At 34.7% G+C, this 72,089-nt stretch overlaps 2 protein-coding genes, 1 long non-coding RNA gene and 1 other non-coding gene across 4 annotated transcripts; 2 read left to right on the top strand and 2 right to left on the bottom strand.

The window, feature by feature from the left end:
* The first annotated feature begins 33,219 nt into the window (after positions 1–33,219).
* TRNAQ-UUG (transfer RNA glutamine (anticodon UUG)) lies at positions 33,220–33,291 on the top strand. The gene has a single exon. It is a non-coding gene; the product is annotated as a tRNA-Gln (tRNA).
* Positions 33,292–33,356: 65 nt separating this feature from the next.
* On the bottom strand, positions 33,357–36,963 carry LOC141607072 (cyclic dof factor 5-like). The gene is made up of 2 exons (XM_074426438.1): positions 36,537–36,963; positions 33,357–34,726 (listed from the first exon to the last, which is right to left on the bottom strand). The coding sequence occupies exons 1-2, from the start codon at positions 36,627–36,629 to the stop codon at positions 33,791–33,793; spliced, it is 1,029 nt and encodes a 342-aa protein (XP_074282539.1). The 5' UTR covers positions 36,630–36,963; the 3' UTR covers positions 33,357–33,790.
* An 8,333-nt stretch (positions 36,964–45,296) lies between these two features.
* On the top strand, positions 45,297–46,361 carry LOC141649335 (uncharacterized). The gene has a single exon (XM_074458029.1). The coding sequence runs from the start codon at positions 45,297–45,299 to the stop codon at positions 46,359–46,361; it is 1,065 nt and encodes a 354-aa protein (XP_074314130.1).
* Positions 46,362–70,852: 24,491 nt separating this feature from the next.
* On the bottom strand, positions 70,853–71,616 carry LOC141595099 (uncharacterized). The gene is made up of 3 exons (XR_012522262.1): positions 71,533–71,616; positions 71,196–71,433; positions 70,853–70,929 (listed from the first exon to the last, which is right to left on the bottom strand). It is a non-coding gene; the product is annotated as an uncharacterized LOC141595099 (long non-coding RNA).
* Positions 71,617–72,089: the final 473 nt, after the last annotated feature.

Genomic DNA, 72,089 nt, shown 5'->3' with positions numbered 1-72,089 from the left:
ATGGTCATGAAAACGATAAACATGATGAATGATTGATTAGTGACATAGGTGAACTAAATAGGTTAAATATGACAAATTAATAACGAATTAATGATGAACATGCGATGAATGTGACAAAAGAAAGATTAAAATATATCAAAGACGAATTCCAGAAACTCAATATGAACAAATCGAACTTCTACAACCCGGATTGAATTTAATGACGAAAACCCGCAAATATTGGTTATAAGGGATTTAAGTCGAATTTAATAACGAATTAAATATGTTAATGATAATGAATAATATACATGTGAAATATATGCTATATATTATGACGAAGAATTAAAGAAAACAAACGAAACAAATACACTTTGGCGAATTACAGAGGACGAAGGAAGAAGAAAGGAAGCAGGAACTGCGGCAGCCTCACGAAGAGGCGCAGCAGGTACTGCGCTCCTTCGAAGAGGCGCAGCAGTTGCTGCGTCCTTTCTCGACGGTTAGTCTTCTGGAAATCCGTAAAAAGAGGTTTTTAAAGCATGGTTTAGAAATCGGTTTTAAGAGGTATTTTTGACATAAACCTTACAATTGTGATACAATAATTAAAATACAATAAATAAAAGAGAGATTTACACCCTCGGACTTACATGTTGATGAAACGAGAAGGACTAAGATATCGATTAGTGATGCTCGACGCGAATGCAAAGAAAGTGCCCTCGTAAGAGGAAAACGATTAGATTAATTAAGTTGATTGATTGTGGAGTTGGTCAAATTGGTCGGTCATGAAAACGAGGCTGGTACTCAGAAGGATCCGAGCTTACGTGGTCGAAAGATCAAGCACGTAGACGCCAAAAAGTAAGAACAAAAGTCTAGAATGCAAAGGGAGAAGAGAAGGGCGGACACTCGCGTGAGAAATATGAGAAGCGAAGGCTCCTATTTATACTAATCACGTGGAGGAAATAGGGTTTCGGAGACTCTTTGGAAGTGAATCTCGGAAAGATATGAAAAAGATACGAAAACTACGCAGAATAGGACCTGGGAAGAGGCGCAGCAAGCACTGCGTCTCTTGGAAGAGGCGCAGCATCTGCTGCGTCTGTTCCCAAGTGGTTTCCTCCTGCGGAAGAAAGATTACCGTGTTTGAGTTATGGTAGGACGGAATAATTTGGTTTTCCTTAATACTTTATATGAATATTACGGGAAATTGTTTGCCAAAAGATAAAGATTGTGAAATATTTATAAAATATGGAATAGAAATATCCGGAACGTTCCAGAACATACCAACTCGGGATTGAACGATTATCAGAAAATGGAGACGGTTTTAGACTCGGACTCCAAATGTACTCTAATTACTGTCAAAACGACCGTATCAGCACGTAGATGACAACTAAGAGGTAGACATTAATATTTGAGAAATCACTTGACGATAAACGTATGAACTGTCACAAATCGTTCCGCGTACCAAACATGCGGCCCAATCATCACCGGGTGGTTTGCGAGAGGTGCAGAAATGAGGTATCTACACCCATACATAAAAGCAAACCTACCAACTCGATCAAGACACGACAACGCAACTAAGAACTCAAAACAAAACCTCATCCTATGAAACATGAACTCTTAACACCAACTCCACCAACCACGCCTACCTCCACAACATGTCTCACGATATCGTATCAACTACATTATATCTCTCTCAACACTAACTCCATACACTACCAACACAAACGCTGCTAGCTCTGTAACATATCATCCACTAGATAATCCAATATCAAGATACTCATAACATCTAACGAAATGTTACATTCTACCACCCTTAAAAGGAACTTCGTCCTCGAAGTTTACTCACACTCATAACATCATCATCCAACTGTCAACACTCTTGAAATATTCTCCCATTCCTACACATCAAACTACTACAAGCACGGTCATGACCTTTAATAAAATCAATCAAAACAAATATCTGTCCTTTATGCTACACCAACACTCTACTTCCAAATATACTACTATGTACAACCATCAAAATCTCTTTTATCGCATCCTACTCCTCTTAAGATAAATGTTACGTCCTCGTAACTCACTAATACTAAATCCTAGCTATATCGTCTCATTATCCTCATCACCACCGCATGTCAAAGATAACCACCTATAATCTAAACACTCGCCATGCATATATCCATGGCTCTCTTACTTCAACATTTCTCATACCTCAACTCATTCGGCACACCACCTAACCTATACAATAAAACTCGTAGCAAAATCACCATACTAACTCTCCATTATTACTGCAAAACAACATACCTCTCTATGTAAAGCACCTATCTCCCAAAAGCATAACTCATGATCCACACTCGTTACGTACACTCACACTAGATCCTCAAGTTCTTTCCTTTATTACCGCAAAGCTCATACATAACTTAACATGACACTAATTCCCCCAACACCCTACACTCACTGTCTCAACAAAGGATTATAAACCACCTGCATCTTTCAGGTCATTACCACACATGTTTTACGAATCACTTGCCATTACCATGTCTACTAAAGCCTTATCTAGAACAAGACCAAAATTACTGTAACAACCTCTCACAACCGTGTCCCATCAACAGAATATCACTATACCATGACAACAACGAAAACATATAAAACTCTATTTTATATCATACTCTACCCTCATTCCCAAACTTAACCTGGTAAAGAAAACATCAATAAACAAGACAACTGTCTATCTGCACAAACTGAAACTCGCAGGGAGCAACATCAAACAAAACAACAATCTATGTATAACTGGTATGTACTTTCAAAACTCGAATCATAAACATCCTGCCTACTCCACCACAACCGGTGACGGCATCGCAACACCGCCACCAACAGCCGCACTGCAGTGCGAAAATACCCGCATCACAACATGAAGTACCATGCCCGGATCACCACTCGAGGCACAACAACCACATCGATAAACATCACAATCACCACTCGAGGCACAACAACCACATCGATAAACATCACAATCACATATAATTCCCATAAACACTGACTCAGTATGACATTTCAAACAAGAAAACTCACTCAAAACCGTTTTACTAGATTATAACACAACATATTATACGGAATAATCTGACAAGAATCTCGTGAACATCATCCTTACCATTTTACGGAATAAACATGTATCATCAATACACATACAATTTTAACTATCCATGCCAGATCAATCAAATTATTACCTTTTGAACCTCATTCCATTAGTATACCGTACCCAACATAAATTACAAAACAATCATATAACAACTTTATAATTATCACACCATACCACTTCTTGTGAGGTCAGAACCTCACACAAACATTTACACATATCATAGAGCCGTAATCACATCCACCTGGTCAATCCTGATCACGTAAGTTACCACCTGATAAAAGTTATCTCTCACCCGGGCTTAACTCGTATACTCCTCATAACATATTCTCCCATTCGCATATCTAGCATCCCCTGCCAAATGTAACCATACCATGAATACTCAACTACTAACAACCGCCTTATATAACCACATCTTATGCTCTCTCATCACCATACATATCAATCTGGTCTCTACAAAATCAACCTCTTTAGAATTGCTACCTTTCTAATATACCATCACCCTTAACCACTAGTCACAAACCATAACACTACCACTGCCCGGACATCAAACCTTTTACACTCATCTCTAAACATCACGATTTCTTTCCTATCTTTGGTTAACATCCCAAATAACGAACATCGAATCCATCAACAAAATTACCTCAACATTCTTCCCAATACTATCCTTAATTGCATGTATCATCATCTAACTCTCCACCAAAAACCTCGTATCGTGCATGAAGGAAAAGTAGATCTATATACTCAACATATTCATATATGTTTTAGGTTAATTTAATCATAAAATTAATTGGTGATCTTATGCATGCAAACTATAAACAATATAAAGAAGAAATCTTTATCTTACATTGGAATTTCGGTTTATAAGGGCACAAGAGAGATCTCCTTCTCTCTTGTTCTTGTGCTTTCCTCAATGGATGAACAAAGATCCAAGTATAGGATCTCTCCCAAAGTTTAATACCCAAAGCACACTCTTAATAAAATTAATATTATGAATACTAGTACAATATTAATTTGTGGAAAAATTGACCCAAAATATTTGGTTTTTATCTCCTAAAACCGGTTAGGAGAAAGAGGAGGAAGAAGAAAATATTTTATCTCTCTAAAATATTATTATGATGAATGATTATTGAATGAATAGTTATCTAAGATATTATCATGTGTATATCTTAAATTATATTGTCCAAAACCGGGTAAGAGGAAGGGAGGGGAGCCAATGCATGCTTGAGTTTGTCTTCACAATGACAACTAGTTTGCATGGCTAGTTTAGTAGGTAATCATTGTGCTTACCACTAACAAAATCAACTTAATTTTTGCCTAATCCACCTCTTCATTTTAAGCACACATAGATAATATGGACTCCATATTATCTTTGTCAAAATGTCAATTTGTCTTATGTCTCATGTCATATGTTAACATAAATTTGTTATGTATTTTTAACATATTAAAAATCAACGTATTAATAAAATACGTCATATACAAAATTGACTTAGTAATTCATAATTACTTGTACCAAAATATTTTACCAATTATAAATCACAATAATTTGTATTTATAATAATTCATTCAATTTCAATTGTTTCTTTAAACAATAATTTCATCTGAGTAATGAAACAATTCAATTACTCAGACCGTATCTCATTTAATCAAATTTCAATGAGACACGTAAATATTACTTCCAAAATCGTCCGTCAATTTTAAATGATTTAATTGACTCGTAACGTTATACGATCAATTAATTTATCAATTAAGAGTGTTGTCCTTTAGGTATGACCTAGGGGATCAACTGATCACCACCGTTGCACGACAGTAATGTCAAACTCTAGTCAGCCAATCATTACCTATATGTGTGGACCAGTTGACAGTAAAATATTACTTCCCAATTGTATTCTTTATAATGAGACTTAAACATGTGATCGTCATGATCAACAGTTGTGATCGCATTATTGTCGGAGGACACATATTCCAACAATCTCCCACTTGTCCTCGACAAGTGTGCGTCACCAATTCTCTTGTCCTATTACTATCTCCCACTCAATGCAAGGTGTCTTTCAGGTCGTACTTGCAAGTGATCATATCGAGAGTGGTTTCCTCGATCTGGAGAATAACTGATTGACCGGATTTATCCACCATGGATACATTCCGAGCGTGGCCACGCATTTCCAGTTCATTACTCCTCGAGTGGCCCTGAGATATTGTTATAACCCTGAATAGGGGTGGACAATTCCTATCGCACTCATTCCCTTCAACTAGCCACAGCCATCATAACCCAAAATATGCCCATTTGACCCCATTTACGAAGGTCGTAGTAACACAAATCAAAGTTAATCTGAAACTGTGCCATCTTAGGCGAATAGTCTTTAGTCAAAAGAATCGACTCATTTGAATACTATAGCAGCTCTCGCCACGTCCAGGCTATATAAATTTGCCAGAACTCTATAAGCGGTCATTAGGCCCGACAAAAAGTTCCTAACAGTCTGCCTATGTGATCGACTAGTCATCTCACATGACTTTATGGCACTTGAACTTGCCATCAATCGCATCACACTCTAGTCACTTCGAGACGTCACCTAATAAAAGTAACTATGGGCAAATACAATGCTAATCTGTGTTCACTTAAACGGGGTTCAATTGTCTCTACAACCCGTTGGATGTAACAAAGTATAAGGTGAGTTAATAATAACTCAAACGACAAATGTCGACATCACACTCGGGTAGTCAATACAAGATTACAACCTTGTGATGCATATCGTAAGTGTGTAAACACTTGTTGATTTCAATAGAAGTTTAACATGTTACGTGTCCATGTGTTCAAACTTCTTAATCGTATTATCCTTTACATTCATGTTATCACTCATAGCATGAACCTTACCAAGTACACATCAAGGTTCCCGACCTTGGTTTCGGTTCTTCATCTTGAAAGAACTTCCTTATCGATTATCACATAACGAACGAATTTTTGGTGAATGATATAACTTGTACTGATCAAGTGCTCCATCCACACACAATGCACTAGGTATATGTTTTGTAGAGTCTTGCAACAATTTGTCAAGATGATTAGTCTAGCACTTCTCACAAGTCCTAGCATATTAGGAAAGATTAGTTTTGAGCAACTTCTTATTCAACTAAGTATCTTTCCAAACTTCTTATTTCTCCTTTTAGCTTGAAAGGCTTAGGATTCTCATAAATCCTTACATGTGCTCGGATTTTCATTAATATGTGCAACCTCTTGTCACATAACAGGGCATTCTATCAAACACCGAAATCGCTCATCGGATTCTACTCGAGAATTCATGACGTTTCTATTATGGCTTACCAATGAATCATCATGCACTTATGCATATGATTCACCATTGGACATGTGCATGATTATTCTAATGGCGGAAACATTAGTTACTAATGATCATGAGATCAACCGCTCTTAGGTTCAATGAACGACCATGACTACTAATGGCAATTCCATTTTCATTTACATGAATAACCTATGTGTATGTTGATACGATGTGTATTTCTTAATACTAATCCAATATTTCTTGATGTAATTGGATTCATCATAGTCCATATTCATCCAGAATTGAAAACTCAAATACTTCTTTGTGAAAGAAGATATTAGCTCGTCATTCCTAATGAGTAATGAATTGTAAACATTCAAAGGATGATAGCTCCCACTAAATTCCATGTCTTCACATGATAATTTCTAAACTCCCACTTAATTCCACATGTTTCGAAATTGATTACTCAATCGAAAACATTTCAAAATTGGAATGTAAATTGCATTGCAAAGTTATTAAGATGAAGCCATATATGTTCCCATCATATCCTTTCAAAATTCCTATTTTGAAGAGGTCTCATCTTATCCTTATGGAAAGAGATTTTAATCTCTAATTCGTTCATGTCATAATGATACGTAGAAATGTCATTGTTTAAATATAAATAATATCTAATACACGTCCTTCAAAATATCCCTTTCAGAAGGAGGTTTAACCAATTCATTTTCATAATGTGGTTAAGCAATGACTTTTGCGAGGTTAAAAACCTAGCTATTGAAGATATCGGTATATCAATCCTTGCAACTCGTTTATTACTAGTATGTTACTTTGATTCATTTTGGCTCTTAAGTAAATTTTGAAACTATCGGTCAAAATTTATCATAAACTAGTCAAAACTCTTGTTAAGACTTTACATTAGTCATTTTTCTTCCAAAACTTTCTTTTGGTCTCCTCGTGTAGTTATCTTGAGAAAATATTCCTTTGATTACTTCACTTGGTCTCTTTAGTCATATAGAACTATTTGAGACCAAAGATCTCATCTATTGGGTATACTATATAAATAGATATACCTTCATTCAAATCATTCTCTCTTGCGTAGATCTCATTTACACAAGTACACAAACTTATCTTGGTGTGAGTTGTGTACACAAACTTATCTTGGTGTGAGTTGTGTCCTCATTTTTCTCCCACTCTATCTTTAGAATAAATACACTATAGATTCAAAGATAGCATATGAGACACAAATAATGATTTTGAAGTATAAGGAGAACTATCTCATAGGTTGACTTAAAGTTTTAGATTTCGTAAGTGTACTTGGTGATTGACATTCCTTTAAGAGAGTTCATAGACTCAAAATCACTTTGTAAATGATCATACACAAGCCTTAAGCATGTGGACATATAATTAATCCCGTCATTATATTTGTTATTAGATCACTTTAAGTGAATAATCATATGTTTCTAAGAGCAAGCATTTAAATACGAATTTTAGAACAAAGGATAAAATGATAAAACGGGTGACTTGGGTTGCAAACCAAGCCACCATTATCCAAAATACAACCAATTATCCAAAATACCTTTCCATGTCGAACACGGAAACTTAAAGGTTCTAAAATCCAAAACATGAATAAAATAAGACAATAAAAAGCAAAGCTCCATGAAAGCTATTCCTAGCTTCTTGATGGTTTCTCATGCTTGCTTTTCTTTTCCCTTGTCTTTTCTTGGTGGAGGCCATATTTACAATAAAAAGGGAGATACATTATCACAACTTTGTATCACAATACCATAGTTGAATTAGAAACATAAAAGAAAGGATAGTCATTTACCTACTGGAGTGATCTTTCCAGCCTTAATATCACCAAGGTATTTGGAACAATTTCTTTTCCAATGTCCAATACCATTACAATAATGGCATTTATCAAGAGGACCCTTCTTGATTTTTGAAGTGCTAGCATCATTAGCCTTAGCTTTGGTGAAAGTGGGAGCTTGTTTCTTACCCTTCCTCCCATTCTTCTTGAACTTCCCCTTGCTCTTATTGCTTATGTTAAGCATATCCTTTGGTGGGTTCACATTTAACCCCATGTCCCTCTCGGCTTGCACAAGTAACTTGTGCAATTCTTCAAGAGACACATCCTTGTCTTGCATGTTAAAATTCACCCGGAATTGAACATACGCTTTGACTTTGGATAAGGAGTGTAGAATCCTATCTACAATGAGTTCTTTGGGGATTTCAACCTTTTGAATCTTCAAGGTCTCGACTAGATACATAAGTTTGAGCACATGAGGGCTAACCTTTTGGCCCTCTTTGAAGTCGGGATCAAAGAATGCCGCGGCCGCCTCATATTGGACGATCCGCGGAGTTTGTGAAAACATTGTCACAAGCTTGGAGTAAATCTCATTAGCGGTGCCCATTTTAAAGGCTCTCCTTTGGAGATCCGCCTCCATCGCAAATATCAACACGTTTTTCATTGCGGCGGACTCCTTATGGTAAGCCTCATATGCTTCCCTAGTGGCGGCGGTCGACCTAGTAGTAGGTTCGGGTGGAGAGGCCTCGGTAAGGTAACGAAGCTTGTCGTCACCTTGGGCGGCTAATTTGAGTTGGGCATCCCAATCGGAGAAATTTGACCCATTCCTTTCAAGTTTACATCGATCCATGAAGGATCGGAGCCATGATGAATTAGCGAGAGGCGTGGCGTTAGGGGTTGGTGTTGCCATTTGTTATGAGAAAAGAAGTGGTCTACAAAACAAAATAGAAGGAGTAAAACAAATGTCGTTTTAATAATAATACTTGTAAAAATTTATAATTTAAACAAGTTATATGCATTTTTCTAGTGACCTCTACCCAACTAGATACATGATTCCAAGACCCAAATTCATATTAACTTGGGCACGGTGTGGCCGATAAAACCATTATCAATATAACTCGGTGGATTAACGCTTTAATCGATTCTACTTTTAGAACTCTTGGTCGATAATATTACATTAACAGTTATCTTTAGCCCAAAACACATTCAACAAGGGCACGGTGTGGCCGATAAAACCCTTATCGAAAAACTTTTGTTGAGTTCAATCCAAATTTCGAATAAATGTGTCCATGATCCAAACCCACATTAACTTGGGCACGGTGTGGCCGATAAAACCCTCATCAACATGAATTCGGTGGATAGACATTTATCACCCACTTCCCCTACGTAACAAGGTTTGTACCCCGGTGTGGCCGAGTGCACTCCCTCACAAAATAGGTTTTCATGGTTTCTATTCTTTGGTAAGGCTATGTCTAAATTATTTATTTTTAGCGAGTGGACATGTCAATTTATTATCTATCACGTTTTAAGTGAACTAAAGCGGTGAACTACGATAATTGTTATTGACACGGTCGATAAACTCGATAAAATGATAATGCATGTTTTAGTTATGGCGATTTAGCGATGCATGTGACATATAAAAAAATGCAAAGCATAAAAAAATCCTAGTATGGCCTTCCTAAAATAGAAAATCTAATTAACTATTACATATTCGGAAACCAACTCCATTGGTCCCTTGAACTTCGGTTGTGGCACGCATCTCGAGGTAACACCTTCTTTATGTATCGCCATCTTGAAGAAATCCGTCTTTGGGAACTCCGAAATAAATAAAATTACATAACAAATTACATAATTTCCTATTATACATTTATAACTAAAATAAAATAAATCTATTAAATTACAAAACGGTGATACGAGATCACAATAAATTACAACCGAATCGATATTCCCATACATTTCGGGTAATACCAATTAAAAACTAAGGCCATACTAAGTAAAAATTACATAATTCAAAATTACATAAATAAAATTATGACAATGATAAAGAAAATGCAGCATTATAATATGTATGAACATGCCCAATTTTATGCTAAATCGCCTTTAAATAGCCAATATCGTATATTACTCGGTTTTTACGGATTTACGTGATTTAAACATTTTATAATCACAAAAATTACATAAATTCATATTTATGCATAAGTTAATTACCCTAATCTCTTAGGACTCAAAATTTAGTCTTCACTAATTATTTGACCATAATTATCTCATATTTCTAAATTTGTTCATTAATGGACTTAAAATTATAATAAAAAGCTATAAACTTCAAATAAATCACAAAATTTCAAATAAATTTGAAATTTGAAATTTAAACTCATGAACATTCTGGAAAAAAAAATAGCATGACACTCATAATGTTCAAAAACTTAGGTTAAAAATTTCGAAATTTATCCAGAAAAACAATATTGCGGTTTATCGGTTTTAACAAAATAATCATAAAAACATGAGAAAAATTATATTCATCAACTTTTCAATTTTCGATCTGAAAAAGATAATAAAATGCAACATGTGATGTTTTTCCTTAGTCATAGAGTATGTTTTATTAATATTTCACTAATTAAGTCACTATTTATGCTATTTTTCTTCAAAAAATCATAAATCATGCATAAAGACTTCAATATAGCCTATTATTTTACACACATCTTGTAAAATTGCATGTGACAACATACTAAATTTATATGACCAGATTCGAAATTTATCTCATATTAACCTATTCTTCATCTAAATCCGATTTTAATAATGAAAAATCCATTTTTCGAGCATAAGAAGTCCAAAAATTATGAAAATTTACAGGTCATCTCAAAATAATATATGAGATAACATATTCAAAAATCACTGGAAAATTCGAAGTTTAGCTAATTTTAGTCCGAAAATGACATTTTATTCATAAAATCATATTTTTAATGCCATTATTATATAATATGAACAATAAAAATCCATAAATTAACCAAAATATCCTAAAAATATTTTAGGACCAGAAATTTTAACATGCATAATGATTTTCGTGATATATCATAATAACACAAATTTAACAAGTTTTATATGTTAATCGTATAACTCAGAAAAACTTTTAACCGATTTGCATGCAAACAACCAAGGCTCTTGATACCGATTGAAGGAAAAGTAGATCTATATACTCAACATATTCATATATGTTTTAGGTTAATTTAATCATAAAATTAATTGGTGATCTTATGCATGCAAACTATAAACAATATAAAGAAGAAATCTTTATCTTACATTGGAATTTCGGTTTATAAGGGCACAAGAGAGATCTCCTTCTCTCTTGTTCTTGTGCTTTCCTCAATGGATGAACAAAGATCCAAGTATAGGATCTCTCCCAAAGTTTAATACCCAAAGCACACTCTTAATAAAATTAATATTATGAATACTAGTACAATATTAATTTTGTGGAAAAATTGACCCAAAATATTTGGTTTTTATCTCCTAAAACCGGTTAGGAGAAAGAGGAGGAAGAAGAAAATATTTTATCTCTCTAAAATATTATTATGATGAATGATTATTGAATGAATAGTTATCTAAGATATTATCATGTGTATATCTTAAATTATAAGGCAAAACCCTTGGTTTTGCCCTTGTCCAAAACCGGGTAAGAGGAAGGAAGGGGAGCCAATGCATGCTTGAGTTTGTCTTCACAATGACAACTAGTTTGCATGGCTAGTTTAGTAGGTAATCATTGTGCTTACCACTAACAAAATCAACTTAATTTTTGCCTAATCCACCTCTTCATTTCGGCACACATAGATAATATGGACTCCATATTATCTTTGTCAAAATGTCAATTTGTCTTATGTCTCATGTCATATGTTAACATAAATTTGTTATGTATTTTTAACATATTAAAAATCAACGTATTAATAAAATACGTCATATACAAAATTGACTTAGTAATTCATAATTACTTGTACCAAAATATTTTACCAATTATAAATCACAATAATTTGTATTTATAATAATTCATTCAATTTCAATTGTTTCTTTAAACAATAATTTCATCTGAGTAATGAAACAATTCAATTACTCAGACCGTATCTCATTTAATCAAATTTCAATGAGACACGTAAATATTACTTCCAAAATCGTCCGTCAATTTTAAATGATTTAATCGACTCGTAACGTTATACGATCAATTAATTTATCAATTAAGAGTGTTGCCCTTTAGGTATGACCTAGGGGATCAACTGATCACCACCGTTGCACGACAGTAATGTCAAACTCTAGTCAGCCAATCATTACCGATATGTGTGGACCAGTTGACAGTAAAATATTACTTCCCAATTGTATTCTTTATAATGAGACTTAAACATGTGATCGTCATGATCAACAGTTGTGATCGCATTATTGTCGGAGGACACATATTCCAACAGTGCAAATACTCTTGATAGTATCATACATCTCGACGATTCCTTACTTTTATGTCACATAACTCCGGTGAACATTTTTCTCAGCTTACTTTTATCCTTCTTTTCTCTCTATACTCAACAATACCATTTAATAGCTCAACTCCTTATTACTTCTATCTAACTCTTTAGTGCTCCAATTACCTTCTCATCGCTCCAAAACTCAAATCCCATTATTTTATATCGATATCATCTCACTCTTTCTTACCATGGATCTTCTCTTATTATGCTATCACTCACACTTGCCACTAATCTATCCATAAAATCAACGTTCACTGTTCAAACAATTGCATCTCCTTTGTACCTCTCTAGAAATCAGAATTCATTTCATACCGTTAATTGCCCAAGGAAATCACACAGTAGTTTCATCTCTTAATAAACCAAATCTCCCAACCTCACTCACTGTGTACAAATCTACCTCGCGACATGTCTCCATAAAGTTCACTGTATACCACTCTTCTCAACCCCTTTACAACGAACTTTCACTACATATATCCTTAACCCACACGACTCCTAACCATCTCCCTCCCTAATTCTTTACACATCTCAAGCTGCCACTATCCACATCCTTACTTTCAATCTTTTTATTCTCACGTTCCTTAGACTTACATCATCCCTTGCCCATATTCACTTGCTTTTACGTTACTCAACACACAATCATATCACTCATCTCATCTCAGAAAACATGCTCTATGTCTCAATTAAGCCATAACTATCTTCCTTTTTTTTTTCCACTATCTATCACAACCACATATAACTCATGTCCTCCCACCGAACTCATACTCACCACAGGTGCCACTCCTTACATCATAAGATTGGGTAACTTACGCATCAAGATCAACATACATATAAAACAATGCATAAAGAAGCAAAATAACACCTTTGAATTAAATATAATATGCAACGAAGTCAAAAGATAAGCATATGACCCAAAACAGGGGTCACTAGATCGAGTACAGGCCACTCGATCGAGTAAGTGACTCACTCGATCGAGTAGGTGAAAGTCAGGGACACGTATATATAAATTACCAGGGCTACTCGATCGATTAAGGGGTACTCGATCGAGTACCAAGGTGCACTCGATCGAGTACCCTATGCATTTCTCAGCACTGTCCAGTTTTTGTAAAACGGTCATAACTCACTCATTTCTTGGTCGTTTTGGGCGTGTGACCTATCGTTAGAATCGTAAAAGAACAAGCTATCACCTCCAATTAGAATCACATCAAAATCATTTATACATATCAAGTTATAACAGTTTAAAGACAACCTCTTTATAATCGAAAAACACAACTACTTGATTTTACTTCCAAACAACTTAAACGACACCAAGGTAAACAAAAACAACCCAATACTCATAAAACCAGTAGTCTCAATCACATGTTACTATTTTCGAAAGCAAAGCAACAACATTCATCATGCACATAATTTATTTAACTTGCCAATCATGGCTTACCCACATGCTTTTATTCTATCACTTTTCGTAAACAAAATCACAAATACATGACATCAAGTCCCCTATTCACATGTTACTAGAATAACAACAATATAAAATAACTTCAATTATATAACATGCTTAATCATAAATCATATTATCATACAACGATTATTCATCTTTTTCCACTAATTCATCCATCTTGCCACATATTTATCCACCATATTCGTTCAACATATTCACCCAACACATGTTCGATTCACACTCCCAACTTTCTATACTCTTACTCAAAACGACAACAACAACATATATACTTACGCATCGCTTTATATATATATATAAACAAAACACTTTTCCTTACATAGTTATAACATGCCAAATTATATGTATCAATCATTATACTTTCATGCTTTACAATCAACCAACATACAATTCACGTCATCATCATCTTTCAATTCAGATCTCCCATCCTCCACATGCATGCATCCATCAATTCATACAACATACTACTACATAGATACACAAAGCACACAATAAGCACATAACGATCCCGACACATATCCCATGGTGACCGGTTCAAAATTGTAGGGCGAGTTCGCGACTTTAGGACGTCTCCCAAGTCTTTGCATTAGCTCCTACAATTTCTACCCCGGGTTCATTTTATTTGACTCCCTATGTTCATTGGATTCATTGGTTATAGGTTTCAGGATCGTCGCTCTGATACCATTTTGTAACACCCCCATACTCCAAGTGCCTTACCAGGACCACTCAAGGTATGGAAGTGCTACCATCTCGGTTACCCGAGGCAATGATAATCATAAGACAATAAAGAAACGTACTTTAAAAGTAAATATAATTTAAGTGATTACATGTCTCAAACCAAAAGTGTCAAACTAAAATACAAGGTTCTCAGACGACCTACTGGTAAAACTATCAAAGCTATAAAACATCGTCTGACACAACGAAAGACTTCTAACTGCCACGTGATAACTCATCCCAGCTATCCCATACGCGTCATCTCATACCTGCTCAATAACTGCTCACCACCCCCGAATGGATCACCACAGTTTTTAAAACAATAAACGGGTCAAGACTAATCACACAATTTATATAATCCAACAACACAACAAACAACAAAGCTCAATCGTCACAGATATACTCCGAATCGCATCACCAACTCCACAATACTAACTACACACTAAAGTGTGTAGCCCCCTTGAGAATGCCCATCGCAACAGTCACTCCACGCCGCAAAGTGGGGGACCGCAGCCGTTCCCACCTAATCCCCGCTCATCTCCGTCGAGCGATAAACCCAAATTCCTTAATGTGCACATCCCTTCTGTGGCGGGTTCCACAGAAGGCGAATAATGGGCGTGAAGCCACTCCCGCAAGTGACTCCACTCGGCCCGGGGACGCGCCCCGAAGAACACAGACAGATACAAACAATCACAACTACTAAACAGCAACCAACACCAACAACCGTCACGATACTCGTATGATAACAATCAACAAACACAAATCACCACCAACACATTATAGGACTAATACTGAGTAGGAAAACCCTACCTGGAAAGCAACACAGTCAGACGATCTCAACAGCTGTTATCAAAAAGCCTCCTCTACGAATCCTCCTCCTAACATAACATCACATAAATCACTAACCACATAAAACTAACACAAATACCCCAATTCCCAAAATTAGGGTTTAACGAAACTTAATAAAATATAATAAGTTCAGTACGTAGATCTTACCCTCGACGCAAGGATCACAAAGATGTAAAGAAAGATGAATTTCGACTTTCCAAGCTCCGGGATTTGTCAATAATGCGATGAATGTGAAGTACGTAGATTGAAATCTCTTTTGAAAGTGATTAGGTTTGTAAAAGCGTATTATGAAAGTGACGGAAGTGTTTATATATTAATTCGCATTATTAACAAAACCCGACAAAACCTTACCCGTAAACCGGGCTACTCGATCGAGTAACTGACGTACTCGATCGAGTGCCGCCTACTCGATCGAGTACCAAGGCTACTCGATCGAGTACCCAACAGGTCAGAAACTATTTTAAATCGTAAAACACTCTTACTCGACAGAGTAAGGCCCACTCGATAGAGTACCCAGAGACTCATAAAACCGTAGTATTACAAAGAATATAGAAGCTATTTGTAGGTGCTATTTCTGGGATGGTGGGGCTGAATATCTGAGAGCATCTCTGGTGACATGGCAAAAGGTTTGTTGCAGTAAGAAAGAAGGAGGTTTGAGTGTTAAGGAGGCAGAGAAATGGAATATTGTAAGTGTAGGGAAACTAGTCATCAATTGGTTATATACTAAAGCAGGTAGGTTACGGGTACAATGGATAGATCATATCTTTTTAAAAGGTCGGGATTGGCATTCTTATGTACCTCCTTTAGATTCCAACTGGAACTGGAGGAACATATGCAAAGTAATGGGTTTGTTATCAGCTGGTTATGTGAATAACCAATGGATACATGACATTAAGGGTTACAATATTAGGTCTTGATACTGTATGTTACAGGGAAGACACCCTCCTATACTATGGCACAAAGATGTGTGGGATAATTGATGTATCCCTAAGCATTCAATTATTAGCTGGTTAATTCATCTTGAGGCTTTAAATACTAGGGAGAAATTGTTCAAATTGCATATTTGTGACAACAATGCTTGTGTAATTTGTGAAGATGGTGTGGAAACACATCAACATCTCTTTTCATATTGCAGATATGGTGCTAGGATTAAGAATCAGATAGAAGACTGGTTGCAGATTAAATTGAATTCTGATTATGTAGGACGACAATCTGATCAGCAGCATAGAGTGTGTAGAATGGTCATAACAGCATACTGGTATACTATTTGGAGTGAAAGGAACACCTGCAGAGTTGATAGGCAGTTGACCAGACCCGAGAAGCTTATGCAAGGAATTAAGAGTCTGCTTCATGCTTAAATCAAATTGAAGATACCTGGAGCAGTGAAGTATAGAAACAAAGTCTGGTTGAACAAGATATATATTGTAACCTAAGGAAGTTGCTGAATGTTTGGTTGATCTGTTGTTGTAATGATTATATGTACAGTGATCAATTTCATTTAATATAAAAGCTCACATTTTACCAAAAAAATAGATTTTAATTTTTTTCCGTCAATCTCAAATTTAACTAAACTTATATGTAATGTTTTGAGTTTTATTGTAATTTTTTGAGCTTAATGTTTGATGAATGAACTCAAAATCTTTATAGCAAATCTCTTAATTTTTTAAACAAAACTCTTAAACTTTATTATAATGCTCGGAAAATATATAACTGGCGGTAGTACATCGGATGTATAATCTATTTACTGCAACAAATTCTCTACAAGTGTTTGAGTAATTTACTTAATTCATTATTACTACATTTAAATTTAATTCAATGTCAATCCTCTAATTTAATTTCAAGTCATATTTTTTTTATTTAATTGTTGATAAAATAAATATTATATCTAATTATATTCATACAAGGTCAGTATATGATAATTTAAAACCGACCCGTGCATTTGTTTGCACGGGAGTAAAACTAGTATAAATGTAAAACACAAGAAATTGTTGACCCGCGAACTTTGCCCCTAATAACTCGACCATAACATGTATGACTCGGCCCTATTTGAACCCACCGTACCCAACCTGTATGATCCGACCCGCCCAACCCATTTGAGATATATAGACAATATAAAGGATATATAACCCCACTTAAATGGTGTAAAAAATCATCGGGAAAATTATCTCAAATGAAGCCCGCCCGTCTACCTTTGTATACACACTAAAGTCATCGGAAAATAAAAATAATGCTTGTAAAATGTATTCATAAATTATTGGTTAAGACAACCTCAACTATTAAACTGTCCATTTTTGTTAATAAAAAACATTCAGTTTTATTATTAAATTAATAAAAAAGTTGTCTTTTTATTTAATGAGTTAAAAATTAATATAAAATAAGAGGGTCTCATCACTCTCACACCATGAGACGGTCCATTTAAAAAAAAACTATTCACTTAAGGCTAAAAAATAAGTTGTCTTTCCTTATTATAGAAGTGTCTCACGGTATAAGACCGTCTTAACTTAATAACTACTGACAACCACAATATTTGATGGAGTATATTTTTTTTATTATTACTATTGTTTGTCGATTTAACATGGTTAAGAGTACGTTTTTTTTTTTGGAAGAGTACCATCAATATAGAAATTCAAAATAAATTCCGAAATTTCGGTTATAAATTAGTTTTAGAATCATATATTCCGTAATTTTGCTTGAAAGAATATCATATAGCTATAGACCTATAGTAAATTAGTTTAAATCTATTTTTTCAATTGATTATCTAAACTTGAAATACTCGTGAATTTTGGGGGTTAATTGATAACCATAATTTAATTTTGGTAAATAATGATATGGTGCCTGATCAAAGCAAATGTCCCTGATCATATACACACTTTTAATTAAAAAAAATTCGAGTTTCCTCCCTTAAGTAAAATCATGCGTCCACCCCTACGCGTTGATCTCACCAATGACTAAACCATTTGTTGCTCAACATATCAGTAAGATAACTAAGACAAAAAAGCTCTCCATTACTTTCCGTCTTCAATACCTCTCCATTTGCTAAATACCGCGCACCATTTTATTAAATCCCACGCACTTTGGCCTATTATTCCAATCTTACCCTTCCTTTTAAAAAAATGAAAAAAAAATCTCCCCTTCCTCTCAAAACCGATAAATCGTTAATAATTTATAGGGATATTCTACATGGTACCTCTCAATTTTTTGACTTTCTACATGGTACCCCTGCACTTTTTAAAACATACATGGTACTCCTAATTATTGTCATTATCACTAGGTGTACCCCTAAATTTTATTTTCCATCAATTAAACTTGGTTTTATGCGTTAGGTAATGACTTGGACGCGTAACCAAACTTGTCATTTATTATTCCATGAAATAAGGACTCTATTAGGCTCAATATCCATCTTTGGACGTGATAATTTGGCAAGGAATCAATAAATTTTCCATCAAAAATTTTTTAGCCCACATATATCAATAAATTTTAGGATCGAGATGGATATTGAGCTTAATAGAGTTCTTATGTCATGGGATAATAAATGGAAAGTTTGGTTACCCGTCCAAGTTATTACCTAACGACTAAAACCGAGTTTAATTGATGGAAAATAAATTTTAGGGGTACACTTAGTGATAATGACAACAATTAGGGGTATCATGTATGTTTTAAAAAGCATAGGGGTACCATGTAGAAAGTCGAAAAATTGAGGGGTACCATGTAGAATATCCCATAATTTTATCATTATAGATCTTTTCGACAAGTAATGAAGTAATTTAGCCCATCAATAATTTTATCAATACACTCGATTTTTAATCAATTGATTGATTTTTTATATAAAAAAGGCTTTTACAGTTAGGGTTTTATTTTTTTTCCTAGGGGATTGGTTGTTGGTGATCGTCGGTTTGGCTGGAGTCGGACGGTCGTCGATCTGAACCAAGTCAGGTGGTCGCCGGAGATTAGTCGGCCTTATATAATTGACGCGGCGGGAGTCCAGTGTGGTGGCTACCAGTTCGGTGGTCGTCTGGGAATGAGGGAGTGGGAGGCGGTGTTTGGCGAGTAGCGGGGGAAGGTGTTGCCAGCGGTGGGAGGGGCGGGGAAGTGGTGGTCGGCAGGAGGGGTAGTTAGGGGAAGAATAAGATGGGGATTGGGAAATTGTCTACCTACTTTTGATTCACATTTTCAATCAACCCAATTTAATTCCATCGCAAAATTTCTGGATTATGTCATCGAATTATATTACAGATATAAAGTTTGATTTTTTCGCAATTTGATACGTCTAAGATTAACTAAACTTTCGTTTTGTTTGATATCAATTCATTTGGGATTTATTGATCTAGTGATAATTTCTTCACTGGGTTCAAATTAGGGATTTATTTCATTTTTTTTGTTTTTTTTGTTTCTCTCTCTCTCTCTCTCTCTCTCTCTCTCTCTCTCTCTCTCTCTCTCTCTCTCTCTATATATATATATATATATATATATATATATATATATATATATATATATATATATATATATATATATATATATATATATATATAGTGTAAGGATCAAGGGAGTCCTCCTTCTTCTATTGAGTCCATAAGTCCTCTTAGAGGCCCTTGGATCTTGCAAAATAGAGGGCTTAGATTGAAAGGCAAAATGAGGATTATGGGGGTGATTAAGACTCTCCCTTATCTACTCCCTAATTAAACACTAATCCCACTACATATACCCTCCCCCTCTCCCTCTTACCTTATTCTTCCTCAACTTACTTCTCTCTCATCCTAACAAAAAAATACTCTCTCTGTTATCTCATTTCTCTACCATCCTAACAAAAATCCCAATAAATAAAAACCCAAAAAAATAAATAAAAAAAAACCCAAAAAAATTATCAACTCTTCTCTTCTTTATTCACCAGCACCCACCACCCACCCACCACCCCACCATCGCCGCCAACCCACCACCACCCACCATAAAACCCAAAAAAAATCATGACCTCTTCTCTTCTTCATTCACCACCAACCACCACCCCACCCTCACCGCCAACCCCACGTCCCCACCCACCATCGCCTACCCCACTACCGGTATTTTTTCAATTTTCGTTTTTTCGTTTTTTTTTTTTTCAGATTTTGAGTCTCGTTTTTTCGTCATTTTTTTTTGTGTTAAATTTGTTGTTTGGAATCGGTTTATTTCTATTTGTTAATTTTGTTGTTTTTTATTTTATTTATATATATACATATTATTGTCTTGTTATTTATTCTTTTCAAATCTCGTCTTGTTATACTTTTTTTTCTAAGATTTCGGGTTTTTAAATCTCGTTTTTATTTTTTGAGATACTTTTATTTTGATCTTAGATCTATTAAAATAGATTTCATTTAATTTGTTGATTTTAATCTTAAATTACGCCGTTATGGACAAAAGTTACACCGTCATGAACTAAAGTTACAGTAGGACTAAAATTATATGATTGTCTTAAAATTTCTTAAATTCCAATGAATTTATAAGAAAGAACTAAAATTACACTATTATGGACTAAGGTTACATTGTCAGTGGACTAAAGTTATACTCAAAAAAATAGTTACATAAGCTCAATATAATGTATAAAATGGATTACACGACTAAAGTTATAGTATTAATGACTAAAGTTACACACTTAAAAATATATAAATTACATGAATTCAAATGAATTTATCAAAAAGGACTAAAATTACACTGGATATATAAAATGGACTATACGACTGAAGTTATAGTATTATTGACTAAAGTTACACCCTTCAAGCATTAAAGTTATATGAATTCAATTAATATATCCGATGACTAAATTGATTGTGAATATATAAATTTGAATTTATATAATTTTAAGTCAATTTGATATAACTTTAGCCTTTGACGACTGTAACTTTAGTCCAAATATGTGTAACTTTAGTATTTTATATGTGAAACTTTAGTCCAAATTGGAGGAACTTTAGTCCTTTTTGATAAACTAACTAGTTTTGTGGCCCGTGAAATTCACGGGATGTTTTGTTTTGAGTTTGATGTTTCTAGTGTTTTTAGTAATTGAAATTTTATAAAATATCAAAACATATAGTAAGCTCACCTTATGAATAAGTCATCGTTGATTGCGTACTAAGATTACGGACATTTACATGTTAACATAAAAATCAAAGTCGATAAATTAAATAAGCCAAAGTAGGTGAGTATTGCTATTTTTTCGAAGGTAAAAATGATGAAAAAAAAAAACAAACAAATACCAAAATAAAATATACATTTGAAAAAAAAAAAGAAAAAAAAAACTATTAGTCATTCACGTTGATGTCGTCAATCTTGTAGTTAGTCTCCAGTATATAGTTATTTAAGCTATCCTAGCTAGTATTTTACTTCTCCATATAGTCTTCTTTTTCCAACGAATCGACCCTATTATAAAAAAAGTAACTCAGTAATTAGTCTGAATTAACCAACAAAATAGTGAAATTTGTTTTATGCAATATTATCGTTGTTAACTTAACTTTAAAGGGAATGTGAATGAAGTCGTAGAGATGTAAGTACATTACCTTTGAATAGCTCAACACCACAAATCTTGATAGCCCTAAATGAGAACAAAACAAACACAAATGATGAAATTGAAAATGTGATGATGAACATTTCATAACCCAATGGAACTTACATAAAAAGTAAATAAATTAGTTAATAAATTTAAAATCTTAATACACTTGGCTTGATGTTAATAGAATGATAGGAAAGTTTAGTGATACATATAGTTCTACTGGCGATAGCAGGGGTGTCTAAGACCCCGGGCGTGGGAACCGGGCCTCCGGTTTTGATCAGCGGATATACAAGCGTTACTGATGAAATTCAATACAAATCTCAAAGTATAATATACTTGTGCATTCATATTTGGGGCCTCATTTTCTTATTTCGCACTGGGCCTCCATTTGTTTTAAGACGCCCCTGGGCGATAGAGATAAGAAAAATTTTGGCTTATAAATTTTGTCTTCCATAAAAAATATATAAAGAATTGAGGATGCGTTTTATGACTTTTTTACAAGATCCACTTTATAGGAGATTGATTTAAGATGTTGTCTTATTATGTAATTAAAATATGACATGTAAATGATGATAGTTAGTTTTGCTTGCCTTTTAATTAGATTTATATATTTTATATTTAGATTATTGAGTTAAAGATTTTTCTCATTATATGAAATTTAATATAGACATAAATATGGAGCAAAGGAGAAATGGAATGTAAAAGATTTGCTTTATTATTATTATTATTCTTTTTTTTTTTTACAAAATCCACTTTGCATAAGAGTGGTTTTGAAATTATCTTATGAAATTTAAAATATGACATTCAGATAATGGTAGATAGTTTGGCTTACTTTTAATTATAGATTATAGTTTTATAAATTCAATTATTATTCCATGCATGTCATATTGTCAATATAATTAAATAATCAATAAAAATGAATAAGGATTAATGGGGTGTGAAAATGTCATGTGAAATGGAATTGAATGTTCAAAGCTACCCTTTTAATTAGATAGTATAGATTTCATGCAATGTTATTGATAATTGAGTATGTCATCTTCCTGCAATTTCAATACAAACACAAAAAACAATAACTAAATAATATTCTTACTATTAATAAATTTAAAACATAATAAGGATAAAAAGCGAAAGAATTCATTTAATTATCTATGTATGTATACTTTACCTACCAACTTTTTGAATAAAAATGAAAATTAGGATTGTTATAATAGTATTATAGGAAACTTTTTGTTATTAATTATTGATTAATTTCAACAATTTATTCGAGGGAAGAGGAACGATTTTGTGAATTAAAATGGAGATAAAAAAAATTATGATAACTACAAATTATAATGATGGTGAGAGAAAACCAAAAAACCATCCTATTAAATAAAACAAATTAAAGGTTAAATAAATAAGTAGATTAATAACCAGATTTATGAGAGGAAAATAAAGAGTTTGTGTTAATTTATTTTTTGTGTTTGCAATTAATATTTTTTTTTATTTTTTTGTACTTATAAGCATGTGACAGTTTTAAAGATAACTTTTTAATACATAATCTAGACTTTTATAATATTGTATAAATAAATAATCAAGTAATCAATATAGATGAATTAGTATTTACCAATAAAAAATCGCATGTGGAAAAAAATTAAATGTTTTAAGAAGCCTTTTAACTATATCGTATAGATACAATTTTTTTTTTTGTTTTCAACTTCATTTATTCTTCTTCGTTCTTAATTTCATGTATTCGGTTTTTTTATTTCGAATACATATAATACTACTCCATATGAAATATCTTGAAATTATTAACTTATAGTTAATGCGTATTTTTTTATTGTAGTTTTTTTTTAGTTAATTAAGTTTAAAGCTAATGGAATATGGGTGGATTTTTAAAGGAAATAAGTGAATTAAATTAATGCAATATAATAATAAATTGATAATCCATGTTATATTAGTTTGCCAAGTCACATTGTTATTGCGTATGTGGCTTTTTTTCATCCCATGTGGCATTGTCTACGTGGCTTTTTTAGGCTAGCCTTTTAATAATGTTTTATAGATTGAAATTTATGTAAGTTTAGTCCCACTGTAACTTTAGTTATTTTTTGTATAACTTTAGTCGTAAATTGTGTAATTTTAGTCCAAAATCGAGTAACTTTAGTCCAAATTTAAATTTCAAACCAACACAATATAAATTCAAATTAATATATCTAATGACTAAAGTGATTTTGAATATATAAATTTGAATGTAACTCCAATATAGAAAATATGTAACTTCAATAAGAATGAATGTAACTTTAACCCCCAACTAACATACACCATCCTACCACCACTATTTATTTTAAAAAAAAAACTAAGACTGTAATTTTTTTTTTAAAAAAAAAGATCTAAAACTTAAAAAAAATAACATTAAAGTTTATATAACTTTAGTGTTTAAAGGGTATAACTTTAGTCGTGAGTAGTGCAATTTTTAGAAAAAAAAAACAAGATTTTTAATTTTAACACAAAATAATACTATGTAACTACAAAAATATAAAAAACAAAATAAAAACCAATAATACTAGATCCAAAATAAACTCAAAAAGTAGATCTTAAAAAATAAAATAACCAAAAAGAAATTAAGGAGATTTGAAAATATTAAATAAAATCACTACATCCACCCAAAAAAACCGACACACACCAAAACCAACAACAAACCACTAGCAACAACGAACGAATGTCGAAAACTAGATAAAAACCAACAATAAAATAAAATAACCGAAATAAAAAAATTTTGAAATTATAAATAACTAAATCTGAAATAAAAAAAACCGAAATAAAAAACCGTCGTCGTGGTGTCGTGTGTGGTCAGATGGGGAGATGGCGGGTGGTTTAGGGTCAGGTGGCAGGACGACGTTAGAGGAGGGACGAGATCTTGGCTGTTGTTGTTGGTTGCAGTGGCGGCGGCGGCAGGTCAGAAGGGTGGTTGGAGGTTGTTGTTTCTTGGTTGTGGGCTTTGATGTGTCGTGGCTGGTCGTGGTGTGTCGAGGGCGGCCAGAGGAAGAAGGGGCAACGGTGATGGATCTGGTACGGTGATGGTGCGGTGGGTGTATGTTTGTGTCCGGTGGGCTTGTGGGTGGTGGTAGTGGGGAAATGAAATGTGAGTTTGAGTTTTTAATTTATTTTGATTTGTGATTTAATTGATTTTTTGTGAAATCTGGGAATGAAATGTGGGAGAGTAATGAGAGAGAGAGGTGAGAAATAGAGAGAGATGATGAGAGCGTGATAATGACAGGAGAGGCTGATTAAGGCAAAGTGATTGAGTTATGGAGGAAATTAGGGGAGCTCATTTATAGCCCTCCATTTAGATCTAATCTCAGCCCTTCATCCACTCCATCCAAAGGCCTATAAGAGGACTTAGGAACTCAATAGATGTAAGGGACTCATTTGAACCTTACTATATATATATATATATATATATATATATATGTATGTATATATATGTATGTATATATATACATACATATATATACATACATATATATATATATATATATATATATATATATATATATATATATATATATATATATATATATATATATATATATATATATATATATATATATATATATATATATATATATATATATATATGGGATCCGGTGAGAACCACCTACATAGTGAGAACCCTGAGAATTCCACCTTAATGATTTTTTTTTCTCAAAAATGACGACATATTTGGATTCAGCATAGGATTTTATGTCTAGATAATATATTTCTTTATCCAAAAAGTATAAATTATTGACCGGAATCGAGACGGGAAACATTTTATTAATTTTGATGCACCTAGTACTCATTTTTCATGTATCTAACAATTTTCACGCACCTAGAACTCGTTTTCGTGCACGTAGAGCCTGATATTTTCATGCACCTAGTAATCATTTTCATGCATGTAACAATTTTCATGCACCTAGTATCAATTTTCGTGCATCTATAACCATTTTAGTATACCTAATTGTATTTTTCTTACATTAAGTTTATATTTTGTTAATAAAATCAAAAAGTTTTGTTTAGCTATACTAAAAATGTGTTAGAATATACTAAACTAAGGGTAAATGATCCATCAAAACTTTCGGAACAAGATTTGATGATGATTTAGTAAGGGTTCTCAAGGTTCTCATTATGTTAGTGATTCTCACTGGATCCTGACCCTATATCTATATATATATATATATATATATATATATATATATATATATATATATATATATATAGATTTAGGATCCGGTGAGAACGAACACTCGGCGAGAACGGTGAGAACGACCTACAATTATTGGATTTAAAAAAAAAATCAACGGCTGAGTAACACACAATCCAAATAGCTTTTACGTATAACCCACTAACTCCACTATCTGTCCAAATTCCTTTCTCTGTGCTCTAATTTTTTCGCACACAACAATCTCCCTACCCAATTTTCCCCCAATTTAATCGCAACATACAATTCATCTTTTTTGTCAAAATTCAAGTTAATCGAATGATGAGAACGACGAACGACGCTCATTCAACCACAATTTGTTCAGCTTAGTTTTCGTAATGGAATCTCTCTCAGTTTTGTAAGTAGTTGTGTTTCAATTGTCAATTCTATTTGAAATCGCCATTGTTAATCATTAATGTCAGCCACACATTAACATTATCATCATCTTCTTAATTACCGGATGCTACCGCCGACGAGTTCCAACATCAGAGCACCACCACGACCTACACACAGCCTATTATTTGTAGTCGACCATCGACTAAGCAGATTTGGTCGGCTGTTGGTCACCTAGATCTATCATATTCATCACTGTAACACTGTTGGAGCTAAACGGAATCAGTGTATGTGGTTTATATATTGATGTATCTGAGTGCAATTTTGATGTACCTAATAAATAATTTTGTGTATCTAGGCTAAGATACATTAAAATAGTGTTTATATACATCAAAGTTTAGTCTAGATACATTAAAATAGATGGGAAACTAATGAAGTGATGGTGGTAAGGTCTTTAGATGTTGATTGGTGTCCGAGTATTATTGTTGGTCTTTAGGCGTTGATTGTGTCCGGCAAAGGAAAGGACAGTGAGAGTAAAAATATACAAATGGAAATCAGTCGGACCTCAATTGACGCCGACAGTGACTCCATTGACGTCCTCCGAGTTTCTATTGTTGTTGGTGCGACGCGATTTCAGGCCAGAGAAAGATTTGGAGATTAAAATGGGGCGACGATGGTTGTTCGGTTTCTCGACGGCGAAAGTGCGGTGAGATGATTGTCGGCGGTTGGAGGTGTTCGTCAGAAATGTGTGGAGGTGGTGCAGTCGTAGTTGGCATGGTGTTGAATTGTCGATTTGATTTATTGGTAATAGGGTGATATATTTGAGATTCGCGGTTACAACTTACATGTGATGTTTTAGTTAAGTCTGTCAGTTTAGCTCGTTCTCACCGTTCTCACCGAATGCTCGTTCTCACCGGATCCCACTTCTATATATATATATATATATATATATATATATATATATATATATATATATTAGATTTAGGATCCGGTGAGAATCATCAAGATAATGAGAACTGTGAGAACCATTCACATCCATTGGATCTAATGTCGAATGGACGACGAGATTAACTCGTCTAACTTGAAATATCTCGCACAACCAACTGCCCCCACCCCAAAACCATAATAATCACCTCATTTTACCAAAACCTATTCTCACTCATCTTATTTTATCTCTCTATGATACCATCGCTCTCCTTCATTTCCAACCACTGACCACCGCTGTCACCTGCCTACAACGATATGAATCGGCGATGAGACGACTACTCCCGCCCAAGAAGAGTCATTCTTGCTGAATTATTCCTAATTTAGGTAATTATTTCCCCCAAATTTTACCTAATTAAAGAGATCGAACCCTAATTCGTCATCTTGTTATTACTTTTCATCTTCAACCTTTGAAAATCCTTCATTTCGGTTAGTCGATCATACAAATTGTCTTTATGGTTCAAATATTGCCGAAATCACCGAGAAAGATTCACTGTTTTTGGTATAGAACTTCTCCTCATAATACGAACTCTTTCGATTATTTATTTTATAAATTTTTGTTTAAAATTAGTTGTTGATGAGTCTTATGAAATTGTTGAAGTTTTGATTACATACTTTTCTACAGTTTATAATAGTTCAAAATCTCATTAATTAGCAAGTAATTTTTGGCTTATTCAAATATCGCTTATTGCGTTTCCTGTGTCGGAACTGATGTTTCGTCGTTAGTTAGAATGGATTATATGGATTTGTTGCTGAAATTGTTTGTATATCGAGTTTAACCATTGTAGATTTAGCATAGGCGTTGTGTTTTGGGCTATTAAACATGTCAATATGCTTATATTTGTTCGGTTTTGGAAATTTTAGGTTCAAAATTCTCATTACATTTCGTAACTATTTTGATTTTTCCCCTTTTCTAGCTATTTTCTGAACTATTTTTGTTAAAAAATTCTCATTACATTTCAAAAAATTTCTTTTTGAGCCAAGACCTAGGTCGACATTAGCATAGTCTTATTACCTGAAACTCCTAACAAAGTGAGGTTACAAATGTAAACACACGAATAAGGCAAGGCTTCAAAAGTAGTTGCTAGCCAGACATGGGTTTTATCTGCTACTCCCTCTGTCTCGGCAAATAATTTACGCTAGCTTTTGGATCGGTTTTTAATATAAGCATGTGCAAGTGGGGTAAAAAGTCAAAGACCCACTCTTCACCGCACGAAGAATACTAAGGAAACATAAGCTGTGGAGCCTATTGGTGGAGGTATACAAAAGAGATAGAGCTAGTATATCATGTGTGGGTTGAAGGTGGTGAGACTAGGAGCTAGGCAGGTTAAGATAAACTATGAATTTTTTTATATGACTTTTGAATTGATTCTTACTACTCATTGGTCTACGAGTCTGAATTTTCTCATCTAACTGGATATCTTTGTTTGACTATTGGTATCTTATCATTCTGCTATTAATCAGGCGGTCTAGTTTGGGTCAGTGAATGGAAGGCTCTTCAGCAGCTTGTTGCAGCTGCATTTTTTGGCAGTGTTGTATAGTGATTACATGCTTTCTTCTGAAACTGCAACGGTAACCTGTGGTGAAGAATCCTACAAGCCATCCGAAATCAGAAAATTTGTAATATCACAGGTGTGTATGTGTGTTAAATTAGTCAAACTTGTTCAAAAAATGTGGTTTTGATAGATAGATAGAAATGTGTCACGAGCAGTGGAACTTTATATTGTTGGTTGAAACCAATACGGACGTACTACCCATTTCAATTATTGTGCTTTCTCAAACTACATACCTATACAAGGTTTCAAGTTTTGATCGATATTTGCAGAGTTTTAGTTCTAATATAGGAGAACGCATATCTTCTTATATGTCCGCCCTAGAATAAGAAACTTTTAATAGAGTAAGTGACAAATAAGCTCCACGCTGACGTATCTGTCTCTAGAGAGGCGCATTTTAATATAGTAGAGTAAGTGACTAATATCTTCTTTTGATTATTTATGTTCATGAAATAATGTTTATGTGCATGAATGATATTCTATGTGCATGAAATAAGATTATATGTGCATGAAATAAGGTTGTATGTGAATGAAATAAGGTTCTATGTGCATGATATATGTATTAAATGGGCATGAAATAAGATTATATGTGCATAAAATAAAATTCTATGTGCACGAAATAAGGTTCTATGTACATGAAATAAGTGCTAAATGGGCATGAAATAAAATTATATGTGCATGAAATAAAATTATATGTGCATGAAATAAGGTTCTATGTGACTGAAATAAGGTTCTATGTGCATTAAAAAGTTCTTCAGTTGGTTATATTATGATACTAATTAGTATTAGTTCAGTTGCAAATTTATTTATTTTGGTGATGGATCCTATATGTGACCTTTGTTTGGAGCACCCTGAAAATCATTTTCATCTGTATTTCCATTGTAAGTACAGTAAAATTTGCTTGATGTTGATTAATGACTGACTGGGAATTCAGGTGCCTTTGAGTTCATCGTTGCAATGGTGTATGCAATTTAGATGCAGATCTCTTATGCGGAAAAAGGTGGTCTAGCGTGCTGTTTGTAGTCTCATTTACGGGATATGAACAACACGTAATGTTTGTAGGGTGCGTGGCTGCTTACCTTCATCATCCAACTTTGGTGTTGAGTGCAGTGCAGGCTGATGTTAGGACTCGATGGGAGCAGAGGGGTTAGTCAGTGAAGCTATAGGATGTCAGGGACCTGGCTGAGCTCAATTGGTTTTCTATAATGTGTGTTGAGTGTTAAGTTAGTGTAAGATCATGTAATAGAGAGCTGGTGATGTAGGTTGGCCGTTGCCTATTGGTGTTTGTATGGTGGGGTGCTTATTGACTCATTAATATTAATTTTTACATTCCACCAAAAAAAAGGACGTTAATTTGATATGTGCATGAAATAAGACTCTATGTGCATGAAATAAGGTTATATGTACATGAAATAAGAGAAATGACATGGAGGAGATTTAATGTATTTACCGGGCTCTTTATGTTAAACCTCATATAGCAAAGAGGAGCATTCATTTATATGAATTTCCAGCAGGTTTTCTCTCTTTTACTCTTCTGCTACTCTTTGTTGGGTGTAGTACGTGCTAGACCCATATACAATCCTCATCTTTGTTTAACGTAAATTAAAGGCTATTAGCTCAATGGCAGAGCGATGTGCTAATTTTGCACAAAGATATGGGTTCGAGTCCCATATAACCTATCAAATAATAAATTCCATGATTGCATCTTGTCAAAGACGAGATTCAAGCGATACAGCCCAGCTAAGATTAGGCATGCCATAATCATATATACATGCATTCATACTTTTTTTTTGTTCTTATCTGCAACGATTTCAGCAAAAAAAAGTGACACTCTAGACCGTTTAGAATTTTCATAAGTTGTAGAGTTTCCAAGTGATAGCGAATCCAATCCATATAGTTATGGTGAATCCTTTCTTCGTCTAAGCGGCCATCAAAATCAACTACGACGGGTTTCAGGTTGGATATTTCCTATGTTCATAATCTGTGGTATCACAAACAAAATAAACACCAACATCGATCATTTTGAGATTCAACAAACATAAAGAAAGTACCTGTCTCATTACACTTATTAGGAAGTTTAAACCCTCGATGAGCGACATTCGACAACTAACGTGTTGGTTAAGCCAATATGGGAGTTGAACCCACATCTTGTGCATTGCACAATGCTCCCCCATTTGAGCTAATTGACTTTCAAAATAAATAAAACGTAATGGTGCATCTAGTGCCCTACAGAAAAAGTCTAATGGGCATGCAAATTCTTTTGCCGAGAAACATTCTCCTAGTGATACAGGGTCGCATTACCTTCAAAAGAAGTAATCTGGGGAATGTGATGGAAATATCGGCCATGTTGTGAGTGAGCAGGTGAATGAAAATGGTTTATGTTCTCATGACAACCGAAGCTGTGTTCATGGGAAGCAGAATACTATCGAGAGTAGCCGGGATGTGGGAAACGGAAACAGCCATATCGAGAATGGGTATGTTGGCTATGAGAAAGATCTGCAAAAAGACAACACTCTGAAAGATAAGATTGTTGGAAAGATGCCTGATAATGGTGACGCCCATAGTGGTTTGAGTAATGGGCGAGTGAGTGTTTCTGGCACCAAGCGAAAGTTGGAAGATAAGGATACTTGCATTTTGCTCGCCAAAGATGCTCATTCTCGGACTCAAGTTGAACATTTTAAGGAAGTGTATGTATCTTAAGTCCTCATTTCTGACTTCTTATTCATTCACGACCAAAGAACATATGGTACATGTCTAAACAAACTTCACCAAAAGAATTTTACTTTTCTTAACCTTCCTCCTTAGCAAAGTGTATGCATTTTCAACTGTACTCTTAAGTTAAGCGAACATGTTTAGCCTGACAATTACTGTCAGTAGCATTTAATTTTATTAATAAAATTATTTTTTTCAGTGCATCATATCCCAGAAGAGCAGAGATTAATCCTAAAAATACTACTGCTAAAAGTATTGTTGTTATTCGAATGTTTGTTACAATCATCCTCCACATTTTTTATTCCTTCATTTCTTTCTTGTTTTATTCATATTCTCAAGCTAAGACGCGCACACAAACTCTTGTTTTCTTCCTATTCTCAAGCTAACACGCTACAAACAGATTTAGAATACCGAGTTCACAAAATTGAACTCCCAATTTCATGATTTCAATCAATTAAGTTTCCAATTTCATGATGTAGTGATTCCAAACTCGAATTTCAATTGCGTGTCCAGTTGCTAGCGAGCAAACATACATCGGCGTTCAATTATGTATGCCAATTATATGTATATAAACTCGAATCAACAATTCATCAACCCTAATTTGTTGACGAATTAACAAATTCGAAACACACAAAGTCGAAATTAAGAGAAATTAATAGAGAAATTAAACAAACCTCATTGAATTTTGATGTACGGTGAAATCTGGTTCGATTTTCGTCTCCATTAATGAAGGAAGCAATAGAATATTGAAGCTTGTTCTTCAATTTGAGGAAGCAGTTTTATGATTGGAATAGAGAGAGAGAGAACGTAATTTGGTATGCAGTTTTATGATGTGCGTTTGATTTTAGTTTTTGCTGAGTTAATATCCGTCGTCCGTGTTATTAGACATCTAATAGATGTGGGTGGTTCTCACAGTTCTCATTATATTAGTGGTTCTCACCGGATCCCGACCCTATATATATATATATACTAAGACGGAAAAAAATGCGGGATTTAGTAAAATTGTACGCGGGATTTAGTAACATTACCCCCAAACAATCTAATAGTTATATAACATTAAATAATGGATGGTGATGTATAAGAGAAATAATATACTAAAATAAACCTATTTGAGCAAATGAAGGGCATCCTAAAAACAAAAAATTGTTGCTTGTTATAGGGGACCATTCCTATCAGTAATCTAATTATTGTCAAAGCTAACGAAAGAAGACAAATTGGTTCTATGGTGTAGTGGTTAGCACTCTGGACTTTGAATCCAGCGACCTGGGTTCGACTCCCGGTAGGACCTAAACTTAATTTTTGCTTTGCTGCTAATTGGGTACGGAGAACTTCCTCTTGACCTGACACTAGATAAAAAAAAAAACTCATACTTGTATAAAGCAATCTCCAGTGAACCCAATTTTCCCAGGAGATAAAGAAATTTAAGTGTAAGATCAGTTCTCTCAATCACAAAACTAAAAAAGGATAAACTTCTCCTCAAATCACTATCACTATTTATTATTAATCTTCCTGCTAGACAACTACATACACATCACAAACCTCATATCTCACTTGTTGCACATTTTAAGACGTATCTGTTTGACTCGATAACGAGGGCTTCCTGTCATCAAAAATTCTTTGGCACCCTGGTCTCCATGCTACGACTATGATAAGTGCGACAACAATGGTTTCCTGTCATCAAAAATTCCAGAAAAGAATGGTCTGCGAACTCAGATTGATTCGTTCTTCAAATATCCTTGAGCAAATTTCAAAATGAAAGATGTATGAACCGAAGATGGAAACCCTTTTCATGATTGATCAATGCCCTGAATTTTAAGCGTCTTTGATGACGATATACCCTCAGCAGATATTTCACCTTCTACTGTTTCTCTAGAATGCTTGCCTAGAACTTGTAACCCATTGCCACTTCTAACAGCAACTGGCACATTTCCAGGTCCTGCAACCCAAACAGGAATGTAGTTCCAGTAGGATGCAGGAACAAACTGAACTGAAATATTCGGTGTGGACTGAGTGGTGCATCCTGGGACCAGGTAGGGTCTGCAACTACTTGAATTTGGAGGACAATGATATAAAGGCTGTTGCAAGGGCCCGCAATTATGAGGGTTCATATCAGAGTAACCCTTCATCTGTCTCTGGGTTACTAAATTTGGCCCGGAGTCACAATGGGGTGATTCAGGGCCAAATTTCAGAACCATTTCGTTCGGACTTGAACCCGTACATGAGCTGACGGACTCTTCACATGATAACAAGTGATTTCCTGCGGCGGATGTCTCAACCACAGTTGTAGACCCTCCATCAGGAGATCCGGCTATCTGTTGATATTGCGAAGCCAAGTGTTTGTTCCTCCGCCGGCCTGCACCAACAGGGACATTTCTAACAGTCCCTCCAGCTGTCCAATACCTCTGGCAGCTTTTGCAGAAATGTCGAGGTTGGTTCACGTTGTAGTTATTGAAGTAGCAGAATTTGGTATCGAGACTGTTGCATCGAGGACATGGAATAATTTTATCGGGTCTTTTACTTGAATTGGGTTCCCCGGAATCATCAGATTCCTCATGGTGAGCCTTGGAATCTGAAATTGCTTGTGAGTTAGTTGATTGTTGCATGGAAGTTTGGGGTTGTTCAACCTTGCAGGGTTCAACAGACACAATTTCTTCCACTGTCCCCGAGTTCTCATTTCTACAGTCCTCAGTTCCTGCTTTTGTCATCATGCTGGATCCATTTTCCTACAATAACCAAAGTTCCACATTAGTTTCCTTTTCTTGTGGACTCAAGCGCTCACTATCCTTTGGCTCAGGGATACAATGTAATGAAGCAAAAATAGTTCACTAAATTGATCGCTCTTCTTTTTATTCTGAAGTACTCCGTACTATTCACTTGATATAATTGCCAACACCAACTTCTCATTGTGTAATAATGACACAGAGGAATAAATGTGCACATTTGAAATTTCCACCTCCTCTCCGACCTACCGACCTGACCCGCGGAGAGGAATAGAGGTAATGCTGTAGTTGAATACTTGAATCAATGTTTTAGTTTTTGGACATAGACAACTGGGATCACATGGTAAGTTTAAGTAAAGTTTACGATAAAAGACGACCAGTTGACCGATAAGTGCATAGAGCTATTATATAATGCACCAAATGTTAGCTACGAGCGATGACGATATACACATACACAGTGGCTTGTCACACAATCAAATACATCACTGAAATTAGTAAGATAACTCTGTCCCACTGTTTGAATAAGAAACCTTATCAAAAGAACAACTAGCTTCTGAATTCTGTGAAAAAACAAAATTTGAGATAATATATAAAATTTGACAAGCTAAGCATGCCCCAAGAGATGCATTTCCATCTAAACGCCCACAGGCTTATCTAATGTGACGAATTGAAAAATGTTATACATGTGATTATCTTTAATCAAACCAAATGGTATGATAACATGTAAATTATTTTGTTCAGTAAAAGGCTAATTCACGCATATCCAACCAGAAGCTCCTTTATTTGGAACAAAATGCCACTCAATCAATAGGTATGTTTTACACTGGACTTGATGGTATTTGACCATTCGGTATGCATCAGTAGGCATGGCACACAGAATCTCTGATTTCATAACGGACATAATCTCTAATTTCTTAAAGGACATAATCTCTGATTTAATAACGGGCATAATCTCTAACTTCATAAAGGACATAATCTTATAGGAAAGAAAGCTAGGCAAACACGCGTTTTGGTCTGGCTCAGACGCTCAGTTCCTTAAAACATAGGTTTTAGGTTCACACCCCTGTCGAGTAAACTACTTACCACGGTAAAAAGGTGGTAAACACAATATAGGGAATTCGAAGGCTATCACTTATACCCGCTCTACCGTCTAACCCAGTGCTCGTCTAATGTAGCGGATTATCACTGGTTATCACAAAAAAAAGGTGAAGCAACCAAGAGACGAGGCGAACATACATACAGGTTTCAACAAATTACTGCAATTTCTCCCATCTTTCCACTTAATTGACAATTAAATGCAAAATGAGTAGACAACATGAATCACAACACAACAGCAGTTATGGAAAGAACAAACAACACTAGCTCTTCATATATCAGAAATCAAGCAAAATCCCAACAACACAGAATCTTCAACTCATGATATAAATTACCTTTAAAATCTTAACTATATACACAAACGCAACAAAATCAATGGCTATGCCAAAAAAAAAAAACACAAGTTTCATGAAAATTTAAAATCCTCAGGGTCTTAAATATGAAATGCAATACAAAATTACAAAATTATAATTCCTCCATCTCAATCATTTATTTACTTTGATTAAAATAACGCTCCCAAAGAATGAAAAAAAAAAAAAAGTAAACAAACGACTTGGACGGACAAGTAGTAGTGATATGTAAGGAAATAGAGGGCAAACCCACATGAAACAATTAAAACAGGAAAAATTATAAAAACTGAAAAAAACAAAAATGGCAAAACCAATATACAAGCATATGAAGCAACAATAGATACAAGTAAAAAAGGAGAATAAAATACCAGAGACTGAGAGTGTTGAGAAAATGGAGGTTCATGTAAGGAAATAGTAGTTCCAAATAACTTAATTGCTGGATCTTTAGCTACTGCTGCCATATCTTACACAACTAGTAGTTCCAAATAAAAACTTGTTGTTTATTTTTATTTCTAATAAAAGAAACTAATTCATATATCTATGTATGTAACCCACAAAAAAAATGTGCCATTAATAGAACCCTGAAAAAGAAAAGTGGGAAAAAGACACTTTATTTTTTACACCAAAGTTTGATAAAATTCCACAAATTCCTTTCAGAAAGCTGCTCTACTTAAAAGTATACAAGTGATAAAACAACCACAGAAAGGAAAGAAAGAAAAAGGGGGAAAAGGGAAAGAGAAAGGAAAAGTAAAAGAAAAGGATAGCCTTTAAACACTCCTTTCTACTTGGAAAAATGCTCTTTTTCTTTGCTTTTCTAATTTTAATTTAATTAATTAAATATAATATTGCCTTTTTTTCTCGAAGGTAAAAGCACCAATAACGTGAAGGATGGGTTTGAATTTATTGCATCACTTTCATATTCTCATTTCTCAACCTAATATTATAACCGAAAAATTTACGTCTTATTTTAGGTTTGTACTATCTACGAAATATCCAATTTTTTTAACCGAAAAAAAATTGAGTGGCCATATCTTAATCTCTTATCCACGGGTTTTAAATGCGACACTTTTTTGTTTTTCAAATTGTAGTTCTTGAAAAGACGAGTAGTTTGAGAAAAAAACTTGTCATCTTCTGCTTTCGGAATGCGATTTATGGTTAAAATTTATCTTATTATGATACTTATTGTAATAAGTAGTATAATAGTAAGTCATTATAAAATGCATTAGAAATTTAAAAAATAGATTCATTTTATAGGGTCTTCATTGTGGCCAATAATGAGTAATGCATATGAATGGCATTTTCACTAAGAGGTAAACAATGAGAAATAGGAACATACATCGGATGTACTACCTCAGATCTCATTAGTTTTTGAGCGTATGTGTATTTTTTCTGAGCTTTTTAAAGTTTATAAGTTACTTCCTCCGTTTTTATATGATGTACCCATTTGTTGAATATACGAGTGTAGTATTTTAATAAAATGGGTACATCATATGAGAATGGAGGAAGTACATTTTAATTTTTTGTCGTCAAAACTCAAATTTAACTGAGCTTATATGTAATGTTTTTGAGTTATATTGTAATTTTTTGTGCTTAATGTCTAATTGAATGAACTTAGAATTTTTATAATAAAACTCAGAAACTTTAAAACAAAACTCGAAAACTTTATTGTAATGCTCAAAAACTAAGCAATTGGTGGTAATACATCAGATGTATAATCCACCTCCTGACAAACAATTCACGAAAAAACTTGCTTCATTTTTACTGTCATAAATTAAACTTCTTACTTCATGATTTATAAAATAAAGTGTGAGAGGTATACTAGTCAAAATATACAATAAAATGAGCAAATCAAAATTGAGTTAGATCAAGAACACTGGAAATCAGAAATAAATATAACTCGACTCAAACTTGATCGACTCACTAGAGATTTATTAGCTTTTAATTGGGTACTTTTTCTTTCTATCATTTACTAGCATCATATCATAACATAATTTTTGGGGTTACTTTATTGCTTTTTTTTAAAAAAAAAAAAAAGTGTTATGCAAAGTGAAAAAAGAGATGGTCAATGGAGTTCCAGGTCAGCGGAAGTAGGGAGTAAGATGGGGATTGTATGTTGGGTTCTGGTGGCTGTGGATAGAGAGAACGTCACTTCATCAGAAAGACACCAAATTAGAAAAAGAAATATAGAACAAAGTTTGTGCTTAGTTTATTGTTTGTGGACCTCTCTATAATCGATAAAGTCTCCAAATTATGTTCCTGCTCTATCTTTTTAGGCTCGCTTTTTGCGCCGACATCGTTGCTCCTTTCAATACTTGTTGCGTAAGACGTCTCACACAGTAATAAGACCGTGTTACAGTATTAAGTTAAAAAACTAACTCATTTAGACTATGTACATCAACAATTTTCACAATATGAATGTTATGATTATTATATTAATATTTTTACCTTTTTCATTCTTCTTTCACTTCAATAACACTACTCCTAAGTTAGACACTTTATCAATAACATTCTTATAACACTTACTTTTCACTATTTCCTATACCCCACCTTTTATATTCTCTTTTATACATTAATTGAGTTGAGTTGGGTAACAAAAGTTGAGTTGAGCTAGATAACAAAAATTGAGTTGAGTTGGGTAACAAAAGTAGTGCATTGAGTTGAGCTGGGTAACAAATGATTTTTTTTTATTAAAATTATATTGTACATCTTTATTAATATTAAATTGTAGATCTTTTATACATTAATATTTATTCTAATTACTACTATTAAAATATAACTTATTTTGTTACTTTTATAACCCACAAAATATAAAAATACTGTAAAAAATTTAAAAATAAAAATAAAAATTATTTATAATAATTCATAAAAATTTAAAAAATACAATACAAGTACATTAATAATAACAAAAAAAGAGGCAAAACTAATACATTTCTTAAAATAAAAATACAATTCTTAAAATATAAATAAAATATTAATCACCACTACCAAATTTTTGCCATATATGCTCGATCAAATCGCGTTTAAGAGCATTATGAGTTTCTCTATTTTGAAGTCGTGATTGATTGTTCATATAAGTTGATAGACTTGCAATTCGTTGAGTTGAATATGTGGATGGTTGACTATTATCGTCATCAAGATCTTGCCCATCAAAGTCGGTACTATCATATTGGTTAAGATATGTATCTCGTTCGTCCTCTACTATCATATTATGTATTATTATACATGCCATAATGATTTTACCCATGAGATTCGGATCCCAAACTAGACTTGGTTTTTTGATAAATGCGAATCGAGCTTGTAATACACCAAATGCACGCTCCACATCTTTTCGGACAGCTTCTTGATGGTGTGCGAACAATTTGTGCTTTTGAAGTACCGGAGTACGAATTGACTTAACAAAAGAAGCCCATGCTGGATATATACCATCAGTAAGATAATTTTGGGGTAATAAAGAACTTTGGTAATTTGTAAAATCAAAATCAAAACTTTGTGAGTTTTGATTTTGTGGAGAATTTGAGGTATTTCCAAAATTAGGGTCATTAAGATCCATAATTATTGAAATGGTTAATTTTTAAGGAGTTATATGTGGTATTTTGGTTATTATAAGCTACAGAGGAAAAATATGGATTTTTTTTTGTGATAAAAAAGATATCAAGATTGGTCTCTATTTATAGAGAATGAAAAATTATGACTATCTATGTAATTATTTTTTATTTTAATAAAGTTTTTTTTTAAAAAAATAGAGCCGTTATAACTTGTTGTACATTTACAACGGAAACAAATCTGCATCAATTTTGCTTTTAAAGTTGAAAAAAAAAGGTCCAATCATCTATTGACATGTGGCGTCGGGAGAGAGAAATGGAGTGTCACAACCTTAGGTTGCTCTGCAACACAACTCAACACAATGTTGCGCACATATTTTGAGTTTGATTATTTAATCAATACTTTTTGGTGATTTTTTTTTGTCATTTTGTGAAAAAAATCATTGTTGTACATAGTCTTATTAGAAATAAATGGGTAACTTTCTTATAAAAATGCACCGTCTCATAAGACCATCCCCAAGCAAAGTCACGAGGGAGGTCGCGACCTTGTTGGGTCGTCTTAATCAACAATTAAGCATGAGATTAGCGTGATCTTTTGGTTGTTCTTGACCATATAAGGTCAATTTGTGACCTCTTTGGTTGCTCTTAACCTTATTAGGTCAATTGGTGACCCAATAAGTGTCAAATTATCATTGGTCGTAAACAAAACAAAAAGGGTTGGAAGGTGAAAATGATTGGGTTGATGACGTAGGTCGCGACCTTCTGCTTGGGAGGTGAAAATAGGTCAAGGTTAATAAGGTGGGATTAAGAGTAAAATCGGGTCACGACCTAATTAGCGTGACCACTGCTTAGAGATGGTCTAACATAAGACCGTCTTGTACTATAATTTGTGTGCTCTTTTTTAATGTTTTTACTCTTTTTTTTTATTTCGTTCGATTGGCTTAACTTATCTTATTTATTTTTATATTTTTGGGTACAAACTCAAAATGTATGTTACCAAGTAAAATTTTAAACAATAAGTCTTCATTGTAACGAGGATATCCGTCACAAATTTGCAACAGGTCAAGTATTACTCATATGGATTAGATAAGACAAACAGAATGATATTCCCTATGCACTCTACCTTTGTCTTATCTATCCACATGGATAATATTTGAGCCGTCACAAATTTGCAACGGATATGTCCGCCACAAATGAGAATTTGTGAAGTCTAAAACATTCTAGAATTCATGCCCGTGCGTTGCACGGTTAGTAAAATATTCTCCAACAATAATGTTTTGCATTGCTACATGGTTTATTTAGATGTAAAATTTCATTGATGCCACTATTGTTGGCAATTAGGTAAAACTGAAAGGAAGAAACTATAAAATGCAATCTCATCACGACAATTGGAGAAGAGTTACGTGACTATTTTTTACCTGTATTGTCACCATAATCTCACTCGTAACTTGTATTTGTGACCGACCCGCCTGACCCATTTAACAGTTTCACTTCGCTTTTCACATCTTTCATTAACAAAATCATTATTAAAACCATTATTAAATTATTATTTTAATTTAGGTACGATAACTACTGCATACAATTAGAATATTAATATTATTATTATTATTAAATAAAATTTAAAATAAAATATTTTGATCTTGAAAACGAAAAACAAGGGCAAGATAAACTTTTTCTAACTCGTAAACTGACACAAATTTTGGCCTTATAATTCGATTCGACTCCAATTCTATCCCAACCCATATGATTCGACCCTCCTTACGCGTTTGACAAGTTTAATCATTATTGTTAATTTTTATGAGCATACGTAGGCGAAATAAGTATGTGCACCACTTATTTTAAAAAGCGTTTTCTTAATTAAAGAGTAAATTTAAAGATAATATGGAGAGATATATAATGACCAACCAAATTACTAATACACAATAATACTTAATACAGAGTGTAACTGTGACACCCCAAAAAAACCCAAAAGATAACCTTCAACATTGTGATGAGAGAGAAAAAATCTAGAGAAATAAGCGATTTTACAATCTGAGTTTCATGGCTCGAGCAAAAAAATCGATAAACCCTAAAAATAAATACAAAAAAATTACAAAAAATTTAAATGAAAATCAGGATAATTCTATTAATGATCAACCTTTAATGGAGTCTATTAGTGTTACTGATGTTACGAATCAAGCAAGTTCTAGTAGAGTTTCTGGGCTTAATCTAGGCTCAATTTTGGAGGAATCGGAGGAAGAGTGGCAAAGCGTGGGGAGCAAGAAGAAGGGATCTGGTAAGCAGGTTTCTCCTATTTCACCTCCGTTATTGCAATTATGTGATGAGGATGTTCTTCAGGAGATTGAATATTGGTCCACGGCGATTTATGGGTTCATCCTTGGTGCTAACCCTCCTTGGGAAGTACTGAATGGATTCATAAAACGGGTGTGGGTTAATCATACGGTGGATAAGATTTCCTTTCTTCCTAATGGCATGTTTGTAGTGCGTTTTGAGACTATGGAGTGTAGGAACTTGGTGTTGGCAAAGGGACATTATCTGTTTGACAACAAACCGGTTATCCTTAAGCCTTGGGATCCTAATGTACGAATGTCGAAGGAAGGGGTGAAAGTTGTTCCCACCTGGATTCGTCTTGTGGGTCTGGACCTCAAGTTTTGGGGGGAAGCATGTTTGATGAAGTTATCTGGGTTAGTTGGGAAGTTTCTCCGCCTAGATGGAGCTACCAAAGATAAGACACGGTTGGGATACGCGCGTGCCTTGATTGAGGTAGAACTAAATCAACAGTTTCCCTCTGAGATTAGGTTTTTGGATGAGAAAGGTCAGGAGATTAAGGTGTTGGTGGAATATGAGTGGAAGCCTGTTCTTTGCACTTCGTGTAAAGGATATGGACATACTGCTGAGGTTTGCAGGAAGAAGGAGGGCAGGATGCCTAGGAAAGAGTGGAGACCTAAGACCACTGCTCCTGTGGTTCATCCCACCCCTTCTGTCCCAAAGAAGCCTCAGGGTCAGAAAAGAACTCCACCACCTCAAACTCTCTGTCTTTGTCCGATACCACTGTAAAGGACACACCTGTGGTCATAGGTGGGGTCAGAAGGAACATTGATTTCACTCCTGCTCGTATTATCACAAGAACTCTGAAGAGTATGGGGAGTGATCTAACCATGACATTGGTGGAAAGAAGCAGGTCTTTCTTGGAGGGTCTGAACAAATCTATTCACACAGCTGCTAAACTGGGAGGAAGGGGTATTAGTTCCTCCAAATCTCTGGATAATGGTTAGTCTAGGGTTTTGGAACGTTAGGGGGTTAAATAGTCCAAACAAGCAGAAGGATGTTAAGTGGTTTATGCATCATCAAGCTGTTGGGTTGTTTGGCCTCCTTCAGACTAAGGTTAAACCTCGGTCTCTTAATAAAATTGCTAGTAATATTTGTGATGGGTGGAGTATTACAACTAATAGTAGTTACCATAAGGGAGGGAGAGTGTGGATAATCTGGAATCCTAGGATTTTCCAAATTCTCAGTGTCTCCTATGATCAACAGTTTATTCATGTTTATGTGAATGAGCTTAGTTTCAATAAAACCTTTTTCATTACCATGATTTATGCTTTTAATAGAATAGAAGAGAGGGTTCCTCTTTGGAATAATTTGAAGCAGCTTGCTAGTAATATCAGGTGTGCTTGGTTGGTGTGTGGTGACTTTAATAGTGTTTTGAATCCTAATGAGAGACTGGGAAGTGATGTCACACGTAGATTTGAGACAAAAGATTTTAATGAGTGTGTAGAGGTTTGTGGTCTTATGGAGATGTGTTCTAGGGGGGCCTACTTTACCTGGAATAATAAACATGAGAGTACCACTAGAGTTTATAGTAAACTGGATAGGTGTTTTATCAATGATGACTGGTTGCTCTTATTTCCTGACTCTATTGCCAATTTTCTGCCTGAGGGTAACTTTGACCATAATCCTTGTGTCATTGATACTGCTATGGACAGACAGAGGGGGAAAGCTCCTTTCAAATACTTTAATATGTGGAGTACTGCTCCTGAATTTCAACAGATTGTTCAGAACTGTTGGGAGACCCAAATTCAAGGAGTTAAGATGTTTAAGGTAGTAAGGAAGCTGAAATTACTGAAAAAGGAGCTTAAAGGTTTGAATCAGTCTCTGTTCTCAAATGTGGAAAACAGTGCTGAGGTTGCCTATGCTCTGATGATAGATCTTCAGAAACAATTGGTGTTGGATCCTGGAAACAAAGATCTTATGGATGCTGAATTGGATGCTGCTAAATCTTATCAGCTGTTGGCTAATGCTAGACACAGTTTTCTAGCTCAAAAAGCTAAAGCTGATTGGGTTAAGGAGGGGGATGAAAATACTGCCTACTTCCATAGTAGGATTAAGGGGAGGAATGCTAAGAACAAAGTGCTACAAATTAATGATGTTTCTGGCAATGTTTTAACCAGAGGGGAGGAGATTCAAGATGCCTTCATTGACTACTATAAGAACCTGCTGGGGGTGAATGGTTGCACTGCAAAGGATCATATCCCTACTGTGCAGTATGGAGGCCAGGTGGTTACTGATGAACTAGCTCAGGTGCTTCTGAAAGGAGTCACGAAGGAGAAGATTAAGGGTATTGTTTGGAGTATTCCTAATGAGAAGGCTCCTGGACCTGATGGATACTCAAGCAAATTCTTCAAGGATGCTTGGAGTATTATTGGTGAGGATATTACCTTAGCTATTATAGATTTCTTCCATACTGGCAAATTACTTAAACAATTGAATGCTACAACTCTCACCCTTATCCCTAAGACTGATATCCCAAAAAGTGTCCTTGAGTTTAGACCCATAGCTTGTTGTAATGTCATTTACAAGTGTATTTCTAAAGTTCTTTGTGCTAGAATTAGTGAGGTCCTACCTTAAATTGTGAGCCCTACTCAAGGGGCATTTGTTAAGGGTAGGCAAATTGTTGAGAATGTGTTGATTTGTCAGGATGTTGTAAGGCTCTATGGAAGGAAATCTGTCTCTCCTAGGTGTATGATTAAAATAGACCTTAGGAAGGCTTATGATACAATTGAGTGGAGTTTTGTTGATCAAATGCTGAGTGCCTTGAAATTTCCTGAGCTCACGAAACAGTGGATCATGGAATGCATCACTACCCCTTCCTTTTCCATTAACCTTAATGGGCAGACCACTGGATTTTTTCAAGGAAAAAGAGGGTTAAGACAGGGAGACCCTCTTTCTCCCTTGATTTTCACTCTTTGTATGGAGTATCTTAGTAGGATACTTAAAGTGGTTGCTGATAAATGTGATTTCCACTTCCACCCTTTATGCAAAAGAATTGGCCTGAATCATCTAATGTTTGCAGATGATCTGCTAATTTTTAGTAGGGGGGATGTCCAGTCTGTCACTCTGTTACTTAGAGCTTTCCAAACCTTCTCTGAAGCAAGTGGTCTTCAAATGAACCCTACCAAATCCAATATTTACTTTAATGGTGTGCCCAAGGAGATAGTTGCTTAGATTTTGCAACTAACACAATGCTCTAAGGGTTCTTTACCATTCAGATATTTGGGGATACCTATTTGCTCTAAGAGGTTAGGGAAGATGGAGTGTAATGTACTGGTGGAGAAAATTGTTAGTAGAATTAAGAGTTTTGGCTCAAGGAAGTTATCTTATGCTGGCAGGCTAGTTATGGTGCAGGCTGTTCTTCTTTCCTTGCATCAGTACTGGGCTTCTATTTTTGTGCTTCCAAAATATGTCTTGGTTAAAATTGAGGGTATTTGTAGGAATTACCTCTGGAATGGGACAGATAACTATACAAGGACACCTTTGGTGGCTTGGGACACTATTTGTCAGCCAAGGGAGGTTGGTGGATTGGGGCTAAGAAAGTGTGAGCTCTGGAATAATGCTTTGATTGGCAAATATGTTTGGTGGATGGCCACGAAATCTGATCATCTTTGGATCAAGTGGGTTGACCATGTATATATGAAAGGTAGGGATTGGGTTTCTTATCAGCCTTCAATTAATTCTAGTTGGGCATGGAGAAGAATCTGCAAAATCAAGGATCTCTTTCTAAATGCTTACACTGATAACAAATGGTTGGGCAGTGATAGTGCCTACACCCCTGATGCTGGATATACATGGCTAGCAGGAGCTAGTCCTAAGGTTCCCTGGAGTAAGCTGTTATGGCACAGGCTCATTGTGCCTAAACATTCCTTCCATATGTGGCTAACTATTTATGATAGGCTACAGACCAGGAGCAGACTCAGCAGGTTAGGGATTTGCAATGATGTGAGCTGCTGTATATGTGGAATAGGCAGTGAAACCATGGATCATCTCTACTGGCAGTGCCCTTACAGTGCAAGTGCTCTTTCTTTACTGCAGACCTGGCTGAGGTTGGATATTCCATCCACTAAACCTTGGCAGTGGTGTATGAGGATGAGAAGGAGATCAATATTGCAATGGAGATTGGTTGTTGCCAGTGTTGTAGGCTTGATGTATCTGATCTGGCAGGTACGAAATGAAGCCAGAGTTCAGGGAATTGTGAAGACACCAGAGTTTATTGTTCAACAGTTGAAGCACAGCATGAAGTGTAGAATCAGGAGCAAGGCAAAACAGCCTCTGATGCCCAGAGATATGAATTGGTTATGTAATAGAGAGTTGATGTAATGATTAGTTCCTATTATGTTTATTATGGTTTGAATTATGGGGATGCCCATTAATTCTGTTGGAAAAACTTTGTAATTGTTCGTTGGTTGGAATGAAAAGCTTACATTTTCAGCAAAAAAAAAAAAAAAAAAAAAAAACTGTGACACCCTCATACTCCAAGTGCCTTACCAGGACCACTTAAGGTATGGAAACGTCACCATCTCGGTTACCCGAGGCAATGATAATCATAAGACAATAAAGAAACATACTTTAAAAGTAAATACGGTTTAAGTGATTACATGTCCAAATCAAAACTGTTAAACTGAATTACAAATTACTCAAAGATGTCTACTAGCCAAAACTGTCACAACTATAAGACATCGTCTGACACAACGGAAGACTCTTCTAACAGCCACGTGATGACTCATCCCAGCTATCCCATATGCGTCATATCATACCTGCTCAATAACTGCTCACCACCCCCGAATGGATCACCAAAGTTTTTAAAACATTTAAACGGGGTCAGTACTAATTACACAACACAAAGCCACAACGAAACAAGAACACAAACAGCTCAACAACACAACAATCCTCCAAACTCCATAATCAATCTCCACACAACTGACTACACACTAAAGTGTGTAGTCCTGTCAGAGTACCCATCGCAACAGATACTCCACACCGCCAGTGGGGGACCGCAGCCGTTCCCACCTAAGCCCCGCTCATCTCCATCGAGCGATAAACCCATGTTCATTAATGTGCACATCCCTTATGTGGCAGGTTCCACAGAAGGCGAATCAAGGGCGTGAAGCCACTCCCGCAAGTGACTCCACTCAGCCAGGGACGCACCCCGAAGATCACAGACAGATACAACAACAACAACAACAACAACAACAACAACAATCAACGATATTAATCAACAACCATCACAATCACCAGCAGTACGATAAATCAACAATAATAATACAACCACCACACACATCATGTAATTAATACCGAGTAGGAAAACCCTACCTGGAACAGCAATCACCAAGATCGTAACAATCAGCTAATCAACATCGTCCTTCACTGAAATTACTTCCTATCAAACATAGAATCATACAATCACAATCTAACATCAACAATACTTCCCAAAACCCCCAAATCACCCAATTAGGGTTTAACCAACTTTAACAAAACAGTATAAAAATTATATGTAAAGCTTACCCCCGACACAAGGATCACAACAGTGTAAAGAACGATGAAATCCGACACCTCTAGCTCCGGGATTTGCTAATGATGCGATGACAAACAAACTACGCAACTCCTTTTCTCCTCACTTAGGTTTTAGAATAGATAAAAGAAACTAAGAAAAGTGACGGACAACCTTTTATACTTATCTCGCATCATTAAAAAAACCCGTCAAACTCAGCCCGTAAAACCAACTTACTCGATCGAGTGACCCTTACTCGATCGAGTGTCGCACGTACTCGATCGAGTACCCATTAGGCAGACTACTGTTTTGCGTAAAAACATACTTACTCGACAGAGTAAGCCCCACTCGATAGTGTACCCTAAGACACATAAAACCGTAGTATTACAGTCTTTCCTCCTAAAAAGGAACTTCGTCCCCGAAGTTCAACCCATACATAAAAACAAACATACCAACTCGATTAAGACATAACAACGCAACTACGAACTCAAAACAAAACCCCAACCTATAAAACATGAACTCTTAACACCAACTCCACCAACTATGCCTACCTTCACAACACAGCTCACGATATCGTATCAACTACATCATAGTCTCTCTCGACACCAACTCTAAACACTACCAACTACTATCCACAAACGCTGCTAACTCCGTAACATATTATCCACTAGAAAATGCGATATCAAAACACTCATAACATCAAACAGAATGTTACATTCTACCACCCTTAAAAGGAACTTCGTCCTCGAAGTTTACTCACACTTATAAACATCATCATCCATCTGCCAAACTATGGAACTCATAATCATCATCATCCAACTGTCAACACTATCGAAATATTCTCCCATTCCTAAACATCGAACTACTACAAGCACGACCATGGGCTTTTAACAATATCAACCACAATACAAATCCATCCTTTATGCTACACTAACACTCTACTTCCAATTATATTACAACATGTTGATGTGACCATAATTAGCGCATATTTAGTCCCCGAATTAGCCTTATTCCCATGCTTTTTAGTGCATATTTGGGTCATTTATTGTCTTTAGTTCTTTATTTTGCATATTCTTTGAGGTTTTGTGTCTTTGGTAGGAAAGGAGTGCAAACCTTGCATTTTCATGGCAAAATGAGACTAAATTGATTAAATTCAATGACCAAGCATCAAGGAGAGACAAGATTAGAAGGCCTTTGTACATATTATAGTAGATGAGCAATGTTGAGGAAAGATCCTTGCATCCCCAACGAAATCCCCAAGGATTTTACGAAGAAAAGGGAAGAAAAGAAGAAGAAACAAGACTGAGGAGCAATCCGTGCGGATTGTCTGAATCCAGCGATCCCAAAGACGACAATCCGTCGTCTTCCTTCAAAGAAGCCCGGCAGCGACTCAGAAGACGTGCGTCTTCTCCCAAAGACGCCCGGCGCAGAGGCTCACGAATCCGGCCGTCCGTGCCTAAGACGCACGGATTCGGTCCAAAGACAAATCCGTTTCTTCAAGCTTCAAAGAAATAAGCCCTTCCTTCGAAAAATACCGGCGTCTCCCTGCTCAAATCCCAAAAGTGTAATTACTAGTTTAGCCCTTAGTTAACCCTAATGCATCCACCTAATTTCCACTATAAATACCCCATTAGTCTAATTAGAAGAGCATGTTCTTCTTATCAATTATTAGAGTAGTTAATATCAATCAAATCTCTCTTTAGTTTTGTAATCAACAATTAATCAAGTTTTAATACAAGCTTTATTTCCTTAATCTCTCTTTTGTTCATCCTTTATTTTGGGTAATTGAAGATTATTTGGGTTATTATTGGGAGATTGACAACCTCTCAATCAAGCATTCAAGTACTTCTTTTATTCTTTGCTTTATTATTGGAATCATTAATAGGTATAATTCTCTTAATCCCTTTTTAATTATTGTTAATTACTTTCATTTATTCATCATGTTTCATTTTGTTGGTATGATTGACAACCTTGTTAGCATGATCAACATGATAATGAGTGAGTAGTGACCTAGCTAGGGTTAATGGGTAATTAGGGGAAACCAACATGGGGAATGATTCATGCTTAAATTAATATGCTTTCATGGTTTATTTGCTTGCTTGTTTTGATCTCAACTCATGCACATGTTATGTTTGATGAAATACGAGCCTATGAATCCTTGCATTTTTTACCCATCACCTATCTTTTCAATGAGACTTGTAAGACATAAACCAACTCGAGTCTCGTTAGGCCATGCATGTTGTTGAGTAGGGAAGATTAAGTCGACTTGTAGGTGTTGTACAATCTAATCGATTCGGTTTCGGGACCCAAACTTTCCTAGGATTGTAAGATATAACCCAACTCAATCCATCACAACAATAATTGCTTGCTTATAATTTGAGAACATGTTTGTATGACCAATTTCCATGATTCCCCTATGACCCCATGACACCCTAGTGCTTTTTATCAATTGTTTACAACCCTTTCAATTCATCTTGCTTATTTACTTTCATTGCTATTTAGTTAGTGACCTTCTACATCAACCCAAATTGTGACACCCCTAAGACACCACTAGTTTCAATAGAAATCTCATCTCAATTCCCGTCTCTTGGGATCCGACCTTTACTTGCCTCTTTACTAATTGTAGAGTTGTTTGTGAAGTTATAAATTGTGTTTTGGTCTAGGTGCTTCCAACGACAATTGTTCCGAAAAATAGAATATAGCTCCGAAAATCCGACCACATGTACAACCATCAACACTCTTTGCCGCATCCTACTCCTCTTAAGATAAATGTTACGTCCTCGTAACGCACTAATACTTGATCCTTATATATATCTTCTTATTATCCTCATCACCACCACATGTCAAAGATAACCGCCTATAACCTCATACCTATAACCATTCCTATTTCCAAGGCTCTTTTACTTAAACAGTTCTCATACCTCAATTCATTCTGCACTCCATCTAACCAATACCACAAAATCCTTAGCATAACCAACACTCCAACTCTTCCACATTACCGCAACACAACATACCTCTCTATATAAAACACATATCGCCAAAAGCCTAACTCACGATCGACACTTGTTACGTACACTCACACTAGATCCTCAAATTCTTTTCTTTCATTACTGCAAAACTCATACATAACTTAACATGACACTAATTCCCAATACCTTACACTCATTTTCTCAACAAAAGATTATAAACCACTGGCAGCTCTCAGATCAGTACAACACATGTTCCACTATTCACTTGCCATTGCTATGTCTACCAATGCCTCATCTTAAAACAAGATCAAAATTACTGTAACAACCACTCACAACTGTGTCCCATCAACAGAATATCGCTATACCATGCCGGCAACAGAAACATACACAACTCCCTTCCATATCATACTCTACCCTCACACCCAAGCTGAAACCGGTAAGAAACATCAATAAACAAAACAACCGTCTATTTGTCCAAATTGAAACTCACAGGAAACATCAACAGACAAAACAACAACTATGTATAACTGGTATGCACTTTCAAAACTCGAATCGTAATCATCCCGCCTACTCCACCACAACCGGTGACGACATCGCAACACCGCCACCAACAACCGCACCACAGCGCGAAAATACCCGCATCACAACACGAAATACCATGCCCGGATCACCACTCGAGGCACGACAACCACATCGATAGACATCACCACTTACACTATTCTCATACACACTGACTCAGGACAACTTCCCGGACGAGAAAACTTACTCAAAACCGCTTTACTAGATCACAACACAACATATTGTATGGAATAAACAAATAAGCACCTCATGAACATCATCCCTACCATTTCACGTACTACACATGTATTATCAATACACATACAATTATAACTAGCCATGCCAGATCAATCAAATTATTACCTTTTTTAATATCATTCAATTAGGTTACCATACTCAACATATAGAATATTCAGATAACAACTTTATAACCATCACACCATACCACTTCTCGTGAGGTCAGAACCTCACACAAACATTTATACACATCATAGACCCGTAATTACATCCAACTAGTCAATCCTGATCACGTAAGTTACCACTTGATAAAGGTTACCTCTCGCCTGAGCTTAACTCGTATGCCCCTCATAACATATTCTCCCATTCGCATACCATCACCTCCTGCCAAGTATAACCATACCATTAATATTCAACTACTAGCACCCGCCTCATATCACCACATCTTATACTTCCTCCCAAACGTACATATCAATCCGGCCTCTACAAAATCAACCTCTTCAGAATTGCTATCCTTCTTATCTATCATCACCCTTAACCACTAGTGACAACACCACAATACCCCCACTGCTCGTATAACAAACCTTTTACACCCATCTCTAAACATCACGGTTTCTTTCCTATCTTTGGTTAACATCCCAAATAACGAACATCAAATCCGTCAACAAAATTACCTCAACACTATTCCCAATTCCATCCTTAATTGCATCGTCACCCAACTCACCACCAAGATCTCATATCATGTAAATTCTTCGCCAAGCTTTTTACTTTCCTTAATTCCTCGAAACTCATGATTAACATGTCGTCCTGGAACCCCTACATAACCGTTAACTCAAATCCTCATGATAGTATCACACATCTCGACGATTCATTACTTCTTTATCACATAACTCCGGTCAACATTTTTCTCAACTTACTTTTTACCCTTCTTTTCTCTTTACACTCAACAATACCAATTAATAGTTCAATTCCTTATTACTTCTATCTAACTCTTTAGTGCTCCGGTTACCTTCTTATTGCTCCAAAACTCGAATCCCATTGTTTCATATCAATATCATCTCACTCTTTCTTACAATGGATCTTCTCTTATCATGCTATCACTTACACTTATCACCAATCAGTCCAGACCATCTCATGCTATCGCTCATACATATCACCGATAATTTTTTTTTTTAAGAATCCCAAAACTCATTTCATACCGTTACTTGCCCAAGGAAATCACACATTAGTTTCACCTCTTGATACTACAAATTCCCAAACTCACTCACTATCTGTAAATCCACGTCGCGGCAGGTCTCCATAAAGTTCACTATATACTACTCCTCTCAATCCCTCTAAAACGTCCTTTCATTATATATATTCTTAACCCACACGATTCCTAACCATCTCCCTCCATAATTCTTTACACATCTCAAATTGCCACTATCCACATCCTTCATTTCAATCTTTTCATTCTCACGTTCCTTAAACTCACATCATCCTTTGCCCACATTCACTCGCTTTTACATTACTCAACACACAATCATATCACTCATCTCATCTCACAAAACATGCTCCACGCCTTAATAAGCCTTACCAAACTTCCTTTTCTTTTCCACTACCTATCACAACCACATACAACTCATGTCCTCCCCACCGAACTCATACTCACCACAGATGACACTCCATACGTCACAAGATTGGGTAACTTACGCATCAGGACCAACACATACATACGTAAAACAATGCATAAGGAAGCAAAAGAACACCTTTAAATTAAACATAATAGGCAACGAAGTCAAAAGATAAGCATATGACCCAAAATAGGGGTTACTAGATCGAGTACATGTCACTCGATCGAGTGAGTGACTTACTCAATCGAGTAGGTGAAGGTCAGAAGCACGTAAAACAAATTACCAGGGCTACTCGATCGAGTAAGGGTTACTCGATCGAGTAACAAGAGGTGCACTCGATCGAGTGAGGGCCACTCGATCGAGTACCCTACGCATTTCTCAGCACTGTCCAATTTTCGTAAAACGGTCATAACTCACTCATTTCTTCGTCGTTTTGGGTGTGTGACCTATCGTTAGAATCGTAAAAGAACAAGCTATCATCTCCAATTGGAATCACATTAAAATCATATATACATCTCAAGTTATAACAGTTTAAAGACAGCCTCTGTATAATCGGAAAAACACAACTACTTGATTTCTACTTCCAAACAACTTAAACATCAACAAGGTAAACAAAAACAACTCCATACTCATAAACCAGTATTCCTAATCACATGTTACTATCTTCAAAAGTCAAGCAACAACATTCATCATGCACATAGATTATTTAACTTGTCAATCATGATTTACCCACATGCTTTTATTCTATAACTTTACGTACAACAAAACATACTCATACATTACAAATCCTATTTCCATGTTACTAATGCAACAATATTACAAATCCACTTCGTCACCTAAACATATTCATAATCACAAAATTCATATTCTCATGCAATTGACATCCCATCTTTTCCAATCGATTCTTCCCATTTCAACCACATTCTTCATCTAACAAGTGCATATGACATAACAGGAGACAAGTATATGAACTTATTATTTAAGTTTACGCAAACAAAACTATGTAAAATCATATCACATCCCCTAATCACATGTTACTAGTATAGACACATTATAAATCATTCATCCTGCAACATCATTTTTCATCATTCTCATATACTTTTCCAGCAATCCCAAACAACATTACAAACCAACTATCATGCAACATGCCTATTCACAACACTTTATCATTTACCACATTCCTCATTCCACCACAATCATTTTGCAACATTTCTATACATCACATCGTTCAACATACGCAATAGAATATTAGCAAACACATAGCGATCCCATGACACCCCCTAGTGACCGGTTCAAAATTGCAGGGCGAGTTCGCGACTTTAGGACGTCTCCCAAGTTTTTGCATTAGCTCCTACAACTTCTACCCGGGTTCATTTTAGTTTGACTCCCTATGTTCATTAGGTTCATTGGTTTCAGGTTTCAGGATTGTCGCTCTGATACCACTTTGTGACACCTCCATACTTCAAGTGCCTTACCAGTACCACTTATGGTATGGAAACGTCACCATCTCGGTTACCCGAGGCAATGATAATCATAAGACAATAAAGAAACATACTTTAAAAGTAAATACGGTTTAAGTGATTACATGTCCAAACGAAAACTGTTAAACTGAAATACAAAGTACTCAAAGATGTCTACTAGCCAAAACTGTCACAACTATAAGATATCGTCTGACACAGCGGAAGACTCTTCTAACAGCTACGTGATGACTCATCCCAGCTATCCCATATGCGTCATATCATACCTGCTCAATAATTGCTCACCACCCCAGAATGGATCACCACATTTTTTAAAACATTTAAACGGGGTCAGTACTAATTACACAACACAAAGCCACAACGAAAACAAGTACACAAACAGCTCAACAACACAACAATCCTCCAAACTCCATAATCAATCTCCACACAACTGACTACACCCTAAAGTGTGTAGCCCTGTCAGAGTACCCATCGCAACAGAGACTCCACACCGTCAGTGGGGGACCACAGCCGTTCCCACCTAAGCCCCGCTCATCTCCATCGAGCGATAAACCCATGTTCATTAATGTGCACACCCCTTCCGTGGCGGGTTCCACAGAAGGCAAATCAAGGGCGTGAAGCCACTCCCGCAAGTGACTCCACTCAGCCAGGGACGCACCCCGAAGATCACAGACAGATACAACAACAACAACAATAAACGATATTAATCAACAACCGTCACAGTCACCAGCAGTACGATAAATCAACAATAATAATACAACCACCACACACATCATGTAATTAATACCGAGTAGGAAAACCCTACCTGGAACAGCAATCATCAAGATCGTCACAATCAGCTAATCAACATCGTCCTTCACTTAAATTACTTCCTATCAAACATACAATCATACAATCACAATCTAACATCAACAATACTTCCCAAAACCCCCAAATCACCCAATTAGGGTTTAACCAACTTTAACAAAACAGTATAAAAATTATATGTAAAGCTTACCTTCGACACAAGGATCACAACGGTGTAAAGAACGATGAAATCCGACACCTTTAGCTCCGGGATTTGCTAATGATGCGATGACAAACAAACTACGTAACTCCTTTTTTCCTCACTTAGGTTTTAGAATAGATAAAAGAAACTAAGAAAAGTGACGGACAACCTTTTATACTTATCTCGCATCATTAACAAAACCCGTCAAACTCAGCTCGTAAAACCAACTTACTCGATCGAGTAAGTGACTTACTCGATCGAGTACCCATCAGGCAGACTACTGTTTTGCGTAAAAACATACTTACTCGACAAAGTAAGCCCCACTCGATAGAGTACCCTAAGACACATAAAACTGTAATAGTACAATAACTTTTATAGTAATATCATAATTTGATATTGTTATACTTGAAACTCTTATTACGGAGTAGTAGTTTTTCTTGTTGTATGCTCCATAGTAGTTATAAGGACAATTATATAGACTGAGTTTCGAACTCGAATATCACGTCTTTATTTATTTTTCATATATTTGGAAAACACAAAAACTTTAGAGAGACGGTCTCTCAATAACATTATTAAGAGACCGCTCACATAATAAGGGGAGGGAATTTTTTATTTTTTATTTTTCAAGTTATGTCTCCCACTAATTTAGTGGGAGACGGTCTCTCATGAGACCTACAGTTCTGAAAAATCTTTGAGGGCAGTACCACCACTTTTTGAATTACGTAATAGGTAAATTTATATGGTGTTTGGATTTTAAACCAGACTCATGATATTTTATGATTGATTAAGATAGAACAAAAGTTCTATTTTACGGCTAATTGTTTAGCACATGTAAAAGTTGACATCTTATTTTTATCCTTATTTATATGAAAAATTGTACCATATTCTTGTAAGACGGTCTTATGTATAGTGTCAAAAAATAGAAAAGTAACCATTTTTTATGCGAGATGTCTCTCAATACTGTTATTGAGAGACCGTCTCGTAGGAGAACACCAGAAAATAAAAATATAGTCGTGCTATTATTACTTATCTTAAATTAAAATACTACTCATAAAAAATAAAAAGATAAACAGATGAGACGGAGGATGTAACTGAAATATATTACCCAAAAAAACTTACTATTTGTAAATTCCCACGGAGTTCATACTATAAATTGAATATGATGTCAACTTTTCTTCACCGTCTCTCTCCGTTTCTTCACCGTCTCTCTCCGACAGCTATGGATATCACCGACGCTATCATCTACCGTCATCAGCCACATGTCATAAACAATGCCCCTCTCTCCACGATCTACGTAACTTGAGACTAAAAAAAAAGAAGAGAAGGGAGTCGGACCTCTGAATCTATACTCGGCCGATGATGACGAGCAACAGTAGCAGGTATGAAAATGGAAGGAAACGCTAATGGTGGTGGTCGGAGGCTATGGGCTGTGATGACATTAGTCGGCGTCGCCGGAGATTTCCGGGAAGCCTGCCGGTGCTGGAGTGAAACAGCGTCAGAGACAGCGAAAAGAAATTAAATTAGTAGCGTCGAGAGTGGCGACACACACTTGCCGGCGCATTGTCGGAGTCGGGGTGGTTGTTGACGGTGTCGGCGGCTGTTGGTGGTGGTGGCGGCTAGCAGTGGATGGGAGATTTAGGGTTTATTCAAATTTATGGTTGGTTATGAGAATGTTGGGCCTTGGGTTGATTATGAGATGAGTGGGCTTTGTCATAATGTATAAAAGTCAGTCTTTAATAGTTGGTTCGTACAGTTCGCACCAAACTTTAGGTTCGCACAGGATCCTATATATATATATATATATATATATATATATATATATATAGAGAGAGAGAGAGAGAGAGAGAGAGAAATGAGATCTAATGAGTACACCAAAATTCATTGAGTCCATAAGTCCTATTTAGGACCATTAAAAAGATGGGATGAAGGGCTGAGATTGAAAGAGAAGAAGAGATGATTAGTGCAAAAATTAGGGGATCAAAGCTAATTAAACACTTTCCCTCACTACCTTCACTAATCAACCACTAATTTTACTATATATCATTTATTTTTCACTCCCTTCTCTCTCATCTCACACAATTATCATTCATCTCATCTCTCTAAAAACAAAAAAAAAAATCAAAAAATCCTTTCACCAAAAACCAAAATCCTTTCATCAAAAAATCCTTTCACCCCGACCCCACCTCCATCCCGTGCCTCCACAACCACCGCACATCACCACCACCTTCCTTCTTTCTCCTTTCCCGTCACCCAAACGGCCTCCACTCGGCTGCCACCACTCGAGCCGATGAGCCACAACCACCGCACGACCTCCCCTGCCCGCACTACTTTTCCACCACACAACCACCGCACATCCCCACATCCGACACCACCGCACAAAGCACCACCTTTTCTCCACCATTGCCGAAACCACCCTCACGACCGCCATTCTCACAACCCCAAAACAACCAACACTACTTTTCCACCACACAAACACCACACAACCACCACAAACACCACTATCAACCCGACACCTACAACTCGACTAAAAAAAAAATAGATCTAGCGCCCCCTCACCTACCTCCGTCCAGATCTGGCGCCTCCCTTCTCTTTCCGTCACCCACAACCGTCCCATTCCCCTCTTTCTCTGTCGCGACTGCCATCACCACCACCACCTTCTCCTTTATTTCTTTTGTTATCTTTGGTTTTGGTTTTTGTTTCTTTTATTTTTAACATTTAGTTTTTGTGATTTTGGTTTTCTGATTTTAACATTTAATTTTTATTTCTTTTATTTTTAGTGATAGTATATTTGGTTAAATAATTGTTTTATCTGATTTTGGGCATGGATAGTGGTTGTTGATGTGTTTGCCATTTTTTTTATTTTTTTTTTATTTTAGCTTAGATCTGGTTTTTTTAAAGGATGGAGTGATTGTTAAAATTATATAAGTTTACACTCAAAAATATTTTTAAAAATTTTTAGATCTACTTTTATTTTTAGATCTATAAAATAGATACTTAGTCTTTTTAAGATCTGTTTTTGTTATTCGTTGATGTTATTGTTATTGTTTCAGATTTATACTCGTATTTTTTTACATTTACACTTGTATTTCTTTACATTTACACTCATATTTCTTTACATTTACATGCATTTTCAGATATATACTTACAATTCTTTACATTTACACTCATATTTCTTCACATTTACACTCATATTTCTTCACATTTACATGCATTATTCAGATTTACACTCGTATTTCTTTACATTTACACTCATATTTTTTACATTTACAATCATATTTCTTTACATTTACACTTGCATATCTGTACATTTACACTTGTTAAAATTATTCAGATTTACACTCGTATTTCTTTACATTTACACTCATATTTTTTACATTTACACTTATATATCTGTACATTTACACTTGTTAAAATTATATAGATTTGCACTCATATTTTGTGTGGATATGAGTTGGTGGTGGAGGACGACGGTGGTGGTGTTTTTTGGTAGTCGGACTAAAGTTTTACTCATAAAGGACAAAAGTTACACTTATAAAGGACCAAAGTCACAATCAAAGGACCAAATTTACACTCTTAAACCTTCAAATTTACACTTAAAATACAACATTTACACTCGTAAAACATCACATTTACACTTGGTAACATGTTAAGATTATATAAATTCAAATTTGGATATAGAAAATTGCCTAAAAAATTAAATTTACACTCTTAAAATATTTACATTTACACTTGCAAAACATCAAATTTACAGTCATAAAATGTTAAAATTATATAAATTCAAAATTTCCGTCACAAAAAATTTAAAATTACACTCTTAAAATATTACATTTACACTCGTAAAACATCAAATTTACACTTGTAAAATGTTAAAATTATATAATTTCAAAATTTCCGTCACAAAAAATCAAATTTACACTCTTAAAATATTACATTTACACTCGTAAAACATCAAGTTTACACTTGTAAAATGTTAAAATTATATAAATTCAAAATTTCCGTCACAAAAAAATAAATTTACACTCTTAAAATGTTACATTTACACTCGTAAAACATCACATTTACACTTGTAAAATGCTAAAATTATATAAATTCAAATTTTCGTCACAAAAAATCAAATTTACACTCTTAAAATGTTACATTTACACTCGTAAAACTTCACATTTACACTTGTAAAATGTTAAAATTATATAAATTCAAAATTTCCGTCACAAAAATCAAATTTACACTCTTAAAATGTTACATTTACACTCGTAAAACATCACATTTACACTTGTAAAATGTTAAAATTATATAAATTCAAAATTTTCGTCACAAAAAATCAAATTTACACTCTTAAAATGTTACATTTACACTCGTAAAATTTTAGATTTACACTTGTAAAACTCAGACAACATTACATTTACACTTCTGAAATCTTAACTCAAAACTGATTAATTAGGGGCTAGAGAGAGAAAGAAAAATTAATTAGTGTATAGAAATTTGATTAGTGGTAATTTTTTTTGGTAATTTTTAATCTCAACCATCCATCTCAATCCAACCATCCACATTATTTTTCTTTTCTTTTTAATAGCCCTTAATCAAATGCATCTCAACCATTCATTGAGTCCATCCAAAGGCCCTTAGAGAGACTTATGGACTCAATTGGAGAGGAGGACTCATTAGAACTCCTCTCTCTCTCTCTCTCTCTCTCTCTCTCTCTCTCTCTCTCTCTCTATATATATATATATATATATATATATATATATATATATATATATATATATATATATATATATATATATATATATATATATATATCAAAAACAACAAACTATATCGGATATTGTATATCCAATTAAAAACAAATATTAAGTTGTTAAGCACCATGAGAAAGTAATAAAACTAACAAATTAATTAAACATTAGAATAACTAAATTATGGTGGGAGCGAGGAGGAAGAGTAAGAACGAAGAAAGAAGGAAACGTTATAATAGTTGCTACAAAACCATTATTATATATTTATATATATATATATATATATATATATATATATATATATATATATATATATATATATATATATATATATATAGAGTGAGCATCCCATGAGTCTATCATCTTAGATGAGTCTAGCATATCAATAAGGACCATTGGATCAACAAGATCCAACAGCTCTCATTGAGCCACGTCACCCTAAAAAAATCCTCATAAGAAAACCCATACCAGTGATTTTTCTCATTCACGTTTTCGAAATTTCGAGAACTTTTTTTTTTCTCTCTCTCTCTCTACCAAAACCCTAAAAAAAGCTAAAATCCCCAAATTCAAGAAGGAATCTGCAAAAATCAATCGAAAATCAATTGAAGATGTAAGAGTATAATCAAAATCTCTCAAAATCAAACATGCTTCTTATTTTGAAAAAGTAAGTCAATCGAAAATCTGCAAAAATCAATCAAATATCAAAATCAAATATGCTTCTTATCATGAATCTCGTTTCTTACACACAAATGAAGAGGTAAGAATCAACTCTCTTTGCGCTATTTTAATTCTTATTTTCTATATATTCGATCTGATATTTTATACTCCCTCCATTCAACTCCACACTACACTTATGCTTTTTGCACGGGTATTAAGGAACGGATTAAAAAAACGTTTAAAAGTACATAGGGAAAAGAAGGGTGGGGTTAAAAATGTTAAAAAAATATAAATGTGGGGTTTTATGGTGGAATAGAGTGGGCCAACAATGGCATTTGATGTAAATAAGTTGTTGGAATTAGGATAAAATTGTCTTTTTCATTTCCTTTTTAGGAAAGGTGTAGTGTGGAGTTGAATGGATGAAAAGGGTATATGTGTAGTGTGGAGTTGAATGGAGGGAGTATGTTCTTATTGTTATCGTCGATTGTTCATATTATTATTGTCGATGTATGTATTCAGAGTGTTTCTGCGAAAAGTTAGGGTTATGAGATGGTGAAATTGAGCAATAATTTTAATTTGTAGTTATTATTGAGGAATATCAGTTATTATTATTAAGGAATATCAGTTGTTATTGAATTGAATCTGAAATATTGGTATAACATTGTTACAAACTCATAGTTTTACTTTGTTTGTTTTTGTTAATTTACGATTAAATTATGTAATGGTTACGATTTTATGAGTTGTTAAATCGTGTTATAATATCATTTTTTACTGTTCGTTGTTGATTCTAAGTATAAATAGTATTTGACAAAAATTTAGGGTTATGACATTGTGAGATTCATATCTGGATTTGTTTTCATGAAAATTGGGGCTAAACCGTGACGATTAAATTATGTTTTGTAAAATTCTCGGCACATGTTACTTTAATATTGTTCTGATAACATTATTTTTCTTGTAACATTATTATGTAACATTATTATTGTAACATTATTCTTTGTAACATTATTCTTTGTAACATCGCAAAATTATTACTGTAACATTGTTAGTGTTACATTATTACTGCATGCTATAATGTAGTTATTATTGAGGAATCGTCAGTTACTGTTGAATTGAACTTGAAATATTATTACAACATTGTATATTTGATATTGTGTGATTTAACCTAATTAATTAAATTTGTTGGTATAACATTGTTATTAACTAACAAGAGATGTTGATAATTAATCATGGACCATCGACTTTCACATATGTTTTAATTATTAATGCTACAATGTTTTGTTTTCAATGTCAGGAAATTCGAAGAAGGTTTGAGAAATGAAGCAACATAAAACAAGTCGCAGAATTAAACGGTGTATACAAAGAAGAGAAAGACACCGACAAATCCGTCATGAAGATAGGAGTGAAAAAGGCAACGTTATTGAAGTTGAAATGCTAGTAGAGACTTTTAACATTATGTGTGATTATGATGTATATTTGCTGTAAACTTGAATCAGTGTTGTTATAGTAACATAAGTACTATATTTTTTTGTTAACTTAAATCAATGTTGTTATAGTAACATAATTATTGTTCCATTGTTACTTTAATGAGCAAATGATGTTATAGTAACACCGTTACTTTAAATATGTTTAAAATTAATCTTTACCATTACATTTCAGAACTACATTATACACCACCGTCATATAATTTACGAAATAAATAATACTCGCTTCAATAACATTAATGAATCAATATGTTTACAGTAACACTGTTATAGTAATATTGGTGCACCTTTTATGTATTAAATAATGAAACAAGATGTTACAGTAACACTGTATTACTCTGATAAATGATTGATGTTACTCTAACACTATTACTGTAACGTGACAATATAAAGATTGATTGTATCAGAAATAAGAGAAACGCACAAAGTTCTCTAATAAACTAAAGCAATAAAATGGCGTTCACCATTTAAATAAACAACATTTGACTATATGCCATGTTTGAAAAGATGACAATACAATCTTAAAGTAACTAGAAAGGCTATATGGGATTCGAACCCATACCTTTATGCAAACTTTGCACATTGCTCTCCCATTTGAGCTAATAGCCTTTAAACTAACAATTGGATTATAAGGGAACTGAAACTAGAATATAATACATACAAAACAAGAATACTTGGAGAAAACATGATAAACATTGACAATACCAACTACATTATGTCATGTAGTAATAATAATACAGTAACATTGTTATAGTAACAATAATACAGTAATAATTGTTACAGTAACAATAATACAGTAACATTGTTACAGTAACATGTGCCGAGAATTTACAAAAGCTAATTTAATCGTCTCAGTTTATCCCCAATTTTCATGAAAACAAATCAAGTTATGAATTTCTCAATATCATAACCCTAAATTTTTGACAAATAATATAAATACATAAGATCGACAACGAACAGTATAAAAATGATATTATAACACGATTTAACAACTCATAAAATTGCACTATGAACACCAGCAACATGCAAATTAAACATAATTTTTTGACGAAAAATCAATTACTTAGTTTGAGCAAAACATTAACCCTAATTTTTTTTGTTGAAAACGAAAACCTAAATTAAACAGAAATTAATTAACAAGAACAACCACAAGAACAAGCGATAACATCAATCACAACTAAAATTAAAAGAAAGACATGAATGCAAAAACTAATTAGGCGCATCAAATCTGAGATTCTCGCATAACAACAACACACAAAAAATACTTCAAAAGTATGCGTTAGAAATTGTAAATTAATATCAATTGAGTAAGAAATTCGAAGGACTAGAATTGAATAACAAATGCGAAAAGCAAACGAAAATCACCTGGAAAATCGACAGAAAGTATGCGATGAATTGAATCTGACGAAATTCAAAAATCAACTGAAAATCGACTGAAGGTTAGCGATTAATTGAATAATATGACACGACTTTGATTGAATTGTTCAATTAATTGATTCCTGAATTGTTAGGTTTGTATAATTGCAAAGTGGAATTAGGTTTTGTGACGGGAGGAGAATGAATAGATGTAGCAGAGTGAAATTAATCTAGAGGGAGAGTGATTGAAGAGAGAGAAAGTCAACACAAATTATGAACGTGATTGTGAATGACATAGCTTATATACTTGATTCCACATTTAATCTCAGCCGTGTATCAATCACAAAATCTAATGGTTGAGATTCGCGGGACGGACTCACCTAAGATACCTAGACTCACTTGATGCAATTTCTATATATATATATATATATATATATATATATATATATATATATATATATATATATATATATATATATATATATATATATATATCTTAGGATCCGGTGAGGCCGCTAATTATGGCGAGGCGACCGGCCTCACCATTTTCCTTCATGGATTGATTTTCAATGTTTATTGGGCAGGAACTTCGGATCATTCCTAACTTTTCTTTTGGCCCAAATATTTTCTCACACACAAAAACCCAAATACTTTACTCTATGTCTCTAAAATATAACAAACAAAATTCTTAAGCTACAGCTTGTGAGACTACTTGATTTATCTAAGCTTGGACCTGATTTTGTGAATCCTATGCATATTTTTGTGAATCTTGGACCTTATTTTGTGAATCTAAGACTTGAATAGGTGACTTTAGACATACATTGGCAATGATAATTATTATATAATAATCGTATATTTATATTTGTTCATCTATGTGGGTCTCGAACTCACACCTTGCGCAATAACACAATGCTCTACCTTTTGAGCTAATAGATGATATTGTACCAAAATTAAATTATGCATAAATAAGGTATATGATTCACAGAATAAGAAAAAGAGGAAATAGGCGATTTTGACCATTTATGACCAAGTTTCACAATATAAGGCCTAGAATTCACGAAACAAGGTCTATGATTCACAAAATAATAAAAAAAAAGCAAAATAGGTGATTTCGACCATTTTGTGACCAAATTTCACAATATTACCTTCTATTTTCACAAAACAAGCTCTAAAATTCACAAAATAAGGTATAGGATTCACAAAATAATAAAAGGAGCAAAATAGGTGATTTTGACAATTTATGACCAAGTTTCACAATATAAGGCCTAGGATTCACGAAACAAGGTCTATGATTCACAAAATAATAAAAAGAGCAAAATAGGTGATTTCGACCATTTTGTGACCAAATTTCACAATATTACCTTCTATTTTCACAAAACAAGCTCTAAGATTCACAAAATAAGGGATATGATTCATAAAATAATAAAAGGAGCAAAATAGGTTATTTTGACCATTTATGACCAAGTTTCACAATATAAAGCCTGAGATTCACGAAACAATGTCTATGATTCACAAAATAATAAAAAGAGCAAAATAGGTGATTTCGACCATTTTGTGACCAAATTTCACAATATTACCTTCTATTTTCACAAAACAAGCTCTAAGATTCACAACATAAGGGATAGGATTCACAAAACAATAAAAGGAGCAAAATAGGTGATTTTGACCATTTATGACCAAGTTTCACAATATAAAGCCCGGGATTCACGAAACAAGGTCTATGATTCAAAAAATAAGAAAAAGAGCAAAATAGGTGATTTCGACCATTTTATGACCAAATTTCACAATATTACCTTCTAGTTTCACAAAACAAGCTCTAAGATTCACAAAATAAGTTATATGATTCACAAAATAAGAAAAAGAGGAAAATAGGCGATTTTGACCATTTATGATCAAGTTTCACAATATAAGGCCTAGGATTCACGAAACAAGGTCTATGATTCACAAAATAATAAAAAGAGCAAAACAGGTGATTTCGACCATTTTGTGACCAAATTTCACAATATTACCTTCTATTTTCACAAAACAAGCTTTAAGTCTCACAAAATAAGATATAGGATTCACAAAATAATAAAAGGAGCAAAATAGGTGATTTTGAACATTTATGACCAAGTTTCACAATATAAGGCCTAAGATTCACGAAACAAGGTATATGATTCACAAAATAAGAAAAAGAGCAAAATAGGTTATTTCGACCATTTTATGACCAAATTTCACAATATTACCTTCTAATTTCACAAAACAAGCTCTAAAATTCACAAAATAAGGTATATGATTCACAAAATAAGAAAAAGAGGAAAATAGGCGATTTTGACCATTTATGACCATGTTTCACAATATAAGGCCTGAGATTCACGAAACAATGTCTATGATTCACAAAATAAGAAAAAGAGCAAAATAGGTGATTTCGACCATTTTATGACCAAATTTCACAATATTATCTTCTAGTTTCACAAAACAAGCTCTAAGATTCACAAAATAAGGTATATGATTCACAAAATAAGAAAAAGAGGAAAATAGGCGATTTTGACCATTTATGACCAACTTTCACAATATAAGGCCTAGGATTCACGAAACAAGGTCTATGATTCACAAAATAATAAAAAGAGTAAAATAGGTGATTTCGACCATTTTGTGACCAAATTTCAATATTACCTTCTATTTTCACAAAACAAGCTCTAAGATTCAAAAAATAAGATAGAATTCACAAAATAATAAAAGGAGCAAAAAAGGTGATTTTGACCATTTATGACCAAATTTCACAATATAAGGCCTAGGATTCACGAAACAAGGTCTATGATTCGCAAAATAAGAAAAAGAGCAAAATAGGTGATTTCGACCATTTTATGACCAAATTTCACAATATTACCTTCTAGTTTCACAAAACAAGCTCTAAGATTCACAAAATAAGGTATATGATTCAAAAAATAAGAAAAAGAGGAAAATAGGCGATATTGACCATTTATGACCAAGTTTCACAATATAAGGCCTGAGATTCACGAAACAAGGTCTATGATTCACAAAATAATAAAAAGAGCAAAATAAGTGATTTCGACCATTTTGTGACCAAATTTCACAATATTACCTTCTAGTTTCACAAAACAAGCTCTAAGATTCACAAAATAAGGTATATGATTCATAAAATAATAAAAGGAGCAAAATAGGTTATTTTGACCATTTATGACCAAGTTTCACAATATAAAGCCTGAGATTCACGAAACAATGTCTATGATTCACAAAATAATAAAAAGAGCAAAATAGGTGATTTCGACCATTTTGTGACCAAATTTCACAATATTACCTTCTATTTTCACAAAACAAGCTCTAAGATTCACAAAATAAGTTATAGGATTCACAAAATAATAAAAGGAGCAAAATAGGTGATTTTGACCATTTATGACCAAGTTTCACAATATAAGGCCTAAGATTCACGAAACAAGGTTTATGATTCACAAAATAAGAAAAAGAGCAAAATAGGTGATTTCGACCATTTTATGACCAAATTTCACAATATTACCTTCTAGTTTCACAAAACAAGCTCTAAGATTTATAAAATAAGGTATATGATTCACAAAATAAGAAAAAGAGGAAAATAGACGATTTTGACCATTTATGACCAAGTTTCACAATATAAGGCCTGGGATTCACGAAACAAGGTCTATGATTCACAAAATAATAAAAAGACCAAAATAAGTGATTTCGATCATTTTGTGACCAAATTTCACAATATTACCTTCTAGTTTTACAAAATAAGCTCTAAGATTTACAAAATAAGGTATATGATTCACAAAATAAGAAAAAGAGGAAAATAGGCGATTTTGACCATTTATGACCAAGTTTCACAATATAAGGCCTGAGATTCACGAAACAAGGTCTATGATTCACAAAATAAGAAAAAGTCAAAATAGGTGATTTCGACCATTTTGTGACCAAATTTCACAATATTACCTTCTATTTTCACAAAACAAGCTCTAAGATTCACAAAATAAGGTATAGGATTCACAAAACAATAAAAGGAGCAAAATATGTGATTTTGACCATTTATGACCAAGTTTCACAATATAAGGCCTGGGATTCACGAAACAAGGTCTATGATTCACAAAATAAGAAAAAGAGCAAAATAGGTGATTTCGACCATTTTATGACCAAATTTCACAATATTACCTTCTAGTTTCACAAAACAAGCTCTAAGATTCACAAAATAAGGTATATGATTCACAAAATAAGAAAAAGAGGAAAATAGGCGATTTTGACCATTTATGACCAAGTTTCACAATATAAGGCCTAGGATTCACGAAACAAGGTCTATGATTCACAAAATAATAAAAAGAGGAAAATAATTTAAACATTTACAAAATAATAAGGGTTTTAAAATCGAATTCCGGCTTTCTTTTATAAAAACTTAACCATTAATAAATTTCATAAATAAAGAAAGCACTTACTGAATCCTCGTGTAGAACAACACGTTCAGCACTTGAGTCTCCACTTCTAATTTCATAAATTTTTCCTTTCCAGCACATCCTCGTCATTGCCAGGGATTCCCTTGTCCACATTTGATTTCAGCTTTTCTGCTAATCCTAGCCTGAACTCATATTCATATAACGCTTTCAAATTCCAATTCAAATAAAGTGTAACTAAGTATAGCCGTAGTCATGAAATTGTATTGCCGATGGAAGCAAGGACTCGATAATCTTTTGCTTTGGATTGTGATTGTACAAAACAAAACAAAACAAAACAAAACAAAACAAAAAACTAGTTCCTTTGATACAAGTCTCATTTTGTTCTGTTACAAATAACATCTGTTTATTGCTAACACACTGAATTTGCAGAAACCGTTGTGGCTATAACGATAACTGTTGTCATAAGAAATAAGGAAAAAGGTAGTGGTAGAAGGATTACCTCTCCCAATCGCTATAGAGCGGAGAGATCATGTTCTTTAGACATAGCACAAAGTTCCCCTTGCTCAATTCCATAATTACCATGTTGAACATCAGGGTGCTCTTGTGATACTACTCCTATATGACAATTAACTATTTATTTTGAGACATTATTGGAGTACAAATTTATTATGGAATTAAAAATGACAAAAATATGCTACCTATAGTTGTTCTGCCCCTTCCTTGAAAAGATTTGCTGCCTAAAAGAAATCAAAAACAAATTAGGATTACCGTCTTCTTTCTATTCTATTTTGGGAAAAGTGACCAACTATCTACCATAGTCCATAAACCTTAAATTGAAGAGACTTGATACAATTTTATCAATCTATGGGTAATATCGGATAATCAAACTTTTTCCTTACTAAATTAGCAAGTGAGTAATATAGAGAAAGCAAAAGAAGGCGTAAAGGTTTGAAATTATGGCTCCCAATTACGGGACAGAAAAAAACAAATGTTTCTACCAAAAAATCAAGTGTATTCGAGTGGAAGATAACAAGTAAGAGTTCCAAGAGCCATAAACTGTAAATGTATACCTTGAGATTTCCAGTGACATTGAACGTGACAGCGGCAAAATACTGATCTTCATTTCCTGCGAAAAGTACCAACATGGTGTGTTATTTTAGGAAAATAATTCTTCAGTTAATAGCGAGAGTTTACAATCAATATAGTCCAGAGTGAAACGAAGGAGTGTTGCCAGTAAGTTAGGGAAAGGGGAACCCGAACCCATCAACAGGTGCATGATGATGCTAGCTATAGGAATGTTATTCAACCATATATATATAAGCATATTAGTATACAATCCAGGTCACCAATCAATCGATTCAACCACACAATCGATTTATTCTCTGCCAGTGACTCTTGAGAATTCATCACTTTCTTCCCTTTGGCTATTGAACTACTGCTTCCCTTCATATAAAAATTGCCGTCATCCCAAAATGTTTCCCGTGGTCCATTACTCTGCACAGTAGCATTATAAGCCTCAAGAAGCTCTCTGTTTCTGAATATCAGGCAACAATCTAGCCAAGTCAGGAACAAGGTGTGTCAAGTCAAACTGCTTCACATACTCTAGATATTCCCATGTATCTACTGAACCTTGGCGATATTCTTGAGAAATTCCCTTGAAAGCATTATATTTGCCTTCATCGTACTCTAAAGCGACCCGCATTCTCTCCACGACGGTCTTATTAGCAAGTATGAGCATCCTCTGTTTTCTTTTTTCCACTAGAATGCAATCTATTATGTTGCGCGGCCGAGACAAAGCGGAAAGAAAATGCGAGAATCTAATGATGTACTATCCATGAGATTATGAGCCGAGGTAGAGTGGTTCAATCGACTACTACCCCCTGGATTCCTTAAAGTCCATGAACCGCCCATTGCACTACCGTGCTCATCACCGATCGCAGAAGGCGGCATAGCTAGATGACTCGGACCCATTAATTGCTACACGCCTTCGTTGAATCAGCGGTAGAATTAGGAACAAGAGAAGGCCATGGGGTTGAAGTCGCAGAGCGAGGCCGCTACGCAGCCTTCCCGAGAATACTCGGTTCTTTGAGGTAGGGGTGGCGATCCGTGGGGCAAGCAGCGAGGCAACAGGCGTGGGGTAATGAGGCCGCAGGCGTGAGGTGGGGCCGGGACCGCGGGGGAGGCGCCGGAACAACTAGAGCATGCCGGGCGCTTGAAGAAGCGATTCTAGGGCGCGAGAATTAAGAACGGTTGCCTTATTTTGACGCCGTAGCTTAGCTGCCAAAGTGTTCTTCGATTTTGGTTGAGATTGTTGTTGGCTGCTGCTGGGTGCAGTTGATAGTGGAGGAAAGGAAGATTCTACAAGAGGTCCTGCGGGTGACATCTGGGATACAACCTGACGGTATCTTAATGAAGATTCAGACTCACTAGTACCCAATAATTCAAATGATTGCACAAGGCTTGGCTCGGAGGAAGCTGAGGTTGAAGAAGGATCAGACAACACGACACTTGAGTTAATACTCTGAACAATGTTTTGGAAAGCCATATCTTGCTCACTATCCGGTGAAGATTCACGACGGAAAGATCGCCTCCGCCCACGATGATAACCCGACTCATTGTTGCTCCGATATCTAAAATTGGTTTGTATCTGTAAGCAGAATAAGGAAGAAGTGATTGAACATAAATTGCAATGACACGGCCCTGAGGTATCAACCTCTTACATGCTTGCATTTCAGCCCCTCAAAATGGAAATCAGTTCTTTATTTATTTGAGGGTTACATAAGTTGATAATCCCCACCCGATGGCAGTAACAATTCCCGACAACTATTGGATTCTGGATAAGCATACGCGAACTTTGAGCATACCTGAAGCACAATATTCCGTTTCGACCTAGACATGCGGCCTCCATGTTCCAAAGCATTATGTCTCTGCATAAAAGCATACAAAAAAGGTAGTCCCAATCATTAAAAGGTAACAGTACAACATTGAACAGATAGAGTACTTGGGAATCCGTGGATCAGGATCCAAAATTCCAAAGCATGCAGAAACAAGACACCAAAAAGGAGTCATTTGAAATTCCCTAATTTTCTATAGACATAGCATACGGTAGCATGGGGTGAGGTTTGAAATTGAAAACTGGAAAGACAGATTTAAGTATTTAACACAATTGGCCTGCCCAAATTCTCCCTTATACCATTAAATCCTCGGCTGTTTGGAAAGCGATAAACTTTTTCCGAAGGCATTCTTCATCCTCACACAGGTGATGAACATGACGAAAATGATTCTGTAACAAAAAAAAGAAAGAAAGAGAAAGTAACATAACATATGCATGGGGTTGACAATGTAGAAGGGTATTCAAGTTAACTATGGGACAAGAGTCCTTGCCTCGGTTATCATAATCTTTAAAATATTCGTATCGCTCAGGATGTTGCCTGGGAAGTAATTGGCAAAATGTTAAATGGGTTCACGTGTTGGATTGAGAAGCAACTGATAAAAGCAGGGAGAAAGAAATAAAGGGAAGTAAAAGAAACCTTTGACAAAAATGACAAGTGAAGTGTTCCCTGGACATATGATTATAAAGTTCGTTTTCTCCATAAAAAGAAGTACGACAAAATCAAGTCTAGGTTTCATAAAATCAAGTCTAAGTTTGACAAAATCAGGTTTCGCGAAGTCAAGTCTAAGGTTCACATAATCTAGTCCAAGCTTCACAAAATAAAGTCCAGGTTTCACAACAAAATCAGGTTTCACAAAGTCAGGTCTAGGTTTCACATAATTAGGTCAAAGCTTCACAAAATCAAGTCCAGGTTTTAATCAGGTACAAAGTTCACAAAATCACCTCCAAGGTTCACAATATTAGCTCCAACATTCACAAAATCGGGTCCAAAGTCAAATATAGTCACGATCAAAGAGGGACCTATTTCTGTAAACATGATCTTGTGAACCTTAAATGTCAAACTCAGCAACAGTGGTTGATATCAAACTATTTCAAAACTTACATTCTCCGCCCCATTGACTTTGACATTCAATCATGACAAATTTCCATAGTATCTATTCTTATATTTGGAATCTAGAGATAGAATTACTATTA

Source organism: Silene latifolia, chromosome 1 (assembly GCF_048544455.1).
Source record: "Silene latifolia isolate original U9 population chromosome 1, ASM4854445v1, whole genome shotgun sequence".
NCBI lineage: Eukaryota > Viridiplantae > Streptophyta > Magnoliopsida > Caryophyllales > Caryophyllaceae > Silene > Silene latifolia.
The sequence above is the reverse complement of the archived record's forward strand: the minus strand, read 5'-3'. Positions and strand labels throughout refer to the sequence as shown.

Coding starts and splice junctions, on each gene's coding strand:
- LOC141607072 (XM_074426438.1), bottom strand. CDS start 36,629: ATGGCAGCAGTAGCTAAAGATCCAGCAATTAAGTTATTTGGAACTACT. Junction 34,727..36,536: donor CTCAACACTCTCAGTCTCTG/GTATTTTATTCT, acceptor TGGTTATTGTAG/GAAAATGGATCCAGCATGAT.
- LOC141649335 (XM_074458029.1), top strand. CDS start 45,297: ATGGAGTGTAATGTACTGGTGGAGAAAATTGTTAGTAGAATTAAGAGT.